This window comes from Channa argus, chromosome 18 (genome assembly GCF_033026475.1).
Source record: "Channa argus isolate prfri chromosome 18, Channa argus male v1.0, whole genome shotgun sequence".
Lineage (NCBI taxonomy): Eukaryota > Metazoa > Chordata > Actinopteri > Anabantiformes > Channidae > Channa > Channa argus.
Window position 1 is genome coordinate 11267159 of NC_090214.1, and position 54009 is coordinate 11321167.

The following is a 54009-nucleotide window of genomic DNA, read 5'->3' on the forward strand; positions in this document are numbered from 1 at the left end:
CATTGTGGCTGATGGCAGGTGTGAACATTAAGTTGCCTAAGAGGTTCTGGAAAAGCTGGCATCAGCTGTCACTGTCCAGGGTCCTGACATTCTTCTAAGACATCCCTGCCACAGTAATGGGAGGAAACTGCTTTGTTCTTGTTATTGTCGTTGCTACAATTATTCTTGAATCAATTGTCTGATGTGACTAATATAGTAAACATCACAGCCAATCTTATGTCAACAGGATGTGTTTATGCATAAAACAATTCCTTTGTCAATTCAGGGACATTTTTCAATTATATATTTATTATATATTTCAATTATATATTATATATTATGTGTGATACAGACTGTGAAGCCCTTTAAAATATGGTTAGGGTTTTAGTGCAGTACCGATACAACTAAATCAAGGCTTAGGTTTGCTTAATTTTGTTGAAATTACAAGTGTAGTGACTGACCTGACATTTGACCACCTACAGTATACCCACAGATCATACAGTATGCAGGCCTCTTAAATGTTGCCAAATGTCATTTGAGTTCTGTTGGAGATAACATTTCTATGACTTCAATCCATCCATCCAGTGCTGCCTATAGCCAGATGAAGCTTCAACACAAGGGGGAGATGGTGTGTATATTTTAAGATATAAATCTCCTGTGATCACCGGTAAATCATCAGATAGTTTGGCAAAATGTGGAATCAACTGAAAAGACACAGAGGTTTATGTTAGTATGTGTTTTAATTGAGATGACACGTTCAATGCAATTTGACAAAATCACATTTTTTTTCTTCAAATGCAAAGCATTGCACCTGTTGGAGTTGACTTTGTGTACAGCAGGGCGATTAAAGAGTAACTAATGGCCTTTATAAGACAGCAGTCTTAGCCAACAAATAAGTTAAAGTTAATCACAGCAATGATGCATTAGCTTAGTGTTACAGCTACATGTTCGGTTTTATAGGTCATAACTGGATGCAACTGCCTCCAGCACTGCAATGACAAGATGTTGACTAATTTAGTTTACTTTCAATTAGGAAGCCAATTTATCTTAACAAAATTGCAACTACAGTCACATTTCACACCTTCATAGTTTAAAAGCACACAGAGATGTGACAGAGGCATATTTTTCAAGGATACCATGCTGTAGGTTGTTGTGATCCTATAAATAGTGCATAGTTATTATTCTGCACTCTGCGTCATATCAGCCCCCCACCCACCGATGCCAGACCCTATTCAATCAAATCCACCATCCTATGTGAGCACTGCACCTTTACAGCCAAGGGATCTTTCAGTCACAGGCCTTTTCTTTATATTCTGTATGTAACTGTTTTGTCTTTATGAGAATGATTCTTAATTCCTAGCATTCACTGGTCCTGTTTTTCCTAATTTTGATTATATAATTACTTACATGCATTACCATTCACTTAGAAGCTGACAGATGAGTGACCAAAACATTTTGTTTTTTTCCCCCTCTGAGGCATAAATAGTTCCAAAACAATTTTCATCTGAGTCACCCTGAAGAGCAAAGAGACAGAACAAAATGTAACAGGGCAGTCAGGAAATGATGGAAGAGAGCATTCAAGATAATTTGGATTACACACCCAATTATTAGATGACAAAAATACACAGACTTATGAAGTCAGTTCACTACATTCTTCCAAATATTGGTGTACAATGCTAAAGTATACAAACAATACCATAACCGACATTTTCATGAAATCTATTGATAATATTCTACCATTTTTACCATTTATAAAAAAAAAATAAGAATGTGTAAATACTTACAAATATTGTAATATTAGTGAGCCATAAATGTTCACTAAATGTCATTAGCATTAAATGTCATTAAATGTTAATGCCATTAACATTTATCACTACTATTTCTTTGGGGCATGAAATCTAATATCTTGAAATGCTGATTTTAGTTACTAATAGTAAATATTTTTTAAAATGTAAACACAGGACATTAGTACCCATATGCTGCATGTGTTGTTCCTTTTTATATCCTTGATTTATGTGAACATATTACATCAACACTGAATCTTTTAATGTAGGTAAAAGCTTTTTTTCTCTTTTGTTCTTTGTTGTTAAGAAAAGTCTTTTTTTCACTGCTTTTATCCACTACATTCAAAGTGAAATGCACCTGCTGTGTCAGGTACCAGTAACACTGATTGAACTGCACCAGCCCTCCATTTACTGTGATGAAACCATTATTGGAGTGGGTGGAAATTAAGTAGTTTAAGCTCAAAAGGAATTAACACCTCCCCCAAGCCAACGCTGTTGATTAGAAACGAGCACATGAACACATCACCACATCCTTATGCAACTATCCAAAGAGTCATTTTAAGAAAATGGATGTTTTGTTTTTGACTGTTTGTCAGTTTAATGTACCCAGTCAGATATTAAGGGTCTGTTAAGTGACAAGTGACTATAATACTTTTAATTTAGGTGACACCGGTGTGTAAGTATCAGTTATTATTCATTGTCTGTGTTACAATTAATCTTGCGGCGGATGTTGCAGACGTTGCTGAACACTCACACAGTTTGATTTGTAAGACCACTTCTCAGAACTGTATGGGTTTGTACAGGCTTATCTACTCAGCAGGCAAGTTTAAACTGGCATCATTTGTGAGGTGAGACTTGGCAACTTAAACACAGCAGAGGAAACTTTTTGGCGGTGGAGGATGCATTTGCAGTCAGAATGTTACAGTTCAGTGTAACTACGTATATATGTTTTCTATATATCAAGAGGGTAAACAATTTTGAACCGTATATCAACAGCTAATTTTAAAGAATGTATCCTACCAAACCATGCATCTATCCATGCATTATCTATGAGCGCTTATCTTGGCTGGAGACTATCCCAGCTGTCATTGGGTGACAGGTGGAGTAAACCCTGGACAGGTCGCTAGTCCTGTCCTCAGCCAACACACAGACACACAGACAACCATTCACATTCACATTCACACCTACAGGCAATTCAGTCACCAATTAATATAAAATGCATGTATCTGGATAGTGGTAGGAAAGCGGAGTACCCAGATGAAATCCATGCAAGCACAGGGACAACAGGTAAACAGTGCACAAAATGGCCACAGGGATTCAAAACCAACAACCTTCTAGCTGTGAGGCGACAGTGCTATCCCCTCCACCACTGTGCTGCCCCCTGCCAAACCAAACATTTAATTTTGACTTTGTGTGCAATTATAATCTCATGATCATTTCCTTCTGAAAAACTGACATTGGTATTCTATGCCATTGTTACTGGTTCTTGGGTTCTCTGAGAACCCATGTTCTTTCTCACAGAATTGGTGAAATTACATGAGAGACTGCAGGGGCTTTAAAAGAAAGCAGGATTTCCGAGATTATGATAACCACTGTTTGTTCTCAAAATACAAGTGTAACTTGTAAAACATAAACTGCTAAATCTTCCTGGCATCATCTTGTGTGACTCAGTAACAGAAAGGATTCGGACACTTTGTCTTAGTCAAGATTGTTAAAAACATGTATGTTTTTAGAGACATAACCTGACCACACTGTCTGCTGTGGGTTGGGACAATGTGTGATCTTCCACCAGACCAGTTTAATGAGTTAAGCTTCCATTATCTTTCAGGACAGAGTCATCTTTTTTTTCAAGTTTAGTAGCTAAATAACTGCAGGCACTCCAAGATTGTGTCGTTTCCTTCCTCATCACACACTGAGCAAGACAGGATGTCTTCTTGGCTTGCAGACTAATTTACTGCAGAATAATTATTCATTCGCCAGCATTTTGCAATATCGACATAGCTACAAATAATACAGCTTTGCCTGGATAGATTTTACCAGAACTGGAAGAGCAACAAGGCTATTACTGTGTCAAACAGTGTTTGTCCTTTACTAATAAGTCGAAATGTCTGTCATGTACAATATTAGTATTATCAAGTTTTAGGTCTGTTTTCAAAATAAAGATCACAAAATGGCATCACTATCACTATTCAGATTATGTTGAAGATGAATAACCTTTTACATTAGTCCTATAGAAATGACTGTGTGGAAGTGTCCAGACAAACAAAAGCTCATATGGCACTGGAGCAGATAATAAAAGGAAACCAAAGGGAGGAGGCACAAAGACATGACCTGTTTAGGTAGTAACTTGCTTGCACTCAAACTCAGAAAGCAAAATCTTGTGAATATCAGTGTGACCTTTGTGCCATCACACAAATACAGGCATTACAACTGCAATTTGACTGTAACCAGTGGCTGTGCTTTATTTTAGACTAACACAAGAGGCACCAAGACGAAGATCAAGAAAAGCACTAATTGTAAAAACTTCCTGTTCCATCCTGTGTATTTAAGACAGACTCCCCAACAAGTCTTAGCTGAATGTTCAAGAACACATTTTATATTAAGGGAAAAATATTTGCATGGGAAACAAATGGAAACTACATAACATTCTGGCACATGCAGCTGCTACATTGAGATAAAACATGATTAAAGCAGACTTCCTATGAGTTCATGCTGGACAGCATCCTGTTATCTGAGGTATGACACAAACTCTAATGGTCAAAGCCGATGCATTTTCACCATTTTATAGATTATTTTAATTAGTATTAGGTTTTTTTGTTTCTTCACGCTACCATTTAACTATGTTACTGCCTGTTGAACCTGTTATTGTTTGTTCATGTTGGAAGAATTTCACTGAAGATGTTCTTGAGAGGAACTGACGCATTATATAAATAAACATTTGACTAGCAGCCTGGAAAGACTGGTGACTTGTCTCATTAGTAGCTGGGTTTTCACCCACTGTCAATTGGAATCTGTTGCAGCTTTCCCCTCCACCTTCCTCAGGATATGCGGAAAACTAATGGATGAATAGATAGAATTAGACTAGTATTGATAGAACTAGAACTGTGACAAGCACAGTTTTAGTATTGATACTTATGAGCCAAATCTTTTTATTATTCAGATGAAGGGGCTCTTTACACTATACACCATGTAGGTTCCAAGCTGCTGTTTGATTAATTATTTACGCTGCGGATTAATCATTCCGTCTTGCCAAACTGTGCCAGGGGACAAGGTTAGTAGGGATGCAAAATGGGATCAAAAATACAGTAGAATCCAGAAACAAAGATTAAATATTAAAGAAAATGTTTCATGTCACTTCAAAAAGCACTGTACAGGCTACATGAATGGTTTTAACAGAAAAATGTATTACTTAGTATTTCTCTAAAAACTTTAATGTTGTATGGTCTCATGAATTACTTTACCCAGGTTGGCACAGAACCACTTATGAAGTGATTGTTTAGTCAATTTAAAAAAGTTTTTGTCACAATTTCATTTACCATATATTAAACTGTAACAGTAAGTGTTTCCCAGTAGTTCTGCTGTGAGCAGCAGCTGTGAGCTGTGCAGCAAAAAGTTTAGTCTGGCCACTTTGACCCCGCTGAGAGTTGGACTAGATGATGTCAGGGTGGGAAGAGTTGTGGGGATAAATGCCAAAATACAATGTGACAAGGCCCCAAAAAGTTTAAAAACATGCAATTTTTTGCCCAGGTTTTAAGCAATTAGATGTCAGTTTGCTGTATTTTTTCTTTCGTATGTGTTTGTTTATAACTGCACACCATATTTTCTTGTTGTTTTTTACTCCCTCTCTGTCTCTGAGGACATTAAATGGACCATATTGCACCCTGAGGCTTGTATGTCCCCTGCTACTGTCCTGTGTCCACAAATGGAAAGACCAAACACAGGGTGGGTTACACGTTCCAACATATAAGGAAAGTGCCAGATATTAAAATGTCAGTGAGGAATAACATCTACAAACATGAGTTCATGCTGGACATCCTGTGATCTGAGGTAAAAATCTAAATATTGGACAAATTCCAGGTTATGATAAAAAGCAAACTTTATTTGTAATGAGGACAGTACAGGTTACATCTGGTAGTGACTTTGTAGAAGAAAAAATGACTCATCACTAGTGACACTTGCCTTCATTAAATGAGAAGCACAAAGCATAAAAAGGTTCAGAAGAGTTAATTCAGGCAGTTGTTGAAGGGGGGATGGGAGCAAGATACTTTGTCTCTCCCTGGAGCAGAAGAGACAGAGACACAGATGTCAGAGAACAAAAATTCCCCAGAGAGAAGAAGGCAAAATCTGCTCATTTCTCATCTTTTCCCTGCAAAGCACTATTTGTGTTTTGAGAGCCTGAGTATCTAATTGGCCCCACACATTACCATCATTACATACTTTTTCCCTGCATCCTTAGACATCTGCTGTGACAATTATGACCCTGGGTGTGCAGATGGGTTGAGGGGGAAGAATTGTCACGCTTCTGAACTTTGCTGTTCTTATTTTGAAGATAGTCAAACTTTCATTACACTCACACCTTGACATAATAATGATGTAACTATGTTGTTTGTTTTAGTTTGGGAAATAAGTAAAGCTAAATGAGTGTGAAATTAAAGTCAATTAAATAAATGGAATAAAAAGAACTATAAAAAAGTGGTATTGGGAGATAAAAAGCTGCCTATTTCTCTCCTATGCAGTATCCAAACTATAAGAATTTCTATGTTTACTTTAGTGACAAGGCAAATGTTGTTAACACTGAGTCATTTTTACGCTAATGGTCACTCAGGAAATTCAGTGTCTGCTACTTGTAAGTGGGGGGCCTGGTGGCTCAGTGGTAGAGCATTGGGTTGGGATGCAGAAGGTCCCCGGCTCGACCCCCGCGCCCCGCCGTGGTGACCTCTGAAGAAACGAGCGTCTGCTATATGACTAATTGTAATTGCAAATTGTATAGACATATATAGTGTACAACCTTAATATAAAAGGAGATGTCAATGTGTATATTATCTTTATTTATTCTCTAATGGAAATTGGTTGGATGACTGGGTTGTGGAAGATTGTTGGATTAACCGAATTAACTTGAGGCAAAAATGTTGACATCCAACATCTCAGAATTTAAAGCAATTATTTCAAAAGAAATCATTTTTTATTTTTACTTTTGGTGATTCAATTCATTTTTTTTCTATCTTTGTATGTCTCACCCAGAGTTTGTTTATCATAGCGCTAAGAATGCCCAAGTGTTAATTTCCAAAAGGTTATGTTGCTGTTTATGAGACTTTCTAGCTAGTTCATCGTTTTTGTCTGATCCTTTTAATTGTTCTGCTCTTTGTGTTTTACCTTTTCATTAATTAGCTTTTAGGTTTCTGAGCAGAGCTAATTTGTGGCTAAATTTTTTTGCCCAGTTCACTAAAGCTTTTGATATTCAATATATGTAATTTTCTTCATAGTAAATTCAAACGATGGTTCAATTTGTGCTGTAATAAAACAAAAATCTTCACAAAGCGGCTCATTATTTGACAAAGTACCTGCAGTGACGTGGTTCTTAATTAATTTTACGCGTGAGCTACGTGTGACAGGCAGCAGCGCAGCACAGCTTTATCGTCCAAACTCCCCGTAAAGCGTCAGACAGACTGGCTGTCAGATCATGACTTCACTTCATCTGCAAATCCTCAATCAGGTGCTTCAAATTCATCACGGACGGTGCAGCGAAGCTAGTGTGAGTGGATGTGGTTTAAGAAGGGTGGGGGGGGTCCAACTAGCTGATGCTCTACACCTGCACGTGGCGGAGGACTGCCTTCTTTTCCTTTACTCGACTAACAGCCTCCAGGCTCTTCAATTCACTTGTCAAGCAAGAGAAAGAGAGCGATGAGTTCGTCTCTCCCCAAAAGCGAGTCGACAACTTCTCTACTGAGATCATCGGGGCTCAACCGCAGGTCTGAGCACGCGGATCATGGTCCACACGGTCACCGTAGTCACCGGTCTGACCATCACCCCACCGGAGCTGGAGGCAGTGTTGATGCCGGTTGGACGGAAGCCTGCGAGCCGAGTGCGCGGAGACCTCTCTGCCAGCCAAGACACGCCGACTCCCATCGACACTTTGGCGATCATCAGCAGAAGAAAATAAATTCTCACGGCCAAGCCAGTCTTCTGGTTGATGGATGCGAGCAGGAGGTTGTGAGACACAGGACAAGTAGACACCAGAAAGAGCGCAGCAAGTCCTCAAATTTTAAGCACTCGCATCAGCAACAAGACTCTTCCCGAGGCGAGCTGCCTCCCGCAGTGCACCATCAAAGCGGGTCCCGGCAGGACAGGAGGACGTCCCCAACTCCATCGTATCCAAAAAATCCGGACGACGCGGCTTTCTTTTTCGTGCCCAGGGAGAGGCTCATGACCGGGTCACATTCCAGTCTTAGCTCTGACTCACCTGCGACCAGCGCACCTGTCCAGCACGTCTCCGGCCGCACATCCAAAAGACTGAGCGCGACATTGTCCGAGTATGACTCTAGTCTGCATCCCATTGTGAAGTCAGTCTTTGGGCAGGTAAGGTGCACACACATAAAAACTTTTGAAACCGTTGAAACTATCTAAACAGAGTCATGGCAGAGAATATAAAACAACTTAATTGAAGCTTAATTTACAAATGAAAGCTTTATTAGATCTTTCCCTTTGTGTGTATTAATACATGTAATACACACAAAGGGAAAACGAAACGAAGTAACAGATGAACATAAAACAAGAACAGGTACAGTGATACCAACAAAGAGACTTTAGGCTTCTATACCAGTGCAGTTACCAATATTCTTTAGTTGACTCATACACATTTCATAGCCTGTACAACATTTCTGTGGATTTTACAGCTTCTTAAGCAACGAATCCCCGTCCATCTACTCTGTAACAAGTCAAAGATAAACATTAATACTGATGTGTGAAGCGTGGGTGACCGAGGTATAACATGGAGTCCATTTGATCTTTAAACTAATCGCATGTATCATAAAAAAGACACAATTAACTTCACAGGCTTAAGCTCACTCACGTCTGCCCTCTATTTTGAACAAAGTAAAAGTTCGGTTTCCTTTATTCGCTAAACTATTAATGCTTAAAAAGCAAGTGACTCTGAATAATTGGTCAACAGGTGCAGGTTTACAGGTAAGATGCAGGTGAGGCTGCAGCCTATTAAACCATGTGGGACTGGACCTCCAGTCACCCTAGCTGAGCAGATTAAAAATGAATGTATGTTTTCAGTCCGAATCTGTTTTCTATATGAATGTGGTATCACTTTCATGGTGGGGGGTTGCAGTCTGTCATGCATCCCACTATGAATACAGTCGCTTTCATTGTGATTGTCACCTGAACAGCAGTAGGGGGATCAACTTTCTTGCCTTGTGGAAAACTTTTGAATGATGAGAGCTTATCACTGACAAAACACAGACACACACAAACACAGGGGCACAGGTAAGTGAACCATAACGGCGATACATGAGAAGATAAAACTATTGTTCGCCTCAAAAACTCCTACTGACACTGTGATTAGTTAGCGTTGCGGGGAATAAAGGATGCATATCTTACTCATTGCATTACCTATTCACCTATAATACACATCAGTTATCTGCTACTCAAGTACTAAAGTGCAGTATCTTGTCTTTCTTGTTTCACTGAAATCCTCCTTTCTATGTTGATGATAAAAAGCTCAAAAGGAGACAATTACCTCCCCATTGCGCTAATGTGTTCCAGAAATAACTCCTCTCAATCCAGGGCAGAGCTTCAATCATTCTCAGGGGTTCCAGTGAATCAAAAATCCATGCAGAAATGTGCTATATAAAGTCTCCAGAGCTGCTGAAACAGCAGAGAGGCTGCAATTTCCATCAAACCTCTGAATGATAAGACAAAAAGATTTTGATCATTTCCTCTTGAAACAGTGAGGCGAATTATTAAATATTGTGTTAATTGTATATTTGGAGAGAAATGTTAGCAAACTTATTGATAGATGCTGGTAAGGGGAGTTTGTTATTGCAAAAAACATCAAAAAGATTTCTCACGTAATTATTATGAATCTATATCTTGTAACTGAATCTTTAATTTTTCAAAGAGCAGATATGTTTGTGTCCTTTCTGTGATGTTGTTGTGAATATAAGGTATATCAGACACAGCTACCAACAGTCAAAATAAATTTACACCGGTTAGATTTGCATCTGAGCTAAGTGTTTGTGTCTGGGATCAAGAGAGAGTGAGGGAGTGAATGATGTATGTGTGAGAATGAAAAGAATGAAAATGATGGAAAACTAAGAAAGCTAATGCATTCATTTTTTGAGCCTGTTCAGCAAATTCCACAGCCTTTTCCATTTTAGTGACCATACAGACATACTAATGCACCTCCAATGCTCAGTAAGTAGATGTGAAAACACAACGCAGAATGCAGGGTGAGATATTACACACCACAAACTCTTTCCTTTCGTTTTTTCTTATATAACATCAAGATCGTCATACAATCCCAACAGAACTCTTTCACTGCCAGTGAAATAGGCTAAAAATACACCATCGAGACCTGATTATGAGAAACTGGGGGAAGACAGTGTTTATTTTTTTGTCTTAGTAGAAATACTGAAATGCTGAAAACATAACCTGACAGGATATTTGAGACATTTTTATCTAAGCTTCCGGTTTATAATATTTTTAAGATTATTGATGGACACCAAAAAGGATAGTGTGGGAGACGGAATCAGGAAGTGTTTTTTGCAGCTCACCAGATCTAAAAGCTTATAGGTTGTGACACAATGAACCATCAGATTTGTTTATGTGAAATTTGATATCTTTGAAGCAGGAGGGCACCATTTTTTTCTGCACATTCAGGCCTTTAATTTATCCAGGTTACGCCAGGCACCTTGATAAAGGACAGAGTAAGAGAGCAGCTTTTATCTCCCAGTAGAAAATTTGTTTCTATTTTTAGTAATTCTGAACAATCACCATATTCTTGACATTTTGTAACCTTTGTGACCTTCCTCTACAAAGTATCATAGGGGATGTGGAAAGGTAGAGGTCTGTTATCTACTGCAGAGAACTCCTATTGATGATATGATAATTCTCTAATGAAATTAAATTCAGATAAAAGGGTATGTATATTAACCAGTAGAGGGAGCAATCACCGTTTGTACTCTTTAGGTTTGAACTCAAGAGTGTGTGTTAGAGAGAGGGTGAGAGAGCGAATAACGGTCCACAGTGTGTGTCACATCAGTGAGCCAGTAAAAGTGAGGGGCCAGGAAAAGAAAAGGCAAGGGATCTGAAAAATTCTGAAGGAGATGAGAGAATATAAAAGAGGGGCAGTGACTTTGCTGGCAGACCTGATTATTGTTATTTAAGATAATTCCTGATCAGATCTCACTTCCCTGCTTTCATCTGACAGCTCTAAAGACAATATGAGGAAAAGCCTTTAAAAACAGATTAGCTCTCCTGACTTCCTCGACTGGATGTCCGCCTGCTCGTCTTGCACTTTCAGCTGCTGATGTTTCCTGTCTGTCGTTCTTTCCCACTTTTTATGCATTTGGGTCACATTGACCTTGATGACGTCTGAGAGGAAATTAATAAATAGGCAGAAAATTGATTAAACAGGGAGAAAGAACTGGGTGAAATTGAGAGGAAATAGACAAGCTCCATCGTATTCGCCACAGCATATGCCTCCACTGTGTCTAGAGTATAACAGGCTATTTTTAGACAGATGAATATTTTTAAATCTGTGCTGGCGAAGGAGGAGGTTGAAAATTCACTCTTTGGTTAAATCCCTATTGAGATGAGGATTAGGCAATGAAGTGTGAGAGCCCATGTGCACACGCTGCAATGCTAAGCAAAGTATCTGCATGATGCTAAATATTTATGGATTAAATGCTTTGATTCTTGCTTTTACTTGACAAAGGGATATCACCTTGGATAACATTTAAAAGGTAAATGATGAACGCATGAGAGCGTTCATTATTACACCAGTCACTTTCTTTTCCTCCATCTTTCAGCCCCTTTAACACACTTGGCAGTGGATGAAACGAGATTATATTTGACCTCAAAATCATCAGTGAAAAGCAAATATTCATATTTGTTATGTAAATTAGCTTTCTGAAAAGTGCATGTTTGCATTGTTTGTAAAGGGAGTGGGTTGCAAAAAAGGTTCTGTTGCAAAATCAGACTTTGCCTTATGGTTCTCTGCAACCCAACAGTCATCTGATATTTAGATGAGATGTCAGCACATAACATGCAAGATGTCATATAAATGTGTAAAGCAAATTTTGTGCATCTGAAAGAGAGGGTGTGTGACGGAGAAAGGAGAAAAGCCAAAGAGAAAGTGAGATAGGGCAGAGATGGATCTCATACCCGTGCACACTATGGTCTGACGTTATGAGAGCTGACAGCCTCTGTGTCTGACGTCTGATGTGTTCTGAAGTTCACAATGAGCCTCCGGTGGGAGGCTGGGTGAATCATCCGCAAAACAACACAGAAGAGCCACAGAGATGCTGAATGGGAGCGAGAGCTGAAACGACTTTGGCGTGAATGTGTTTATTAAAACAGCAGAGAGCAGACAAGGCCGAACAGGAGCAGAAATGAAAGGATGTGCATTAGTGTCGCAATGGTCGTCATTTTGCAAGTTACCTGAGGAGTGAAGGCTGCTGCTTTGTTATGCGTATTGTGGTTTGTCATTTTATACTGTGGTGGGAGAGGTAGTCAGTGCCGTGAAGTCTCCATTCACTTAAAGTGAAACTCCTGAAGGCTTTACATTTTTTACAGCCACCTGCTGGAGCAGGAGACTTTTTCTGTTAAATGTAAGGTTTAAATTTAATTTGTAACCTCACAACTAAAATGTGGAAATAAACACAGTTTGCAGATTTGTGAAGTAAGTTTTGTCATTAAAGAACGTGTCATATTAAGAATTTTGACAGAAGAAATCCAACCTTGGCTGTGACAACCATATCAGACACAAGTTATAATTGAAAGCAAAACTCAAGCTCAGATATTGGTGATCACAATTATTCAGAAATAACCATTAACCAGCTTCCTCTAATTATTATAAGAGCCAGCCTTGTTTATCTTAAAGGGTTACTTTACTACTTTTTAACTTCTGGTGTAGGAAGTGGCCTAAATCAGTGGTGTTAAAGGCTTCGTGCTCTCTCTGGTTTTAGCTAAAAAAGTTCCATGTCAAGTTTATCAGTGTAGATGATGTCACGTGGTTGCTTGTACTTACACTACAGAACTATTGGAGCTGAAAATGAAAGGAGTTTTGCCTTTTGACAAGGTCTAAATTTGACAAGTAGACCTTAAAAGAATAGGTTCATCATTGCTTTACCACAGTCAGGTGCTTCCAAATTAGTCACATTGCATAGATATTGTCCAAAGTTTTTGTGCAAATTTTCATCTTCCTTCTAGAGTCCAGGGAAATACACACACCAAAGCCAGTGGAATTTCACAATAAAAGACTTTAAAGTTTGGAAGGTGAACCTGTTCTTTGCCCTTTGTTCTTGTTTTTTGCACAAAACATGTGCGGGGGATGGGGATGGATAAAAGACCTCTTTCAATATATAGGCACTTACAGTGTATGTATCTAACTTTAAATTTACTTCATGAATTATAATTATATATTTTAAGATTAATTCCTGATTACTAACATTACTGAACTCTAAAATGCATGCATGCACGAGCCTTTCATTTTAATTACAGTAATTGTACACTTTTACTTTCACCACTGATTTAGATATGTTCCAGAAAACCTGGCTTTTTCAATCATCCCATGACAATAAGTGTGAGTGTGTATATGAGAGAGGTTGAGACAGAACATTTTTGGTTTGCATTTGCACGTGCTGGTTTGCATTCTGTGTGGTTCAGAATCCATGTGTCATTCCTTGCACATCCTGGCTTTGATCTGAATCCAAGCGCTTCAAGCTTAATTTGACTTTGTGATGCTTCTACGTCTTTGCATTTGTGTGTGTGTGTGAGAGAGAGAGAGAAAGTGGTGGATGTTGGGGGTAGAGTGGGGGAGAGATATGGGAGAGTAGTGGGGAAGAGAGAGCCCGTGTTATATTTTTAGCTCCACAGCTCCACATCCGTGTGTTTAATCAAGTGTATGTGTGTGTGTGCATGCGTATTTGGATTAGTGTCTTCAGCATCTTGCTCAGGGGAAGGTAATGTGCTTGTCCGTATGAGGGTCTTCTGTCACATTTGCATAGATGATTTAAAACTGTGGAATGAGTAAGAGTAAAGAGAGAGTGAGGAAAAAAAGAGCATGAGACGAGAGAGGGAGCGAGAGAGAGAGAGAGAGGGTAGAGGGGAGGGAGGGTGGAAAGACACTGTAGGAGAGAGCATGGGATGGAATGAATACGCAATCTCGTTTTTCTACTCCCGGCGCTTGCATCTCGCTTTGATCACACGCATGCTTCCTCTGCTTCGCTTATCTTTGTGTTGTTCTGATCTGTCCTTTCTTCTTGTTTACATATTTCCTCCTTTGTCTCAGTGTCCCTCCCCTTGTACCTCCCAGTGTCCTTGCCTTTAGGTCCTCCCTACTCACTCCTTCATCCTCTCCCTCCTACTCTCTATCTACCTTTACTGATATATGTGCTCTCCTTTCCCTGCCTTTTCCCAAATGTCCTCATATATTAATCAATGACCCACTGAACCCCCATTCCCTTCCTAATCACTCCGATTCCTATTCATGCCTGGAAACATATGCAAACACACATGCATACACGTGCAGCTACATACAGGCACACAAATACAGTCACATTTAGAGAAAAAACATAAAACAAGGAGGACTGTCATTCTTGCAATGGGCAACTCTGTAAAGTCGCTTAAAATTTTCACCAAGAAGGTAAGGTTCGCTTTGAGGTTTTTTGATGGCTGTTGTATCCTTAAATCTCCTGCATGTCTGTCTCATGGTGTGTCCCTGACCTGACCTGATGCTATTTGACTCAACCTGTAGTGACTGACCACTGTGTACGCTCTGTGTTTTGTCTACTAGACTCGGTTTTAGCTGTTTCCCTGTGTCTTTTGTTGCTAGCGTCCAAGCTCGTGGTAGGATAAACAAAAGATCTTTCATTGCAAATCTTGTGCTTACAGTAAATGTTGACCAGCAAACGAGCGCTTGGTCTTGAGACTTTCTTGAAACCGCATGGATTGCACTGAGCAGAAGGTAGCGTGAAGATGATGTTTGCATGCTTTCATGTGTCTTCTTCTATAAAAGCTAGCCCTTGTGAGTGGATGGTTAAATTCTTTAGAAAACATTCCCTGAACTTTAGTCAGATTGCGCAGCGTAATGCCACCTTACAAGGCAACAGAAGATGCTACACTAATAAACCTGCACTAGCCGAATGGGACAAGTCAGTGGAATCATTTTGCTATCTTAATGACACTAGAATTGTTAGTTTAAATTTGTGAATATCAGTGACTTGTTCTTAGACAACAAAGTCCACAGATTAAGAACAATGTATAGAATCAACACATCATCCCATTTCAGCATATTGAGTACATATCTTAGATGTGCTGCTCTTTATTTTGTGCTTCAGTGCAGCAAGGAATCATAACCACAAATAGATTTTCCTTCATATCAGCAGCTACACATCCTTGAGGAAGCACAATATGATGAGCAACTGTTGATGCCATATGTGCAAAATGGACCGGAGACCTGGAGAAGTTCTTGCTTGACTTGAGCCCTTCTCTGACACAGTTTTTTTGTTAGTGATTATATAACTGCTAGGGCATGGCATCATAGTACTTTTTCTGGCATGATGTACCCGCAGACAGCCCTGCGCCATGCATCACTTGGTCACATTACCCAGTGGGCATCCCTTCCTGTGGTGGGGACTGTAGGAACGCATGAGCTGGCATTAGGACTGGCCTGGTAACAGATGGAGTGTGAAGGTCATTTGTAGAGCACATAGTAATATTTGTATTTGCATGTAGCATATGCATATTAATGTTTCATTACGTAGGCATGTAGACATCTCATGTTTACTATAACAAGCTTTACAAGGCAGGTGCTTGTCTGAGTGATTTAAGACAGCAGTAGCAGAAATGGTCCTTTGGTGATTTGCTGTCACAGTAAGTCTTCTTCTCTTGCTCTTAGCTGGATTTGCCTCCACTGGGTTAGATGGCATGCTGTGGAAATTTAAGACCTGACCAACAGTATTGAATTTTTCAGGCAAGAAGAGATGCTACTGCTTTCAACTCATTTCATCTCTGCCTGAGAAAAATTAGAGATCATCATATTTACAGAACATTTCCAATTCTCTCTTTAGCTCTGCATTTAGCCTTAGGTTAGGCTACTACTCTTTTTTAGAGTGAGCAATGGTTGGACCTCATTTGACTGCATTAAGATGATGAATTACCTGTAGCAATAGCTGTATTTAGGATGGCTGTTGTGAGAACAACTTTTCGCCCCTGGCTGATTTGCTAATTGGTAATTATAATTAAATGGCTGGCTGAACTTCAGTCGCATCTTCTGAACAACACAATTATTTTATATGTTGCTCGAGAACCCCACATGAACCTTGTGGTTTGTTATACTGTAAATGCAGTTTGACACCACCCCTTTAAATTACCTCACAGCACCAGACACTATAGCACTCTCTGGTTTAATAAAAAGTGTGTATTTGTGTACATCTCAAACCTGGTTTCGTCATTTATGTTTTGTGAGGGTGGTTCCTTTCTTGGGTTTAAGTATAAATAGAAGGGGTTTAAGAGATACAAGTCAGAAACAACACTCAACATCCATGTGTTCTTCTCCATGCCGGCATGTATTAAACTGAGATGGTTCGTCACGCTGATTTCTGTCTACAATTCTTCCAAGAGGAAAAATTTCTATCACATCTGACAGTGAACAAACAAGCCAACAGTTTAGACAGATTATCTGAACCACTTTCAATTACTCTAACTGTTAATAGTAACAATCCATTGCAAGCAGCTACATAATGCTGTCAACATGATTCTTGTAGCTGATTTTTAATGTTTATTCTTTGTTTGGTACCATGATAAAGGATATTACATTTTTTCTAAGCATATCCGTTGACATCATTGTCTATTAGACACAATGTAAAGGCTTAGTAGTGGTCCATCAGGGCAGATTCATAAATGGCATCAGCTGCTTGTGTCATGATATGTTACATTATCTGACTGAGAGGCTTCCCTCCATTCTGACTTGACTCCACGCCTCTCCATGACTGACAGGCATGTGTCTGTCACCTCTGATCCTCCGCATTACTTCCTTGTTCGCTCCATATAGACACAATCTTAGTCACAGTCTCTACCCTTGTCTTTGCCCCTGCTCCCATGCTTGGCCCCCCAACCCAACTGCTGCTCCAGGATCAGAAGAAGAAGTACAAAGCAGTGCAGTCCTGTGAGGAGGGGGGCTCTGGGGGGGCCTATCTCGAGCCGCTAGTCGCCCTAGCCCAGAACGGAGCCAACATGCACAACGTACTGGGGCCTGCATGCATCTTTCTACGCAAAGGCTTTGCTGAGAGTCGGCAGGCTGTACGTAAGTCCAGAAAATATGGTGTGCATGCATGCTGAGAGAGATTGGCACACAATACATTACGAGCACAAAACCAAAACTCATCATGAATGTGTCAAGTAATCACCTCTTACTCTAATGTCAGCACTAACAGCATGTGAAAAAGTGTGGTGGAACTGAGAACTCAGATGGTATTCTGACACTGCAACAACTTGAAATATTTACAGAGCATCCTGATAGCTGGAATGCTGAATGCAAGTGTAGGGTATGTGTGTGTCTTTTTGCATGAGGCTGCATCACTTATAATGTGGTGGACATTTGTAGCAGGATGGGGGATTATTAAATCAGGGTGATGGCTGAACTCCTCCTCACATGGCGATTATGTCTTTTCATTTATTTCCAGCAGTGACAACATGACTCAAGGTTTTGTGATTAAAGTAAGCAATGATGTTCGGTGTAAACGGCTGATGTTTTACTGACTGTTCTCATTAAAAGCTCTCAGGTGGTTGTTTAAAATAAATGCAGGGATGAGGGTGAAGCACTTATATTCAGTGGATGGGCAACTAAATATACTATTGTATAAATTCCATTGTCTCTCCATGCTCTTGGAATGTTCAACTGTCCTATATAAATCAACTATATATATATATATATTGCGCAAGAGAAACAGTAAATGATTGAGCTTCATTTCTACTGTAATAAATGCTAAAAGGTTTTGTATCACATTCTTCTTCTTTCTGCCCTTTCAATTTTAGTACCTAATTATGGTATTTTCTAACTTGGTATGGTATCACAGAAAACCAAGAGTTTGCATATTTTCCTCCCATCAAAACAATTCAGCAGGTGATCACACTGATAAGCTCTTCCTTTCTGGCTGGAAAAAAGCCGGCTGACTCTTGGCACTCTCAGCTGTACTCACCTGTTTATTTTTTACAGCACCACATGGCATAAGTATTGAAATATCAGCAGTGTTTGAGGGCTAACCTTGCACTGTAATCCTTCACAGGATCGAGAGCTGAGGCCAGAAGAGATGGATGGTAAGATTTAATTCAGATAAAGAAAGAAAATTCAAATTTTCCAACATTTTTAAGTATTTTTCACTTTTCTCTCACATTCATACCTCATGTGCCCTGCTTTCAGAGTTGCGAGAGGCATTTAAGGAGTTTGACAAAGACAAAGATGGGTTCATTGGCTGTAAAGACCTGGGAAATTGCATGAGAACTATGGGATACATGCCAACAGAGATGGAGTTGATAGAACTAAGCCAGCAGATTAACATGAATTGTGAGCAAATCTGTGTCTTTGTGTAACTATGTGCATGTCTATGACTTATTTCCACTTTCACAGCCACTTAGTAAACAAATAAAGGAAGTTCAAGCTTTTTTTCTCTAAGTATATTTTAACAATTCTTTTTTGTGTCCAACAGTGGGAGGACATGTTGACTTTGAGGACTTTGTTGAACTTATGGGGCCTAAGCTTCTGGCTGAAACAGCTGACATGATTGGGGTGAAGGAACTGAGAGATGCCTTCAAGGAGGTGAGGAAAGTCATATTGAACAGCTCATAAAAGAACAAACTAAGTGAGAAAACAGTGTGGTGGTTTAAATAATTTTATAGTGTGTTGACATAGAGTTGAGGTGGGGGAAAGGTTTTATTTATATCAACTTATTTTATTGAGCAAGTTGTAACTCTATATGTAATAGCCCCAAAGGCAATTATGAGAATGGCAACGAAGATACTGTAAAAGAAACTTCTAGTTTAAGTTAACTAACTCAAAATAGTCTTGACAATGTAATTCTCACCATGGTCCCTGGAGGCACAGGAGAATGCAGTGGAAAGGGAAATTCTTTAATAATTCTTATTGTAATTGCATATTGTGACTATTCTCTTATAATTTGCAACTTTTTTCAGTTTGATACAAATGGTGATGGCCAGATAAGCACAGCAGAACTCAGAGAAGCAATGAAAAAACTTTTAGGACAACAGGTATGGAGCTGCTGGAAGAGTCTGTCCTCATCTCTGTATCTTCTTCACTCACAGTTTCTGTCTAACTCTCGTCTTCCCTGTTTTCCTGTAAATCTTGTCTGATATACCACAATCTGACTTTTTCAGGTTGGACACAGAGATCTGGAGGACATCCTACGAGACATAGATCTCAATGGAGATGGACATGTAGACTTTGAGGGTAAAAAGTCAAATGCAGTGTGTGTGACACAATAATTTGCAATGCATACAGCAGAACACGTTTACTTTCTACTCTTCTTTGTGTCTCTCTCTTAGTACACGCATGCACATTCAAATTCCAACACATGTCCTAATACCACGCTGAGAGTGAGGTGAAGGGATGAAGGCAGTAGGTCTGGCTGTCAGATTATCTCTATATCAAGCGATTACGTCAGCTCATAAAGTACCCACAGAGAAAGAAATTTACAGGCCATCAAGAATAAAATATGAAGTGCTGTAACTATTTATATGTTTTTTGCACTTCCCCTACATTCCATATGCACTATATTATCTTCATGCAACATCTGATCAAGTGAGGTTAAAACAGAAAAAGGAGTGCTAGAATACACGTTCTTGATTAATATAACTTTTGTCGTTGGATGTGTGGCAGAAGAAAATGTGTGCACCTACAGCTACCTATATGTTGGTGCATAAGTGAATGATTCTGTTTGGATTAATTAATGATTAGATTGAAACATATTAAACAATACTTAAATATGAAAATTTAGCACACATAGATAGGCTAGCAATAATTAACTTTTCAGTTGCATTCAAAGATTTGGCTGCTGTTTTAGTAAACAGTGGTTTATTAGCATTAATTAAATGTTTGAGTGTGTTTGAGCTCACTTCACTCTGGTTTGCTCTACATGGCTGCTAAATGCCCCACTGTGCTAACCAGCTTAGTTGCTAACCTTATCTGTCTGTTTTTTTGGTGGTGAGCAGCTAATATTGCAGTGCCTTTTGACAATCAGTGTAAAAATACACTGAAGTAACAAATCTTCAAACATCCAGACACATTTTAACATAAATATAAGTAGCAGTTTTGCTTACTTGTGCAGCACCATAAAATTTATGTATTTAGATTATTTTAACTAAAGCAGGTCACTGAACTATGGTTAATAATATGTCTGTTTATCTAATTCACAGAATTTGTGCGGATGATGTCACGATGAGTTGGCCACTTAGAGCAGACAACATGGATCTGTTGGTATGGGCTAAATAATGGGAAGACCAGCACGGAGTAATGATACATTTTGACCTTATGAACTGTCAATGAACGTAAGAACAAAAACATATCAACCCTGTCCTGAAACTGCGACACTGAAGCACAAGGCTGGTGACACCTAGCCAGAAGCAACACTGTTGATTACTGTAAATGCTGCTGCTGCTATTTCATAGAGCATTAACAAAACCAAGAGCTGCATTTCTGACTTTTACAAAGTTTAAGAACCATGTTTTCTTTTACTAATGACAACATTTTTAATGCTGATATGGTTGGTGTTTCAGTTGGTAAAGAGTGATGGGATGTTTGAATTATTTTGCACAAACACTAACTTCCACTAATATTGTAATCAACTGTAGCAATTAAAAAGAAGTTACAGCAGTATGCCAGCATACAGCCCGCAAATACGTTACATCCCTCTTTAATGCTGAGGACGTCTAAAGCACAAGTATATGGCAATATGGAGATTCTTCATGTGATCCTGTTAAAGGTGTGTGTTTGTGTTTTGTGCATACTGTTGTTTCACCCTATTGCCAAAAACTGGTTCAGGCAAACCAGTATTTGTTTTGTGATTATGTGTAATGCAGCACTTATGCAATTCTTCTGACTTTATAACATTATGCCTATCTTACTGTGATATATATGTCATTTTCAGTGTGCAGTCATCTGCAATGTTTCTTGAAAGAAATTCTTTCTAGGTACAGTTACTAATCTTGACTGGTGTGATAGGACTTTTTATAATTACAGTATGTCATTAATTCTGAGTATTACTCGGCACAAATACTCAGAATACCTAAAACAGACTATCTACATGTAATTCACACTGGTTAAAACTATACATGAAGGATGGATTCTGTTTTCATTTTCATCAGAGCTTTGATAAAGCTGTTTGATTTTTGGGCTTTTGGTACCCCACTGAGTGTACAGAACAGTCACGAAGTGAGTTTCACCATTCACACAGTAACTTTAATACCTCAAAATCAATCAAGCAATCAGCCTCTTCCTTAAACTGCCCTTACAGCATAATCCCCAATACCAGTTTCTTTACCCCATTAACCTTCATTAACAATATCTATAAAGAAGCAGCATTACTGTAGCTTCTTTATGAAAAAAGCCAAAGAAAGTTTACAAAAATTCCAAGTAAGTCTTACTGAGTTTAGTAAGTGTATGCACTATTCTTTTGGAAATGCCATCCTTTGGGTTATTTTTCAAAATGGCTGCTTGAAATGCCTTTTGATAGGACAGCTAAATTATTAATTGACTGTTTTTGAGTGGATAGGACAATATACGCATGCTATAATGTTAAAATATTCTTCTAGAGAGAATTCTTACTTTGTGATTTTACTTGTCTTAATTGTGTAAAACTATGCATGCTAAAAACAATTTGTAGCAGGATCTATCTATCCATCTATCTATCTAGAGATGTAAATAAAGAGTTTTATTGGAACTTGAGAATAACGTGTGTACTGTAGGTGTGTCTTCTTGTAGAGACAAATCTGTCCAAACTTTAGGACTTTAGCTCCAACATGGGGACACAGGAGTTGGTGGCAACACCATGGGTTTCTTTGTTTTTATCTTTGGACAAGATTATATTTTGGGGTTGTGTAACAGGGAGAATTCCCATTTCTGACTGGATGGCATGTGCCCATTCCTGCCATCCTATCAGAACTTATGTAATTTGTGTTATTTGGAAAGTAGCTTAAAAATATCACAAACTTTTCCTTTATGGTGTCCTTATGTAAAAACCTTGGTTTACAATCCTCTAGTTAAAGTGAATCCTTACAACCTCCACTCCATGTACATATGGCACATACCACCTAAAATTTATATACAATGGTTAAAAAAGCCTATCACATATTCACACCTCAGATTACACTCATAGGATATGGGGGATATAGGGCTCATGGAATGATACTGTACAACACCAGCAGCACAACATGAACAACATGAGTGTTGCACGACATGTTCATTGTTTGCCGGAACTGACTCATATCTTATACTAAATCTACTAAACACGGCTGCAAATTGTAAGTTTACAGTACTATAGTAAGTCCCAACTTAACATGATGATATTAACAAAATGAACATGCACACACTTGCACACACACACACACACACACACACACACATGCCACCACACAAACTTTGATACCTATTGTGGAAGCCAAACAAATGTGACCCATCCAAGGCTTAGATAGATGATACAAATTTAGACTGCAGACAAAACAGAATCAGAATGAGGCTCATAATAACACATAAAGATTGGGACAAATACTATTCTGACATTTACAGAAAGCTGCCTAAATAGCACACTGGCAAGTTATTATAGCACTATAAACACACTAGTCTAACATTGCTCTGCGAAAGCCAACTCGGCTTTTAAGTAAAATAACAAAAGGCAGGACATCTACATTCTCTCCTAAAACAAAACACTTTATACAGAATCAGGTCAATAAAACTAATCTGTACACAGAGCTATGGCATGGTTCAGACCAGGCAGTCCATCTGTGTCCAGGTTTAAACAAATGAGATGCAGAAACACATGTCCCAATCTCCAATACTCACTTTAGAAAGTGATGTAATGTAGTAGTCAAATATTTTCAGTATCCTCCATAAACAGTGAGGATGTTCACCACAAAGTTGCATAATGCTCAAATAAAGTGTAAAGCCACCTGAATATTTAAAATGAACCTAACAGGTCCTTTGTTTATAATGGTAAACTTTAAGCAAGAAATACATCCTTGTTTACACAAAAGAATTACAAAATATTGTACATTTATATGGGCACTCAATCAACATTGGAGTCACAACTGACTATTTGTTTTGTCTTTTTTACATGTAGCCATACTGTTTTCAGGCTACCACTGTTGGACATTGTACAGTTTTAACTCCTCATAATAATAGCAAATGTTGTCAAACCATCATATGGGTCAATACAGCAGTAGTGACTGGTTGGAGCCCCTAAGCAGTGCTCTTTGACTACCTCACTCAACAGCTGCAGCACTGTGTCACAAATCCCAGATGGAGAACTAACACCTGCAATCACCTTAATGTCCCAAAGGCAGGTAGAAGTCTTTTGTAATAGTCAGTGGTTAGTTCACATTACCAGTTCACATCAAAGTGAGCTTTACTGATAGTACATCGTATTAACATAGCATGCTATCAGCCCAGTTTGTACCATTTTGCAGATCTGCCCATCGGATTCTGTAAAAGTTTATCACCAGACGATGTTTCAAGAATTTAAAATGTTGTATAAAAGTAATTACCTTAGTTCTTGCAATGTGATCACTTATTTGTCTGCTGCACAGTTAAATATATGTAATGTTTTTTTTTTCTTTCCATACAGTTTGCTCATGGCGCCATCTTTGTTTATATAAAACTACATATTTTAACATCCAGATTGTTCCAAGTTTTTTTTTTTAATAGGTAATCTAGAGATGCCTTAAGTACAAAAGTAAGAGTTTAAAAGACATTATTAACATTTTGGAAAAAAAATCGTTTCTGTCACACAGTCCATATTTTAGTAAAATAATTTGTAATGAAAGTCAATAGTATGATTACATTTACAATACAATATCAAGTTTTTACTTTTTGTTATCACACCGAGAGTTTTGTGGCAAATATGTGGCAGTTTTTGTTAAAAGTGTAATATCTTAACACATATTGTAATAACCTGTGTTAATAAATACAAATTGCTCAAATTTCCAGTATGTAAAGTACTTCATACATACCATTATTCCTATTCAAACCATCATGGCCTATAAGATTCGCATTTCAGCTGTGAACTTTTAGTTGAGGATGATATGTTAATCCACAAGGAATAAAAAAATATATAGATATTTCCCTAATGTGCCTTTTAGAAGTTTATGTATTAAAATACACAATTTTCCCCAGAATTCACTTCAGAAAAAAGCCAAAGCTAATAAACACACAAAAAGACCCTGCACCCATGACAAAACAGAGCTTTATGACTCTGGGCAATACATTTCACCCCAGAAATCGTTTATTCTCTTGATATTTCATTTTGCCCTGCACAGATTCCAGGCACCAAATTAGGTGAACAAAATACTGTGTTTGAATTTTGTCTGTCAGTCGTGAGAGCTTGTGTTTATTATAAACTTTTCAAAAGTCTTCACATTTTCTGCTATTGTTAAATTTAGGCTTTCTCTTAAATTTCTTGTTTGATGTAAATGCATTTAGATTTATTGAGATAGTTTTAACAAAAATTAGCTCTACTATTATCCATCACCCTATTTATGGAATTTAACGTTAATCTATGCAGCCAATATTCCCCTTTAATTAATATGAATAAATGCAATTTTAAAGTCCAGGGTGCTTTTTTAACTTCCTTTGTTCTGGTAGGTTTTTTATAACTTACTCTTTATACCATAAAATTATAGAAAACAAAGCAGAGGATGCAGATTAGTTCTGATCAGGTTTTTTCTCTTTGTGGGCAACATTTTTGAGATAAGAGCAAAGGAAAAGAATAAGAAGCTCTATAAACCTTAAGGTAAGCAAGTAATTTCATAATTTTTATCATTCCTGAATTCTTACTTTACATCTATTAAACCAAATGCATGTTGTTTTTCTTCTTATTCTTACTATATTTATTATATTCAAGGTTTACTCTGGTATTCATTGGATTGAGTTTGCCTCTGGTCCTGTTTACCTTGGTGAGAATTGTGTCAAACACAGAGCAAGTTTTTCCCAAATCCCCTAAATGCTCAAGCATGTGTGTGATGATAGTATTCTAAATTAGCTGTTTTGCTTCTTTAAACAATGATGTGGTTGTTTGACAGACCTTATGTAAATGTACATTAATCCTAAGGGGACTGGTGGGATGTGTCATAATGTTGTACTGAATGTCTGAAGGTTTTACTTGAGTGAAGGTACATCTGATGAACTTACTCTATGTGTGACACAGCTCTCACAGGAATCCCCACCTATCATAACAGGTACAGGATATTTAATATTCAACAACATTAGCTTCCTTAGATTACAGAGAGAGGAAACCACAGAATGGTGGTTATGTGGCAAATCATACCGTTTCCAACTTGGCCACCGATGGCTGCTGCTCGGTAATAGACAGGTTTGTGTGTGTCTGTAGTACTGTATATGTATTTCTTTGAGTGAGTGTGTGTGCGGGTGGGTTTATAAAACTGGAAGGTTATAGTAAACGATTCAGCCTTTAGAATGACAAGGGACGTTTTTAAGCTGAACTTGTCTCACAGGTTAGATAGATCTGTGCAGTGTTGATGGAATCCCATCTGGTTTGAAACATCTGAAGTCAAAGACAGACACTTAGTGGCCAAAATGTAACACTGCATGTAGCACTGCTCTTTGCAGGGATTACATTATGGTCTATTGGTGTTGATCTGGATAAGTAATAAGGGGAAAGGGGTTTATTCCAGTGTATTATGTTATAAAGTGCATCTATCGTTTGCACCTAGATCTTTATTTTTGTGAATTCAGTTTAATTTAATTTAGTTTAATTAATATCAAACATGTTATTTCTTTATGTCTGTCTAGGATTCAAATGATTTGCAAATCATTGTTTTATTTATTAACACCCCAGTTGTTCTCAAAACAGGGTTTGTGTTTGACGGTAAAGGCTTCCAGAACATAATATACCTTTGTGGATACTAAAACTCAAATAACCACTGTTTTCTGTATCCTTGACATAGAAACCCCTATTGTTGTTAATATATAATATGTTTCCCTAATGCTTTTTCAATTACCTTATTTGGTAAATGGTTTTAGACAACGCACTGTCAAATCCAATAATGTCCAACTGAAGCTGACCATATGGTCGACATCAAAATATTTACTAGACAGTTTGTATGGCCTAAAATAAGGCAGCTTGTGGTTCAGTCTTAATTTTCAAATTATGCACCAACTTGACAGCCTTGTGTTGAAAAAGCATTTGAACTATAAAATGTGCTACATTTCCTGTAGTTAACACTTTGTCATCAACAACCCAATCTCATCTTCCCTGAGGGTAAAGCTGTGGACATGATGCTGCTAAACACCTGTGTAGAGCACAGGTCCTGTTCCTGTTAATTCTTTCTGACATCTTCACACTTTCAACAGGTACTGTACTTGCACTTCAGTGATGATGTTCAAAAGGGCAGTTTTGAAATTGGCTGCACTATCTATACAGTTTCAGTTAAGATAGGAACTTTCTTTATTGTATGATTTTTTTTTTTTCATTTTATTTTGTGCGTACATATATTTGCTATAGGACGGGGGCCACTGTAGTTTGAAATAGCAGTTGTCCATGGACCACAGGGTCAGTGGTTCAATCCACAGCCCTGGCTATATGTCAAAGTGTCTCTGGGCAAGACACTGAACCCTTAACAGCCCATTCCCCTCCCCAAATGAGCAGTGCCTGGCCAAGCCCGGTAGAAATTGGGGAGGGTTGTATCAGGAAGGGCATCTGGCGTAAAAACTGTGCCAAATCAACATGCGGACAATGATCCAGTGTGGCGACCCTGAACACACGGGATAAGCCAAAAAGACATTCAATTCATATATTTGCTATGATGTTATTTTTACCTTACAATATGATCCTCTGTTTGGGGATGCTTTCTGGAACAGCAGTAGGTTTGGCTTTTTAAATTATCTGTTAAAGGATGATGAGTTGCTATTTGCCATTATATGCTGTGTTTGTTACTTTACTCCTGTGAGCAGAGAGGAAAAACTATGTCAGACAATTGATGTTTGTTCTGTCTAGGGGATTGATCCACATATTCTCAGCATGTTCTTTGTCAATGTCCATGTTTAGGATGATCATAGCAGCACAAGGAGGATTAATGGATCTTCTTTTGTGGGTCATTATTGTATGTTATAAGCTGGTTATAAAACACAAAACTAAATCTTAAATTAGCATTTAGTGATGGGGATGAGGTAAACGATGCTTTCTAAGAAGAACAGCCAAAGACTTACAGCAAAGTTCTCATTAGTGAGCACAGCCAGGAAGTTCAAAATCAAGACAATCATTTAAAGAATCAAAATCTGGAGACATTTTAACAAAAGGACAATGAAGACACAGTGAATGTTTAAAATACTATATGGTTCTTTATTGGTCCGTGTAAATACAGGCTCTGACATCTTACATAATGTGAATGCAAATTATCATAATTAAGAATTTGGTGTCACTCCTCCTCAGGGTCAGGAGCACATAAAAAATGTATTTTCTGTCTAGAGTGACCTGTTGTCCTGTGAGCATGCGTATAGATCTGATTAACTGATTGTAAATATTTAAAGCCTAAATTGTTGTGGAGGATCTATTTAAGGTGCCTAGTACTACAGTTGTTAATCACAGTCATACACTAAGACGTGGCCAACATTTGTGCGTCACTTCGCTAATTGGCTCAAGGAGCTATTTGTAGATTTGTGCCTTTAATCTTTGCTCAGCATCATGAACTGGAGAGAGTGAAATCAAACCTTTTCAGACCTGGAGCATAATGTACTCTATGATGCTGTGGCTTTTCAGTTTGTGTCTTGGGTTGTTAGAAGCAAATGTTAGTAGTAGTTTGACCTGAAATTGTGTTCATTCGCTGTAGTTCCTTTTTCATTACTTTCTTTTTTAAACAGCAGGAGTCACTGTTCAGACATCTGGACTGAGGAACAAGAACATTTTACTAGTAAATAAACATCAATATATCTCAATATACTGTTCAGATTAGGTACCATCAATTTTTCATACCTACCCAACACTATGGAAATCTGAGTAGAAAACAGACAGACAATCATGTCTGAAAAGTTTACTGGTTGTTTAATGAAACAGTATTTCTGAGCCTTAAATTCATCTGACCTTGCATTTGTGATTAAATGCGTGCAGACAGGATCACTGCAGCTCGATTAAGTGGAGCTGGTTGTGAAACTTAGCCCTAACACTAGAAACCTATCAGCTGTCACATGCCTGCCAAGTATCCAGTCCTTTCTAAGTGACACAGGTATTCAAGCAGAGGACTCACGTTTTTTGATGACATATGTGCTGTGAGGTAGGAGAAGGCGTTGAGACTCTTTAGTTCACTGAGGAATCGGTAATATTAAGACTATTTACGCAAATCAATCAGTCTTATTTGAATGTAGCTGACTTTGACAGGTCTCACGAATCTTGAAGACCTGTCAAAGTGAAGCCTGTAGTTTCCAATGATTGTTTTGGTGTGAATGAACATTCTACGCAGTGTGTCGTGTAACCTGTTGATTTCTGGGAGTGGCTCCTCTCGCTCTAACCACGCCCAATCAGCTGTTTCCTCAACTTCAGCTCGTGGGAAAACTTTTTCTCGCTTCTGTCCGGTCTGACGGTGAGCGGATGGTGGACGCCACTACCCTTCCCTTTACTACGATACAGCAACTAACTGTTTTACCATGTCCCTGGCGGATCAGCAGTGGTGTCCCACTAGCGTCCAGGTAACGGTCCTCCAAGCAAGAGGCCTCAGGATAAAGGGGAAAAGCGGCACCAACGATGCGTACGCGATCATGCAAGTGGGAAAGGAGAAATATCAGACTTCGGTGGTGGAGAAGAGCGTGGCCCCGGTGTGGAAGGAGGAGGCCGCCTTCGACCTGCCGCCGCAGCCGCTTCAGGGTGGAGGCGGAGGAGGAGGAGGTGGTGGTGGTGAGCGGGGGACGCTGCACGTCCACGTCCTGCACCGGGCCCTGGTGGGTCCAGACAAACTGCTGGGACAGGCTGTCATCAATCTGCTGCAGCTGAGCGAAGACGAAAGCCGCAACAAGACAGAGTAAGTGCACACAGCGGAAGTGAAAAGGTAATTGTTTAAATAAAGATGATGATGTCAAGGGAAGTAGAGGTTTAAAAATCCTGCATTCAAATTAGTTACATTGTAAAAGGATCAAAAGTAGAGTAACTAATGCTTCTGAATTGGCCCCTGAATACAGTTTTATATTATATTTAAGTATAATTATATAATAATAATATATAATAATGTTATTATAATTATCCTGTAGTGTCAAATGATACTGTCAAAGACAAACATTCAGTTTATTCACAAAAGAAAACCAGAAACAAATGATATTGGAGAAAGTTTTTATTTATTTATCATAGTTACTTTGAAATATACAGAGTAATTGTTTCATTGAGCCATCATACGCAGCAGTTGACCCTTTGACCTCCTGCTTTCCCCATCAGAAACAACTACAGAATGAACACTACAGTATTTTAAAGGAATCTCAGCTTCAGTACAACTACATATGATTAGCTTGAAGGCATCTCCCTGTTTATTCATAAGGTATACTCTGTATGGATATGCACAATATCTTGTTATAGTGCAGATGTTCCTAGCAAGAAAGAAACAGTCCAACTGCAGCTTTATGATCTTGCTGGACAATTATCCAGAATCTTAAAAAAATATGCAGCATCTATAAAAACGTGCAGATTAAGAAATATGTTTTCCTGCGTATTTGTAAAGATTATTTCACCGTGAGTGCAATTTCCCTCTGATACTTGACCCTTTTTGTTAGTGGTGTGAAGTATACAAACACAAACATGGAGCCATCCATCACTGCACAGGCCCACTCTGGTGGGATTGACTCAAGAATGTTGGCTGCTCGCTCCAGTGCAGCTTAACAGATTTGTTCCCTTGGCTGCAGCCTTCGAGGTTGCCAATCAGCATTACTCAGGCAAATGAAGTGAGTCAAAAGATTCACTCTTTTATTGAGTGAAGTTGTCAGAATCTAAAGAGAGATTCCCAGTAGAAAAGCCAAACTTTACTTCAATGCTAATGAAGTGCATGCTCTAAGGATGCCATGATTAACTTCAAATTCTAATTACACCACATACACACATGCACGAGCAACATAGGTGAAATCTAAGTTTTGCTCCATTGTAAATAATTGACACCCTCTCTCTTTTGTGGTAATGATGGGAGAGCTTGCGTTCTACGGGCCTTACTGTTCTATAGTGTCACTAATGGCCAGTATACATGTTGGCCAAAGGAAGATGGTTTAATATTTAAAGCTCCCCTCCACTCTTGCATTAAGACATTTAAATGACTCTGCTTTGAACCGAACAAACACTCCATTTAACTCATTTTAACTACCTGAAGCACAAAACCTTTTTCTCTTCTCATTGAATCCGTTCTGCTCAATGACAAGATGTCTCCTTTCACCTTGATGTCCATTCTCACTATATTTGTGCTGGAAGTTATAAGCTTAAATATTACACTTTATTATGTTATTTATTAAACTGGGATTAGCTTCTAAAGTATTTGTCACGTCACATGTTATGCTCATTTGTGCACGTTTTAAGGCAAACTAAAGAAAAGTTGACACGCAGTGTCAAAGACAGAACAATACAGTTAAGTTGAGAGTAAGTCAAAAATAATTTTGAACGACTTAAAAAAACACAAATCTTTGTTACAATTAAGTTGTCACCCTCAATTTGTGTGCATATTAGTCTCCGCTATATGACTAGTGTTACATAGGAGTAGCCCATTTGTCTAAATGCTCAAACACACATGGACACACACTCACCAAGTGGAAAATTAGTGTTTGTTTTGGTTTGAGTCTGTGGGATGTCTTGGTTATATCATATGAACTGTTATGTTGGCAACATGTGATGTTGTGGTTTATTTTCAAAACATATTCTGTCTAATCATGTAATGGAAAATGTTCCACAAAAGCAACTAAACTAATTTGTGAAAGTCTCCATTAACAATCCATAATTCTATTAGATGGAAGAGCATGAAGTGAGCCGTGTCAAGAAGACATTGTGTCACAAATACCAGTGTGGCTGGTGCCCTAGTGTTATGTTCTTCTGGTCTGACCTGATCTGACCAGTTTAGCTGAACTTCACCTCGCTGTGTGCTGCATGTCTTATCATGCAGTCTTGTGGTTCATGTTGTGCATCTCTTGTAGCATTTGTTCTTTTTGACGATGTGTGAAATCACTTTCCCTTTTCACTTTTTTAGTGTTTTTGCATGTTCATACATGTGTAAAGTTTGAGGATACCTCACACTGAAACTATAGAGTTTTTGTTAAACCAGCAAAATTCATAATATATAAATAAAAAGTTTAGCTTTAATTGACTAAATGTTTTGCTTGTTTTCTGATGGTTTGGGGAAGCTTGGTGAGTGCACCTTGTCTCTAACATTTAAATCTCACATTCCTGTCTGTTTTATCAATGAAAAAACATTGACAGTCAATCAGGGTCAAGTTTACTGAGCAGGACTACTGGGGCTGTTCAGACGCCTGACAAACAAACAGTGTTACACATGCCATGAAATGCCAGTACAAACACTCCACTGTTTAAGGTGCATGGTGTTTTTCAAACTTGCAGTCGCTAAGCTGATGATCTCCCTGAGCATTTAGTTTGTCCACTTGTCACAGAAATTTCACTATTTCTGGGTACCTATCTGTGCTATAGCCTTAAAATTGTTTGGTATTATCTTAAACATTTAAAATGCAGACTGGGAATGTCTAAGTAAATGAGTAAAATGTGATAGTGGTTGGTTTTAAATGGGATTTTTTTCATGTGTCCATCTGATATTTTAACACTGACAGGTGATAATTCCCAGATTAATGATTGTTCTATTCTAAAATAACACAAGGTTCAAGCAGGGGTATGTGACATACATTAGGAAAGTGAATTTTGTTTTCTGCTTTGCTGTGGTTTCTTCACAGAGGCCTTCACATAGACTTCTTGTACAAATGTGATAACCCGGGACAGTTTTGTCGTTTGGATATTATCACTGTCAAGTTGTTGAAGTCAATCAGCTCTCCTCCAAGCAGCTGTATTCTGTGATAAGACAGGCTTGGGCCACTCAGGGCATTGTCTTATCAGTGGTTCAGGCTTAACAAGGAAGGATGTGTGTGTGCAGAAAGTAGCATACATTTGCAAAACGTTGAGTCGTGCATTATCTTCTTCTCCTCTTGTCTGTACAATAGAGCAGCACACACCCTTCTATTCACAGGAGTGCATATTGCTGATCCAGTTTGGATACTAAGGGCAACATTATCACCATCACCCATTGAAAAGTGAACGCCACTCTTCCTCCTTCACACTGCATATGTGCTAACGCCCAAACACTGTTGCAACTTCCCTAGTGATTTAACTGAAGTAGCTTGCTACTTCTCTGTTTTTTTTCCTTTGTTTTTACATGTGTGTTAGTGGCTTCTGTAGGCATCAGTGAAATACAACAGTTAGAGTCAGGATTAAACCTATTCTTCTAGATTCTGATTTCTGTAACATTATATTATATTTCCCGAGATTAATTTATATCTTTTTTTATGGCAATTATAAGCACATTCATAAATTTTAGGATTGAGAAGAATTTGATATTTTTCTGCTTTGTTTATAAAGACACTATTATACTGTACTGAGAAACAATTATTTTCATTACTTTGTACGATGTAAATTCACTACTGGGCTACTACTACAGCTGAGAACAGCTACATACCTGTCTACATTTGCATGACCAATAAATCATTAATGTATCTGGCAGGGTTTTGTTGAAGGACTTTTATCAGGCAAATCACTAACAAGCCTCACAGGGGAATATATTTATTCTCAAAGATAACAATTTGCAAATCCTCTTACTCATCAGCAGTAGGAGTCAGGGGACCTGTCACCACAGGATGATCCATTTCGCAAATTCCAGGAAGAGGTGGTTTCCTTCTTAAATTGCTTGTGCCCTACATCTAAAGCATTCTTGAGGGAGGAGTAAGGGGACTTATCTGATTCAGGACTATTGAAGGAAGGCACTGTATTCATTACAGTTTACTCTAGTGTCTCTTGGAGAGGTGTTTTGTAAACTGAAGGAAAAAAGGCACAAAGAAAACTTTTAGTGCATAACCTGAAACTATTCATTTTAATAATGATACTTTTGTGTTTCACATTATAAGATTGTTGATTAGACACAGAAACACAGCCAGAACTACACGGGCAGCCCCTTCCTCATTTCCTCATTTCTCCAGGAACCCAGATTTCAGTTGGTGTTTTTTGTTCTGTGGTGAGTTGGCCTCAGATTTCTGCCTGATAGGCACTTTTTTTGCTTACTATTCTTTTTTCTTCTGTTAAATTATTCTGCTCACTCTGAGACCTTTATGTCAGTACTGGACCATACTGACACACAGTCTGATTTCAGTGCATGTCTTAGCTTTGAGCTTGCTTTCCCACATACAGAAGGCTCATGTTTTAATTTCTAGTCTAAGGTTGCAACTTGTTTTTATATTGACTGTCATCTTGTCTTTTTATTATTTACCTAAGTTAACAAAGGTAAAAAATACTGACATTTCCTTTTCTGTGGCCAATACTCTTATGTTTAGAAGGTAATGATGAGACTAATAGCAGATTAGTGTTTGTTATGTGTTATGTATTATGTATTATGAAGAGCAAGACTATTCTTCATAAATAAAAGATCCCTCCTTCTTCAGGGTATCATTAAAGTTGTCAAATTATAAGTATAAACTACTAAACGTACTCAGTCTCAATATTAGAGGGTGCAACTCACGCTACAGTGTAATTATTCAAAAATAAACTTCCCGTAGACTTTCCAAAAACATTAAAGTTGCTGCTGAGTCACTTTTCCATTCGCAATGGGATAGATCATAGTTTCCACAAAGAAACTAAACATAAGTCTCAGTCCTAGTGAGGATGATTCCTTTAAACCGTTCTGTAAAGGTTACTGTACCATATGCTAAATATTAATTTGTGGGCCTATTATTATAATTTTTGTATTGTGTATAGTTTGGGGCATGAGTACATAAGCGAGTATTTGATCATTTTGTGTAAAATCCCAAGTGAATTACAACTTAAAAATAAATAGAACTGTTTTAGAGAAACGATTAAATCTGTTTTATTATCATTATTTATTATCACACACATTTGGCATATTGTATAATGCCATATATACCGGGTATAGGTATTTGTTTCTCTTTTTTGTCTTTATTGTATGCTTCAAAAATCATGAATTGTGGTTTTACAGCTGTTGAAATATATGTTGTTCAAATATAATAAAGGTTCTACCAAAGATATGTAATTAATAAAGGAAACAACAATGAAAACTGACCATCCACAATAATAGGACCCAATAACTTGACCCAGATGCACCACTGCCCCATGGTTCATGGGCACCGGCTCCCCCAGCTGAGCTATACAAGACAAGTGGATACTACAGCTTCATTTCTTTTCTCCTTTTGACCGTTTAGTCTTTCACATTCTGTCTTTCCTTTCCTTTTATCTCTTCTATATCGTTTGTTTTTCTCCATTCTTTTTTATCTGATAAATTGAACGTGAAAACTTGTCAACTCTCGGCAGCTTCTGAGCAACTGCATCTCTCCTGCAGTTTAACAACTCTCCCACGTAATTCCTTTGGCTGTTGCCTTTTCTAGTTATTATTGAAGTTGTGGTATTCATTTGAACTGTGTCAATCAGCCCCAGACAAAATACTAAATAAGTAAAGCGTACCTCTCTGTGGCTTTCATATGTCCAAAATATTTAATACGCAGTAAATCCACCTTCAGACATTTTTAAAGCTTGAATCTGTAGCTCCTTTATCTTTATGTAGACAGCCCACAGAGTTACAGTTTTGGCTCACTCTCATCAGTCTTTTAACATTGTTGTTGGAGGCAGCAAACATCTGTTTAATGAAAAAGCTGAAAATTCTCTGTTGAGGAGAAATACAATTCTGAAGGGCTGATAATGTTGCTCTATAACTACTGGGTGTGTAAATAAGCAGCTGTTTGCTAACAAGCTATCGCTGTTATCACACGGTTGTTTTTACTGGTTGTTCCTGCTGCCGCCAAGTGGCCAAATGTAAATCTGATATGTGGAGATTGTGTGTCTGTAAACAGTGTTTCACGGAAACTGTCATTCTAATATACCTCTCTTTAACAGATGGTTTAAGCTGCTGGACAAAACTGGCAAGGCAGACAAAGACAGAGGACAGGTGCTTCTTGACATTCAGTTTATGAGAAACAACATGACCGGCAGCATGTTTGACCTCTCCACCGCCGGAAAATCCCGGTCCCGCCTGGGCAAGTTCAAGGACAAAGTTCGTGGCAAGAAGAAGGAGTCAGATGCTGTGTCAAACTTGGTGCCATCCTTTACTCAGGTTTTGACAGACAGTGAAGAGGAGGCACATGTGGATGGGGAAGTGCCTTCAGGGAAGGATGAGAAAAAGAAAAAGCATAAAATTAAGTCTTTGTTTTCTCCCAAATCTAACCTGCAGAACAACATGTCTCAGTCTATGTCTGTTCTGCCTGGGAAGAATTCAACACTGAGTGGCAGCCAGTCGTCTGGTCTGAATGTGGAGTCCTCTGAAGGTTGGGAGCAACAATTTTCAACAATATTCTTTTTTTATATATCCTGTCTTGTTTGTAACTAAATGTGAATTGTCAAATGTCCTTTCAGGAAAAAAGAAATTCAAATTTATGATTCATAAACGTTCAGGCAGTTCAGACAGCAAAGATTCCTCTTTTGGTCACAAAAATCAAGGCACTACAGAACAGAGCAACTTGTGCATTAACGGCAGCCATGTTTACCGTGAGGAGCCACAAACTCGAACCTCTCGCATTGGCTCCAATTTCAGTCTGGCCAGTTCAGGTCGTGGATCCATGGAAGAGGTTCCTGAAAGTTCTCTCCCGTCTACTGATTCATTACGAGCAGTGAGGCAGTATTCACCCTGGATGGAGGAGGAAGACATGGCTGAAGAAGAAAATATAAAAGAAGATGTGGATGAAGAAGAGGAAGAAGAAAGAATTAAGATGGAGGAGCAGATTAAGAAAAAGGAAGATAAAGAGGAGAGAGTGAGAAGGCAAGAAGAGCTTGAAAAGCTAACTGAGGAAAAGAGGAAAAGAGAGGAAGAAGAAAAGAGGAAAAGAGAGGAAGAAGAAAAAAGGATTGAAGAGAGGGTAAAAAGAAAGGAAGCGGAAAGGATTCAGAGGGAAGAGGAGAGGAAGAGACAAGAGGAAAAGGAGCGAGTCAGGAGAGAAGAGCAACAAAAGTTAGCAGAGCAAAAGAGGACACTGGAGATACAAGAAAGGAGAATTAAGGAAGAAAAAAGACAAAGGGAAGAAGAGGAATCAATTAGGATGGAAAAAGATAGGGCTCTAGAACAGCAGAGGAAACAAGAGGAAGAAGAGAAGGTTAGGAGAGAAGAAGAGCATAAATTGGCGGCGGAAAATAGAAGACTAAAAGAAGAAGAAAGGAGAATTGCTGAAGAGAAAGTTAAAAAGGAGGAAGAAGAGATTATAAAAAAGGAGGAAGAAAGGGCTGAAGAAGAGAGGAAGAGGCAAGAGGAAGAGGAGAGGGTTAGGAGACAAGAAGAAGATCATGAAATAAAAAAGAGAATAGAGGAACAAAAAAGGAGGCAAAAGGAGGAAGAAGAAAGGAGACACAAGGAAGAAGAGAGAGCTAGGAAAGAAAAGGAAGAATGTGATCGATTAGTAGAGGAAAAGAGGAAACAAGAGGAAGAAAGTAAAAGGATTGAGGCAGAAGAGAATTTTAAAAGAGAACAAGAGGAAAGGATTAGGAGGGATGAAGAGAGGAGGAAGCACGAGGAAGAGCAAGAAAAAAGACGACTTGAAGAAAAGAGGCAGAGAGAGGAAAGGGAAAGAATTAAAAAAGAGGAGGAAAGAAGACGAGAGGAAGAGGAGAGGGCTAGGAAAGAAAAGGAAGAGTATGAGAGAGTGGTGGAAGAAAAAAAAAGACAAGAGGAACAGGAAAAGAAGGAGGAAGAAAAACTTATTAGAAAGAGAGAGCAGGAAAGGATTAGAATGGGGGAAGAGAGGAGGAGGGAAGAGGAAGAGCAAGAACAAATGAGAAGACTAGAGGAACAGGAGAGGAAAAGAGCTAAAGAAGAGGAAAAGAGGCAAAGAGAGGAACAGGAAAAGATTAAAATAGAGGAGGAGAAAAGACGAAAGGAAGAGGAGAGGGCTAGAAAAGAAAAGGAAGAGTATGAGAGAGCAGAAGAAAAAAAGAGACAAGAGGAACAAGAGAGGAGACAGAAAGAGGAATTAATTATAAAGAGAGAGCAGGAAAGGATTAGGATGGAGGAAGAAAAGAAGAGATATGAAGAAGAGGAGAGGATAAAGAGGGAAAGGGAAGAAATAAAGAGGTTGGCAGAGGAAAAGAGGAGACTAGAGGAAGAAGAAAAAAAGAGGACTGAGGAAGATGAAAAAAATAAAAGCGCAGAAGTGCAGAAAGCTGAAGGAGAGTGGAAAGAAAATGAAGCCAGGAAGCTGCTGGAGAAAGAAAAGTTAACAACAAATGCAAAAAAACCAAAGGAAAGAGACAATAGTTCAAAAGGTGGAAACACTGCAGGAAGGAGATCTACCGTGGCTGAGGAGACCCCTGCAGACCTCACCTCTACGAAGCTATTTCAGGATTCATACAACCCATTTGAGGAGGATCCCGACTCCTCTGCTGGACCAAACAGCAGCACAACCAAAGTGTCAAATGTCCAACTGAGGTTAGCTTAAAGCACATTACACTGATTTCACACACTAATAGAAATGTTTAATTTAGAAACAAGAAATATTAGAAATGCATATAAAAGCTATTACAAATCGTCCATCTGTTGTCATTGGTAACTTTATGGCAGTGCTAAAGGAAATGTTAGGGGAGCATTGCCTAAGTTATTAGGCTTTGTTCTGTTCATCATGAATCTTAGGACTAAAGTTCTTTGCAATCCATCTTATAGTTGTTCAGATATTTCAGTCTCAGTCAAAGTGGTGAATTGACTGACATTATTATTCATAAAGCCAAGCCACAAGCACTGTGAAAACAATTGAACCTCAATTTTTTCTTTCTGTAGAAAGTAGCTGGATTACCCCTCATGGTGTGTGCATGCCCCTACCCAAAAAACCCACAATGAAATATTGTATTAAATCCTCAATTCAACTGGAGTTGTACATACACACTTTAATACATTGTAGTGTACTGTATATTAAAATCGAGAAGATTTATCTCAAGCAGTTTATCTTGATATAATACTTTTATAAAGAGTGTTTTATATCCTGTATCCTAAAACAACAGGGAGTGAAAATAAGTTGAGATGTGTGGATGTTACTCCAGGTTTGACAGCAAAAGTGGCTCATAATTCCACAGAGATCTCAGGAAGAGATTTGCCTGGCGAATTAAAATCATTTTTCTTCAATTATAGCACTACAATTTAGCAAAAGACAAATCCCATTTTTCACCACTTTTTCTATTTGATTTCTCATCTATAACTTGTTTGTTTTTTTTGTTTTTTTTTTTTGGTCTGTGGTTCTGCAGCACAATCCTTTCGACAAGACTTTAATAATCTTTTATTCTTAATTATTGATGACTTGTTTCAGATCATCATAGAGCAGTGATGCACTGCATACACTGTATTTGAATGTATGTTTTGCATCATTTTGGCTTCTCTGAGACTCTTGTTAACTTACTACTACATTTTTGTGAAACATGTAGTCTGTGTTTCCTCTCCAGATGTCAAGCTACTGTGTCACAAGTTGAAATTGAGACCATTTCTAATGATGAAAGGAACATGATTTGTGCTCAACGGGAGAAGCGACCAGCTCCTCAGCCTCCAGGAAGGAATCAAGATGACAGTCACAGGGAAACCGATGTATCTACACGACATGTGGTTCAAATGAACAAGCAAAGTGACGACCGAGACATCAAAACGGCCAGTGTTCTCCCTCAGCGCTCAGTGCAAATGATCGCTCCTGTGAGTAGGTCTCCCACAGATACAAAGAGCACCCAGAGCTTGATACAAAGTAGTACAACCAAAGGCACATCAAGCCTACCCACACAGGGTAAACGTCCTGCACCGCCTCGACCTGGTTCTATGGAGGAGGAGCCATCATCTGAAGCCAAAACAGCTATGTCTTCTGTTGGTGACACTTCTGGAGGTGGCTCCGAGGTAAAAGCAGTTGTTTATGGCTTAAATCCTTTTGAGGATGAGGAAGATGAAAATGAAGCACAAATATCTACATCAGGCAATACAGGGTCAACATCCTGGTCTCCAGATGTGTCACTTACTGCCTCTCAAACAAAAATCAAATCCTTAAAGGTGGCCCGTGCTCCTCCACCACCTGCAGATGTAAGTATAATTGAGAACCGGGCAACCAACCTATGTGCCTCAAAGTCAGAGGCCATAATATCTGTGCAGGAGAGACCACTACAAGAATCCCAGGTGCACAGTACGATGGAGGAAGCAGGTGGGAAGCAGGACATGCATCCTTCAGTTTCACGGAGGTGAGGGAGCAAAAGAATATTTATGCAAGTCATCCATTTCTTCCTAAATTATTCATCACACACCAGTAGCTGCCAGTATTGTGCCCCGAGTCTGTCATAAAAAGTAGTTCTGTGATTCCTCATTTTTCTTTCATCATTTATACTTACTTACTCGAGTATGTTCTATATATGATAAGGTTGGTGTGGATCAATTAGTTTACAGTTCTAATACAAACCATAGTTTGACTAGTGATTGTTAAAATGGTTTCATATCAATTTCGGAAAAAATATGAATCTTATAAACAGATATGTAAAACAAAGTCCTACTTACAATTACTTTGTTTTCTTCCTATCATATACATCTTTATTTTTTTTTTCATTGCAGGCTTCAACCTGTGAAACCTCTTAATCCTCTGGAGCAGCAGCCTGTCTTGATCAATAAAGGGGAAACGGATAACAAATCTACAGGAATTCTTGGTGAAGTTCAGAACAAAACAAAGGTATCTCTATTGTTTCTAATTGGGCCTTTTATGGTGGTTCAAATATTTTACATAGTAGAAAAAACTATCAGAAAAAACTAAACAAAAGGTTTCTGTGTCTATCTAAATGTTTTTTAATTATTCAAATAGCATAAATATTTTAGCCATATTTCCATTTAATATTAACATTTTCATACAGGTAAATGACACTAGGCTGAAAGGGCCATACTCCCAGCTGACTCAGGAGGAACTCATCTCCTTGGTGCTGAAGCAGGAGAAGCAGCTCAAAGAGAAAGACAAAAAGATATCAGAACTGGAACAATACATTGACAACTTGCTTGTGCGTGTCATAGAAGAAAAACCAAGTATCCTTATGTCCTTGAGCTCTATGAAAAAGGCTGTTTAAGTTGATCAGGCTTTTTTCCACTATACCAAACCTGTTTAGTCCCAGTAATATGACAGCAAATTTTTGATTTAAATTATAAAAGGTTCAGTAAAAGTTAGGTTCTGGAGGAATGAACAAATCAGATTTGGCAAATGATTCAAATGTAAAGGTATTTGGAAAAAGAAATAACGAGTTCAAAGATATTCTACATAGTTCAAAATACTTTGTATTATTTTTGACACTTGGTTACAATTTGTACATGTTGAAACAATGTTTTGTATTTGTAACGGGGAATTAACGTTCAGAATAAAATTGTGTCTACTGTAACTTTGATACTGTAAATTTGATATTACCATGATAGACTTATTACTATAGTACAAGTTCATGGCAAAACAAAATCAATAGTTTTTTTGTTTTTTGTACAGTACACTGTCTGTTTATTGCTGACTATGTAAAAGAGCTACTTTACTGTTAATCAGCACTTGCTACTTTATGCACAGTTTCCTGCTCTTGTCCTAAATGTCAGAAAGTTTACTTGATTTTACCGTTTCCCTAAAAGCACTTTAATTAGCTTACATATTAACATATGCACTCAGTTATTATTTTATACTTAAGTTACTGTTTTATTGTATTAACATATGCAAAATAAAGTAAATCATTGAATTAACAGTTGCATATATGGGTGTGTGTTTGTGTGTGTACTCATGCTGTGGCCTGATACAGTACTACAGTTGTTTAAATTTAGTTTTTTCTCATTAATCTACACTCAGTACAGCATAATGACAAAGTGGAAGAGTGGAAAAAGTGTAGAAACTCGAGGCTTTCAAAGATCTGCAGCCATTTGGTGGACCCTATGGCTTTTCTTCTGATACACTAGGCATTCTCACCTGTGAGGCCTTCTATAGAGAGGAGTGTACCTTTCCAAATCATGTCATCAATTTAATCTACTACAGCTGAACTCCAACCAACGTGTAGAAACACATATATGCATTTTATGTATTTTTCTTTTTTTTTGTCCAATTTTGTTTTCACCAGAATGACTATCTTGACTTTGATGTCAGTTTCAGAATGTGTTTGGTTTTCATCGTTTATGTGATCAGTGAGTGCAGTTTGGGAATTACATTATTGTAACCTCGTCAAGAGAGCAGCATCGAGCGGAACCATTTAAATCCCCAGCGTTGTATCTGCCCGGACACAGTTCACGTACCCTTCAGAGCAGCGACGTTCAGCGGTTGTCAACAACTTGCAGAAGCACCGGCACTTAGATTAGTTTATCGCCTGTTATTTTTAGTTGTCGGTAACCAGTCCCATTGTCGGTGTTTTAGTTTTTGTAAAGATGTCTAACGCGGGCTCGAGGTGCCCAGGCTGCGGCTCCACCAACGTCATAGAAGATGATCTGTACGCTCAGTGTCAGCTGGTGTGTGTGGACTGTGGCTCTGTAGTGTCCGAGGGAGTCCTGGCCGCAGAACCAGTCGGGGGTTCAGGTATGAATTATCACAGTAACGTTAAAACACCCAGAAGAGATCTTTCTCACTCTCTCTCTCTCTCTCTCTCTCACTCTCTCTCTCTCTCTCTTACTCTCACTCGCACTCTCTCTCTCACTCTCACTCTCACTCTCTCTCTCTCTCTCTCTCTCTCTCTCTCTCTCGCTCTCTCTCTCTCTCGCTCTCTCTCTCTCTCACTCGCTCTCTCTTACTCTCTCTCTCTCTCACTCTCTCTCACTCTCACTCGCTCTCTCTTACTCTCTCTCTCTCTCTCTCTCTCTCTCTCTCTCTCTCTCTCTCTCTCTCTCTCTCTCTCTCTCTCTCTCTCACTTTCTCTCTCCTGATAGATAGACAGATGAAAAGAGACAAACTCATTGATCTGAGCCACCAATACGTTTTCTATTTATTTTAGTTTGTTACCGAAAAGACACTAAATCGACTCAGAGGTTAAGGATTCAAATTTACTCCTTTTTATGTTTTTATGTAAAATACGACATTATTGCGAGCCGACAAACAAACAAAGAGAACCGATTGGAAACAATCACTCATACCATCTCTGAAAACAGCTTTTTAGGTTACAGACACACTTCCAGCACAGTGCACGGCTAATAAAGTTTTGCACTTTGTTACCAAAACTTTGCCCTTAATATCAAGCTGTATTATTAAAGCTTTGATGGGTTTAACAATTAAAAATACATCAAAGTCATAATAAACAATCTTGATCAATATTATAGTAAATGGAACTTGTTTCCCATAAAAAAATAAACTTGTATTTACTTGGATGACAAATGAACGAAGACACTAAATTAACCCAAACCTGATGTGGAATTTCTCTGCTGCAATATTGTGTTATTTATTGACCAATGTATAGAGTACACAGATACAAATGTATAAGCTAAAAGGCATGCTTAAATTTTTATAAGGTGTTAAACACATTAAACTATTATTTTCTTAAAACAGCAAAGATATTTTTGGTACAGGACTAGAAAATACCAGAACCATTTTCTTTACAGTGCTTGTTAATGATTTGTCAAGTAAACCTAACTTTTTAATGAGTAACAAATAAAATGTTGTCCCAACTCGAAAGTTCATAGTTTGAATGATTACTCACTGTTTGTTGATCAGCTCTTAAAAGATTAATCTCCTTTTTAATTATAATAAGTACTGCACATGTACCGCATGTTATTTTTGCCTAAAGTCAAACTCTCACACATTCCATGTTTATCATGTTGTTGCCTAGAATCTGTGTGCTTTTTATAGATGTCTCCTACAGCAGAACCACAGCTGTGGCCAAAAAGCTGTGTGTAAACCTGAAAAAAGGTGAGATTGTCTCTCTAAGGGGAGCTTTTGCATGTCAGCGATCATATTACATAATACATTCTGTCAGTATTTGACTCTGCTTTGCTCACAAACTCTACCTTTGCTACAGGTCTGCAGCGTTTGAAAGCCTTATGTCGGATTCTCAGGGTCCACAAAGAAATCGAGGATTATTCACAGACCTATTACAACAAGGCCTATCAGCACGAGAGTTTCATCCATGTGAGCCTCCAGAAGAAAGAAATTCTAACTGGTTGCTGTGTGCTGGTAAGCTGCAGACAGCTTAACTGGCCCATTACCATGGGAACCATCAGCTGCCTGCTGGATGCCGACCCAATGGTCGTGGGTACCGTTTATCAAGAAATGGTGAAGATTCTCAATATTGAGGCTCCACTTGTCAGTATCACAGATGTAATGGAGGCCCACTGTCAGGAGTAAGTGGAGGACAGTGGTCTACAGTGGTTTCTCTGGAGTAATCAACAATTTAAAAAAGTTAAACAGACCATTTAAAATGACATGTATTTAAAAAAATATATATTGTAGAAGAGCAGAATGACAGCAAATTTAACCTGTCCAGACATTCTCATTTGTCTGTTAAACTAATCTTACAGTCAGTGGTGGATTTTTTTTTTAATGTATTTTATTTTTTTATGGCTCAGTCATTTAGTACATTTTAATATAATAGCATATGATAGAAAACAATGTTTATAATTAACTAAGTTGATCACATTATTTCTCATTCAGCGGTTTTACAGAGATGTTAAAAAATTGACTCAATGATCTTTGGATTATAGACACTGGCTGACAGCACTTCAACCCAACAACAGACAAGTTTATTTTGGTCTTTAATCAAGAAACTTCCAAGTGTAACATTTATTAACAACAGCTGTATTAGCAGTTCTAAAGTGGAACTGTGATGCACTTCCAACAGGATGAGTTACTATTCAGTAAAGCAAGGAACAATTTTGGATTAGCTTAGTTTCAGTCAATGCTGACTGTAAAATAAGCTTGGTCTCTGGGCTAACTGAAAGACAACTGTCTCTCTGGAGAGCATCCATGCAGAATAGATTCAGCATTGCGCTACATGATACACAACGTGCTTTCATTTTAAATTCCTAGTACAATATATTGCTTTAGTGAACCTTGATTTAAAATCTTCTTCTTTCTCTCAGGTATAAAATTAGCTCTCCCCATGTTCCTGAAGAATTGGCTGAGAACATCCAAGACTTGACAAAACGTGCTGCTGCTCTCGTGGAACTGGCAGCAGACTCCTGGATTGTGACTGGCCGTAGGCCCATCCCTATCATGATGGCAGTGATCTATTTAGCTTGGCAGTCATTAAAACCCACCAAACACCGCCTCAAACTCTCTCTGGAAAAATTCTGTCAGATTGCCAAAGTGAAAAAGCACAAGCCTGCTTTGAAGAGAATTACGGAGATAAAGGAGGTGCTGTGTAAGCTTGGTAGAGAGATTCCCTGGGTGAGAGAAATGGTGACACCAGACAATGTTGTTCAGCAGGTTGAGGATATTCTGCAGCACAGAAACGCCCTGCTAAGGAGGGCTCTGAGAACCCATGAGGACGCTCTGCTGGGGGAATGTCAGGTTAGCTGTGAGGGGATTTTAAATCAGGAGGCTGCTCAATCCCAAAGATCTGACATTGCAAAGACGGCTCCAAATTCCTCTTCTGTAGAACAATGTGAACCAAATTCTAAAAGGACCGGGCAACCAGGCAATGGAGATTGTCACCCATGCACAGTGTCTGAGCCACAAAGTGACACACAAGAGAGCCAATATCCAGCACCAAACTGGGGAAAGAGAGTGCTGTTTGCTCCCCCGTGTGTGATTCATGCAAAGAAAAGAAGAGTGGAGCAGCCAGAGTGCAAGGATGTAACTGGTGATGAGGAAATCTCTGACAGTGAAATTGAATCATACATCCGCACTCCTCAGGAAGCTAGAATTTTCGCTCTGACACAGAAGATGCTGTCTGTTTCTGACACTAACAAATCATAACCAGTTTTCTAGACCAATGTTCACCTTTGTGGCTATTGGTTATACAGGGAAATGCAACATTTTATGCTTAATTGAACTTCCTGTTTTAGGACTATTCCATGAAGGATGCATATAGTTTGATGCAGTTTTATTTCTATATGAGTTAATTAGAAATGCAGCAACGTTATTGATTTAGTTTTATCCAACGTATTGTTTGTTTCGCTCCCTCTAATTAGTTGACTTTCAAATAAAGCTGAATTGAAATGGTTATTGTAGACACCACATAATGTACAATCGGTGTGAAATAAATGTCTGAGTAAAGTTTCATGCTCTTTAAGCTTTTATCACATTTACAGTGTGATGCTGGAATTCTTTTATGATTTTGCACCTTTAGAGTGACTATAATTTATATAGTTTTTTTTGTTTGTTTTTTGTGTTTTTTTTTTTGTACAAGACACCTTGTAATAGTAAGAAAAGCAGTGTAGAAAAATAAAGGATGACTGAATTTGATTTAGTTGACTTGATTTCAGGGTTCTGGTATTGTGCACGGTGCTCCAGTGTCACACTGTCATAGATTCACATGAATATAATGGAGCCATCAAATATTATCAGTGACACCTGTACTTGTCATATTATTGTAAGTCAACGTTTCTGCCTTTAAAAAATACCTCTTATTACTTTTTCGGTGAAAACCTTCATTGTATTGGTTGAATATCAGCCTAGTAAGGAACCTACAAATGTTTCATATTTATTTTCCATTATTAAGCCTCTGAAAATGTTAGTACGTCAGTCTGAAAATTAGCAGTGACTGATTGGACTATTAAGTCATGTTTTCATAGTAAAAGCTTTTTCAAATTGGTACATCATATATTTGTAAAAATCCAACTTGTGTTAGCTGATCGTTTTTATTGAATTCACTCTTTTGCTTTGTTTCAGCAAGGACTGAACTGACAGTGGTCAAAGATTTAATATTACCCACTCCAGTGTACTAGTACACAAAATATCAGCATTTGCTATTTCAGGTCCAAGTAAGGCACAAATGTTTTGATTAGAAATGTTCGGAACAGGAACGGAATTTTGCGAGAGTATCCATATTCAAAAAGTCAATACATTTTCACATACATTTTCACACATCTCAGTGTCCTGAGAAGGACTAATGTAATTATTATGCAGAAAAGACTTTTATTCTTTTTGATTTATACAGTAAATTCTGTAGTAGGCACAGGAGGTCACTCTGACCTAGTTAGATATAATTTAATTCTGTAGCCTCTTACCATCCAGTTACATTGACTAAAGACAGAGAGGGAATTTGTTTCTGTATTTTTATTCACAATTTTACACAGTGTATGACAGAGCAGGCCACACATCAAAGTATACTACAAACCATAAACATAATTTACCATCAATTCTGTGGTAGTTGTAAATATGCATCCCGAGCCAGTCACTTTATACTGTTCATAAAAAGCTTAACAGGAAAAAAAAAGTTATTACCGCAACAATAAGTGTCCCACCCACCTGCGAGGAGACAAGTGTGGATACAGAACAGGTAAAATGACAAATACCAGAACCGCAATACAAATAGTGAAATGACCATGCAGCATTTCTGTTATGAGTACAGGAGAACATACTGGCAAATGCTGAGTGTTCTGGTTATTTCAGGACTGTACCAGCCTCTAAACTACATCTGTCTGTACATTTTGTACATTTCAAAAAGCAATAGAAACAAAATTAAGCCAAAAATAGAACCAACGACTGCACTACAACAGTTTCATTTTACAGCCATTATACAATGCTGGCAGAAATAATCGGATAAATAATATACTAATGTGCATATTCATCAAGTACAGGCTTTACGAAAATTAAAGCCCAGGGGAGCAGGTTCATATATGTAATTTGTTCCACAAGGCTTCAAGGAGAAGGAACATATGAGGATTAGTTCTGATAGCGGTGCCCAAGTGGAAACAACTACATCTGCAGGGAACATTTCCAAAGACAGTCTGAAGGGACAGCCTCATCTTCTATTCATACCCAATACAATTGTTCATCATCACAACCCTGGGTTTTAATCAATTATTTCTCGTCTGTATCATAAGACTTTGCCTTCTTTTTAGAAACATTATAAAAGAAGGTTCCTTTATTCCATATAGGTCAGACATATAGTGCATGTATTTGACTTAAGATAATATTTAGCTATTTTACTCTATTTCTTGAAGCGTTTACCAACATAGAAGAGTCAATTTTGTAGTGAACATTTAGTAAACAAGCTTGTTGGTTGTTGCTCCAGTAGCAGCATTGGCCAGTTTTTGTCCAGCTTTTCATCTCCACTTTAGTTTAGATATTTATGCTTTTCAGAGGCTGGTTTGAAAGAAACTACGTACATTTTTGTAGACCCTCTTTTGATAATTACTTATTAGATTGGACCATTTATCTAACACATTGTCTGTTGGGTATGGTTCCCAACAGCCAACCAACACATGGCGACAAAGTATCTTAAAATATGAGTATATATTTCCTTCCAGTCAGCTGCTGATATTCATTGTCTCAAAGCTTAAAGTGGCCCAGTGACTCATCACGTCAACTTGCTGAAGTTTTGTCTTAATTGAAATTGCATTGTAGACATTGGTTATCCCCAGAGAATGAATCAATTACCACCGATCACTACCAAAAGGACTAATATTTCTGCTTTTCTCATTTTATATCTCCAAATCTCTCCAAAAGTCTGAGTTGTCCTATAATATAGGCCTGTCCATGGCTAATTATTCATCTTTGTACTGAACAGGGCCAAATTGAACTTCCAAAGTTCTGTGGCTTTTTTGGCTGGCTAGAAGATGAACTCCTCTAATTTGCTAACATTTTTGTCTTTGTCAATCATGAAGTTAAATAATAAAAAACGATCATCTTTAGCACATAATTACAAGATTCCACTGGCAGCACAGTGATTGGCAGGGACTCCAACGCGATGATGGCACTTGAACATCTTCCGTAACTCGGTGCGGAAGCGGTCATGTAGCCATGCATAGAGGAAGGGGTTACAACAAGATGAGCTCATGGCACACAGGTGGCACAGCAGCTGAATAAGTAAAAAGTAGCGCTTGTTAATGAGGTGAATGTCTATATCTCGCAGCACATTGAATACATGAATAGGAAGCCAGCACACTGCAAATGCAGACACCAAAAGTGCCACTAAGCGAAAGACTTTTCTTTTACGAGCTTGTTGAGCACCTGCCTGGTCTTGTGTCCTGTGACCTGGTGCAACACAGTTCCTCAGTTTGACAGAAATGCAAAGATAAGAAGCAAAGACAGCTGACAGTGGCAGGACATACGTGACCAAAAGAGTGCTGTAGGCATACGCACGTCTTTCTTTCTCTTGCCCCAACCAGAACTCCTCACAGATGGTGAAGCCTTCCTCTTTGAACTCAACGTGATACGTGTGGTTCACTGCTGGAGCAACCAGCCCGCAGGACAACAACCAGATTCCAGTGAGGACAGAGGCACAGGTAGCCAAAGAGGTTCGTTTCTTTAGGGGATGAACTGTTGCATAGTATCTTTAATAAAAATGAAAAAGACAGAGTGGCACATTTTATTAAGGATAAACAACTCGTGCTTGAATAATGCATTATTAAACATGGGCTAATAAATGTTATTTATATACTCCTAAATAAAATTCCAGGGTACTATTAGCTCTTACTTACTACACATAAATGTAGTCTAATGTGCTTTACAATGGGATAACTAAACTAGAAACACACAACATACAGAAAAATATTTAGTTTAGTATAGTTTCTTGGTGAAGCCAAAGTCAAGGTAAGTTTCCAGCCAGCACATAAAAGCTTCAGTTAATGGTGCGGTCCTCAGCCCAGAGGGAGAGAAATTTGTGTGTAAAACTGCAAAAGGAAGCTTTAATATTGAAGTTTGAATGAATTTTTTTGTGAAGAAATCAGCAGCTATCTACTAATGTCTGTGCAGAAAAAAAATAATTCTTCTTTCTGTGCACAAATTATTAAGCTGGATAATTGGTTTGGTCCAGGCACATTCAGTACTGTAAAAAAACTCTTTTGCATTTCATCTGTTCATGAATTCAGAAATGAATTTACACGCTAACCAAAGTACAAAACTCAAACTGAAATTTTACTTATGCACCAATACATTGATGTTAATTTATGATGTTGATTATGTGTTGATTATAGTTCTTATATATTGTTCTGGCATGTTAAAGACCAGAAAGAGAATAAAACAATTAGAAAAAGTTTACATTTTCAAAAATGTTAATTATTTGCACTTGATGTAAGGGGCATTACTTCTTATAAGTTTAGAGAGATCCACCCACCTGTCCACAGCTATAGCAGTGAGCGTGAAAACCGAAACATAGACAGTGACGGGTTGGATAAGAAACACCATATAGCACATTGATCGACCAAAAATCCAACCATGTGGGTTGAAGGCGTAGGCGAGAGTGAAGGGGACACAAGTCACACACATCAGCATGTCAGAAAAGGCCAAGTTTCCAATGAAGAAGTTGGTGGCATTGTGCATTTTGCGGGTTTTGCAGATGACATAGAGGAGCAGGTAATTTCCAAAGATGCCTACAATCACCACCAGCACATAGCAGGGGATGATGATTGGCTTGAACATCTGCAGCAGGGCCACATCTGCAAACTGGGAGCTGTGCTTGGTGGAGTTGCTCTGTACTGCAACCTCGTAAACTTGTCTTTCTGCTGGTCCTCCTGACACAGATAGCAGCGTGCTTCCAGCAGAGGCACTGTGATTGCCCTCCATGGCAGCAGAGCCTACGCGGTCAAAAATACAGTAAAATAAGCTTACGAGTTATGACAGAATTAACAAATTTTCTAAATGTTCAAATGTCAAATCAGTGTATTCAGTCCAGGGCTGCGTGAAAACATTCTAAACAGTTTGATGAAAGCAGGTTATGACATTTACAAAATGGAAGACCATTATTGAATAGTCATGCTTTTAGCAACACCAACACATTCTCACAAGTGCACATTATGGAAGGGTTTATAATTATAAAGGCATTTAAACATGAATAGCTAAGATGAGCCATAGAACACTGTACGTCCCCCACTGCAATGTCTTATAAAAATGTCAAATCACAGGGTTGTGTCGACATTTAGAGAACACACTGCTCAGTATTAGTTTGATTGCTGACCATCCGAATGTTTTCAGCACTTTTATGCAGAATAATGCAGCAGGACTGAGGTTCTTGTAATAATAAGAATTCATTTTATTTATAAAGCACTTTACATTTGTTAACAAATCTCAAAGTGCTACATTTGATTGAGTGCTTGGTTTTGATTAGACAGTAAAAATTTGTTGTAACTTAGTGACGATCTTCTAACACGTTTTGAACGGTGAACAAGAGAGAAATATTTAATTTAAAACCTTCTTTCTTCTTTCTTTTCTTTGAAATGATTTCTAAATATTAAATAAATAGTGCAAAATCCATTTAGAGCCTTAGGATGAGCCTGCTGATGTCTATGAATATTACAATATCACAGTATGATGGGTGTCTGGTACTCTGTCTCTGTTTAGGCACAAGTTTAGTTCTTTGGTCGCCCGTTATTTGACTTCTGTTTAGACATGTTGTTTAGTTTTTCCTTGTGCGTGCACCCACTTTACTTTATTGTTAATCTTGAATGTTTTTTGTGTGTGTGTTCTTGGTTATTTATTATGTAATATTAATTTTTAGTTTTCATCATTTGTTTTCACCACAAAGTCTAGTATTCTTAAGTGCTCTCTTGTCCTCCCTTGGAGTCAATTTCTGTTTTTTGGCCTTTTGGTTAATAAACCTTTTTTATTATTATCCCTCCCCTCGCTATCACTTCTCCTGGGTCCTTAACTAACAACACTCCAATGATTACAACACGTTAATGACTGCTATTCATAAACAAAACAATTCTGTTTTAGATCATCATATCTGCAGAAATGTTGTCATTTTAAAGCTTAAAAATGTGTGTTTCTTGAAAATTTGCTTTGAGCGTGATTACACAAATGAGCTGAAATGAAATGGCACATTTTTACTTGGGAAGGACCTTCCCCTATGCACAGTTTCTGTACCATCGTTAGTCATCAGAAGACCACACTGAAGATTTATTCCTTATGGAAGTCACAGTATCAATCTCTGGATTTTTAATGTTAAAAATATAGCAGAGCTCTAGCAAGTAGCTGATATATAAACCAAGAAACAAAATATTTACTAAACAGATATAAAAATTTTGTTTAAGAGCATGCTTTGCTCCCTTTAACAATATTAACCCAAACAGGATGGATTACATTACATGCAAATGGAAAATCCATACACACGATCTTTATAATGAGGGGTTTTCCCTCACTGACAGTTGGAGGGGGTTATGTGACAAATGTGTTTTATTCACACTATTAATAACCTTAAAGAAGAGAAAAACTGAAGAAGAGAAGAATTGTAACCTAGTGGTCATGTTTTAAGAGGCATGCGGTATAATAATTGAATGAGCGTACAAATGCAGAAAAAACAAATCACTTGCATGTAATTTACCTGTGCTGTTGTTTCCCAGTGAAAAGATGTAATGTGCAGGAGCGTGATGAGTATCAGGAGTGGACCTTTCTTGTGCACTTCTCCACAGTGAGTGAGCTAAAGCTGCTGCTGTTTCAGAAGGAGAGAGGGTGAGAGAGTGGAAGAGGAGACAGAGAAAGAGACGTCTGTGGAGATGCCAGTTAGCCAATAAGATGCCAGAGACCCCAAAAGATTAATATCTGGGATGGACATGATGATAATATTTGCTCGGGATGTGATTAGTTAGTGGCTGGTTGATTTCAGGGTACTGATCTGTTCAAAAGCTTGTGGAGGACTCTGATAGTGGTTTGATTATTCATTTGCTAGTTTGTTTGTTGATGCATTTACAGATGCATAGCAAGTGGCCTTCTAAACTTGGTAGTAAAGTACTGTTAGTGCAGTTTGTCAATGATTATGTTTCTTAATTAGAGACATTATATTAGTTTTTTTATATATTGTATGAGCTTTGGCATATGAACAAATAAAACACTTCATCTTGCATGGAGAAATACTTTCTAATTGTGAGCTTTCACCTTTTATCCTTTGTTGTTTACACTTGCTATTCACTGGTTTAATTGTCCTTTAAGCTAAGGTTATCTTATATAGAACATAACATGGCTTTTACAATTAAGTGTTCAATAGAATTATTATATTTCACCTTTTATTATAATAACTTGATGGGGGTCTCTGTATCACCACTCTTTTCTCAACAAGGTGATGAAGAGAGCGTGCAGAGGTTCTTGCTTTAAAAAAAAAAAAAGGCTTTTTAAATGTCTCCATCAAGCTGTAGGCAGGTGAGTGCTTTCAGAATTCTGTTGTCCACGAGGTTTTAAAGTGTGTTATGATTCATAGTATGTTCCTTGCTTTCAAGTGGCAGAAAAGGGTTAAGAGATTAAATGTATTTTTTATGAAAATAATAACTAAGTAACCTTTTCATTCTAAGTGGAGGATGAATATTAGAAATCAGAAATTACATTATGTCTCCACCATTGCTCATTTGCCATCAACTTGGATGGACTTTAAGTAAATTAAACACTGTCATTTTAGTTTTGCAGCAGTGTGCACAAGCTGGAATTTACCCAATTTGCTTAAGGGCACGTTGACATGTAGCCCACATGTGTGGGCTGGAAACTCTGGGCCATACTGTGCAGATGCTCACAGACCAGGAGCAAAACTGTGAAAACATCCACATCAAATTTAAACAATACATTATAATGACAGACCTGTCTGTTTGTATTGCTAAGGTTGTAAATGTAAATGTATTCCCCTAGGGGCCAGAAAATATCTTTCTTAATTCATACTGTTATCACAGAAGACAGTAATGTCGGCCGCATTATGTTCATCTGACCGTGCAAATCTTTCACCCAGAAAAGCGAGCATGACGTGGCACAGGTCACCAAACCAGATGGAGTTATCTGCATAAGTGGGAGTATTTGGAAAAAGGTGAAAAAATATGTTCATGTGGCGTTGATGCAAATATGTCCACAGTGGAGAGTTCAGTAGTCAAGGAGATGGACCACCTGCTGCCAGGGCCCCACTACGCTCCATTATCAATTTTCAAGTGCATTTTAAAAACTCATTTCATGCAGGTGCATGTACAAGTGATTTCACAAATGAGAAAAGTTAATTACTTAAACCTCAATGCTACCAGGTAATCATCCTAAGTTTGACTTAAAATGATTGTAATGTAGGTGCACTTCTCAAGTCAGCAGACAGGTATTTACCCAGGAGTGTACTGTAGATACTAAAACCTCAGTTTATCATAGCTGAACTTTAGTATTAATGATTTGTTGACAGGCGTGGAACATATTATTAACCCTCCTGTTATGTTTGTTTCTGAGGAACAGCCTTGATGTTCCTGGGTCAATTTGACCCGGGGCACACGTAATTATACAAAAGTTTCAGAAACTAAAAAGTCCCAAAAAACATTGTTTATATCTCATCATTAACTCCATTACTAACCATTTCAATCAATATTTAGTTCAGTGATGTTCTTTACTGTTCCCAGATCATGGTTCAATGAGCATAAGTGACTTGTTTATTTAAAAAAAATTAGGTTAAAACTTTTTTTAATGTACACTGATTAATTAATTAATTTTATATTTTGAATTTTTTTTTGTTTA

General features: G+C 38.1%; 4 protein-coding genes across 9 annotated transcripts; 3 read left to right on the plus strand and 1 right to left on the minus strand.

Moving 5' to 3' along the window:
• Window positions 1-5912: 5912 nt before the first annotated feature.
• cabp1b (calcium binding protein 1b) lies at window positions 5913-24115 on the plus strand. 5 transcript variants are annotated; one of them, XM_067484948.1, is made up of 8 exons: window positions 5913-8339; window positions 17124-17291; window positions 18278-18308; window positions 18412-18555; window positions 18698-18807; window positions 19182-19256; window positions 19383-19455; window positions 20421-24115. In XM_067484948.1, the coding sequence occupies exons 1-8, from the start codon at window positions 7665-7667 to the stop codon at window positions 20444-20446; spliced, it is 1302 nt and encodes a 433-aa protein (XP_067341049.1). In that variant the 5' UTR covers window positions 5913-7664; the 3' UTR covers window positions 20447-24115. The 5 variants fall into 5 exon arrangements, with proteins under 5 accessions (XP_067341049.1, XP_067341050.1, XP_067341051.1 ...); XM_067484950.1 differs by lacking the exon at window positions 5913-8339 and adding an exon at window positions 13885-14634; XM_067484949.1 differs by lacking the exon at window positions 17124-17291 and having other exon boundaries at window positions 5920-8339; window positions 20421-24114.
• Window positions 24116-28742: 4627 nt separating this feature from the next.
• LOC137103492 (caldesmon-like) lies at window positions 28743-41218 on the plus strand. 2 transcript variants are annotated; one of them, XM_067483895.1, is made up of 6 exons: window positions 28743-29243; window positions 35357-35784; window positions 35873-37931; window positions 38933-39703; window positions 40068-40182; window positions 40361-41218. In XM_067483895.1, the coding sequence occupies exons 1-6, from the start codon at window positions 28873-28875 to the stop codon at window positions 40565-40567; spliced, it is 3951 nt and encodes a 1316-aa protein (XP_067339996.1). In that variant the 5' UTR covers window positions 28743-28872; the 3' UTR covers window positions 40568-41218. The 2 variants fall into 2 exon arrangements, with proteins under 2 accessions (XP_067339996.1, XP_067339997.1); XM_067483896.1 differs by lacking the exon at window positions 28743-29243 and adding an exon at window positions 31538-33470.
• A 519-nt stretch (window positions 41219-41737) lies between these two features.
• brf2 (BRF2 RNA polymerase III transcription initiation factor subunit) lies at window positions 41738-45846 on the plus strand. The gene is made up of 4 exons (XM_067483897.1): window positions 41738-42030; window positions 43291-43350; window positions 43460-43781; window positions 44520-45846. Exons 1-4 carry the CDS (start codon window positions 41883-41885, stop codon window positions 45355-45357), a joined length of 1368 nt encoding a protein of 455 aa, XP_067339998.1. The 5' UTR covers window positions 41738-41882; the 3' UTR covers window positions 45358-45846.
• Window positions 45847-46661: 815 nt separating this feature from the next.
• Window positions 46662-53142, minus strand: LOC137104287 (prolactin-releasing peptide receptor-like). Its single transcript, XM_067485252.1, has 3 exons — window positions 51869-53142; window positions 49664-50123; window positions 46662-48881 (listed from the first exon to the last, which is right to left on the minus strand). Exons 2-3 carry the CDS (start codon window positions 50110-50112, stop codon window positions 48248-48250), a joined length of 1083 nt encoding a protein of 360 aa, XP_067341353.1. The 5' UTR covers window positions 50113-50123; window positions 51869-53142; the 3' UTR covers window positions 46662-48247.
• Between the last annotated feature and the right edge of the window lie 867 nt (window positions 53143-54009).

Excerpts from the sequence above, each read along its gene's own strand:
- cabp1b (XM_067484948.1), top strand. The coding sequence starts at position 7,665 with ATGAGTTCGTCTCTCCCCAAAAGCGAGTCGACAACTTCTCTACTGAGA. Across the intron at positions 8,340-17,123 it reads TGAAGTCAGTCTTTGGGCAG|GATCAGAAGAAGAAGTACAA; the intron begins GTAAGGTGCACA and ends CTGCTGCTCCAG. Across the intron at positions 17,292-18,277 it reads TTGCTGAGAGTCGGCAGGCT|GATCGAGAGCTGAGGCCAGA; the intron begins GTACGTAAGTCC and ends AATCCTTCACAG.
- LOC137103492 (XM_067483895.1), top strand. The coding sequence starts at position 28,873 with ATGTCCCTGGCGGATCAGCAGTGGTGTCCCACTAGCGTCCAGGTAACG. Across the intron at positions 35,785-35,872 it reads GAATGTGGAGTCCTCTGAAG|GAAAAAAGAAATTCAAATTT; the intron begins GTTGGGAGCAAC and ends ATGTCCTTTCAG. Across the intron at positions 40,183-40,360 it reads AAGTTCAGAACAAAACAAAG|GTAAATGACACTAGGCTGAA; the intron begins GTATCTCTATTG and ends ATTTTCATACAG.
- brf2 (XM_067483897.1), top strand. The coding sequence starts at position 41,883 with ATGTCTAACGCGGGCTCGAGGTGCCCAGGCTGCGGCTCCACCAACGTC. Across the intron at positions 42,031-43,290 it reads AGAACCAGTCGGGGGTTCAG|ATGTCTCCTACAGCAGAACC; the intron begins GTATGAATTATC and ends TGCTTTTTATAG. Across the intron at positions 43,782-44,519 it reads ATGGAGGCCCACTGTCAGGA|GTATAAAATTAGCTCTCCCC; the intron begins GTAAGTGGAGGA and ends TCTTTCTCTCAG.
- LOC137104287 (XM_067485252.1), bottom strand. The coding sequence starts at position 50,112 with ATGGAGGGCAATCACAGTGCCTCTGCTGGAAGCACGCTGCTATCTGTG. Across the intron at positions 48,882-49,663 it reads ACTGCTATAGCTGTGGACAG|ATACTATGCAACAGTTCATC; the intron begins GTGGGTGGATCT and ends TTTTTATTAAAG.